At 47.5% G+C, this 72089-nt stretch overlaps 1 protein-coding gene and 1 long non-coding RNA gene across 2 annotated transcripts; both read right to left on the bottom strand.

Moving 5' to 3' along the window:
• Positions 1-11923: 11923 nt before the first annotated feature.
• On the bottom strand, positions 11924-45566 carry LOC140220000 (uncharacterized). Its single transcript, XR_011896243.1, has 3 exons — positions 45313-45566; positions 21521-21960; positions 11924-12067 (listed from the first exon to the last, which is right to left on the bottom strand). It is a non-coding gene; the product is annotated as an uncharacterized lncRNA (long non-coding RNA).
• A 5678-nt stretch (positions 45567-51244) lies between these two features.
• LOC129383588 (uncharacterized) lies at positions 51245-63420 on the bottom strand. The gene is made up of 5 exons (XM_072284046.1): positions 63321-63420; positions 60691-60713; positions 59257-59516; positions 54038-54477; positions 51245-51429 (listed from the first exon to the last, which is right to left on the bottom strand). Exons 1-5 carry the CDS (start codon positions 63418-63420, stop codon positions 51245-51247), a joined length of 1008 nt encoding a protein of 335 aa, XP_072140147.1.
• Positions 63421-72089: the final 8669 nt, after the last annotated feature.

The raw sequence follows: 72089 nt of genomic DNA, 5'->3' as shown, positions 1-72089 counted from the left end.
GCAAATAAGCTGTTTCACCTTTTCGATAGATTGAGGCAAAGAAATCGAGCAACACATGTATGCGCTATCACAGAATTTTTTTGTTTATTTTTCACACGTATTCCTTTAACAAAGACTCCACTAACAGTTCTTGACAGTCATGAAGGAAGCTTTGTGGTCGGAGAAATAGACTGATATATGTTCGACTTGGTACACCAATGCTTGATTCTCACAGACGAGATCTATACAAGTGCCTCGCGAGGTTGTCACAGCCGTGGGACGCGTTACGAGCGAGAGGAACGGGATGTTCTCCCGCATAAGTGTTAGGAAATTGCTGTTTGTCTTTATGTCAACATTAAAGTCCCCCACTACTAACATCGGTGTGGATCGATGGACGGTTAATGCGAGTTGCAGGAAGTGCACGACGTCCCACCGATCTGGCTCTCTGATTGCCACCGCACAGGGGTTGCATTGGAGGAGGAGCGAAGAAAGGAATTAAGTTCGAGCCGGCGCTTTGACAACCGGAGACTCGCAGGAAGAGGGGGGAGGGGGGCGGCGTGTACACCCAGCGGCAAACGATGGGGGCAGAAGCGCGCGCAGCAAGCGGACAACACGATAAAGGGAGGAGGGAAGAAATAGCAGCGACTGACTGATGCCGCTGACGCCGATAGTGAGTCAACCCCAGCTGCGGAGTTGGTTTCAGGGACAACGCCGCCGATGCCGACACAAACAATATGATACCCTCGCTTCCGCAGCGCTAAGAACCAGGTCTAGCCGTGGGAAGGTGGTCACGTATTCGTCGACGTGCCGGGGCCTACGTGAAATAACCGGCGCGTCGGCAACTGAAGAGCACCCTATCCGCCACACAAGAACAGGGGGGGGGGACCCTTTCCTCCTCTTTCTGCATGGCGGCGACGGTGTTCTATGCAGTCACGTTATCTTGACTCTCTAGCGGCGTCAGCGGCATCCAGCGGTATCAGTCGGTCGCTGCTAGCGCTGGGGGGGTGAAAGGGGGGCGGAGCTGGTTACGAGGCCGACAACAACGCCGACGACGACGCGAAACCCAGGAACGGACGCCAAAGAGCTGCGCTCTAAAATAAAGGAAACCAGCTCGAATAATAAGGAGTAGTGTTTATTCTATTCGAAAGTAAAGTGCAAGGCGAATAAAATATCTTCGCAAGAAATGGCAAAGCCTATGGCAAATCCAGTCGAACACTTTCAAATACGAATAAAAAGAGATGCATGCAGTAGCAAACATCTTTAGAATATGAGCTATTTCTATCAGTTGATAGCAAGCTGATTTGTATGAGGTCCGAACGTTGTCACAAGTGATAGTCTCTCTCAATAGCCGGTAAGTCAACCTCAACTGTCCCGACGTGTTCTCAGCCCGTGTACGACGCCTCAGTGCTTGCGTTTCACTGCCTTAAAGAGTTTATTTTGGTTTAGGTGAGGGACACCTGTGTTTTGGCGTCTGCCAACCCTGTTTTCTGAGTTCAAGCTCCCTCAATAAAGATGCGGCACACTTTCTTTCCCATGCATTCCTCAATGCGTAGGTCCTTTCTGTTCTCGTCCTCCTTCCGCTGCGAGTTCGCCCCGTGGACCATATGAAGCATCCTTTTGGTTAGTTGTACAGTCAAGATCTGATATTTAGGACTCCCTAGGGGCCGTGAAACCGTCCGAAAAATCGGGCAATTCGAAAAAAATGAATCTATGACTTTCACCGCCCTTGAAAGGCTCAACTTGCCACAGGCACGTCGGAAAAAAGCTCTGATGGCCTACCAGTACACTTATTAGGCGTATCGGTGGTCGTACCGTTACAAGAGTCGGGGAATCACGCATGTATAATTAAGGAATAGATACTGCATCCCCTGGCAGTTGCCCCTTGCCACGCTTTTTAAGCTTTCGAAGAATACTCCGCGTATGCATCGCCGCGTAACTCCTCTATATTGAGGCAAAGCTGACCTTTGGGAACTGGCATTAGGCAACGCGGCGTGTTTCCCAAGCTTCGAAGCCAATTGCGTGGATTGCAAAAGCAGGGTCGATGCCATTGCTGACAGCGGCGAATTCTTTCAACGAAAAGCAAGGGACCGAACGGCAACACGCTAACAGGGAACGTCGAATCAGCTAGGCCTATCGCTGCCATGATGTTCTCGAACAGGTGCTCTCGTACGTCGGTTCGAGGCGGCGAGATAACCGAAATGGTGGCGGTGGTGACTTTGGGTAATGCATTTTCGGACTTGCAGTCACGGAATAAATGTCGCAAAATGAGACGGCGAAGGGTTCTTGCGTACGAAATTTTATATTCCTAAACATTGTCTCCAGTGGGTACGTGGGGGTGCCGCGAAGCCGTCCGAATTATCTTGTGTCCCAAAAATCGGGCGTCTGGAAAATCAGACGTTGACTCTACACTGACAACTCCTCCAGCCGATGACAGGGCGTCAAAGACAGTTGGTTACAAATGCCCTGTTGCTCACGCGAGCATTAGTGTGGATTTTCGCACTGAATTAAATTCAGCTAATTTTCCGTGGTAGAAGCTCAAAATTCCTGAGCTTTCCCAGATTATTTCCAGACTATTGAAAATCCTGGGGAATGCCCCGTTTTCCCGGTTGGTAGACAGCCTGTTTTTTTTTTTTTTTTCGAGTATGCTGATTATATTGCGTTGCCTTCGGGTGCAAGAACTACTACTATACAAACAGAAACTCGAGCTTCCTCCGATTTCCGTCTGCAAAAATGTATGCGAAGAAGAGGCCTCTGTGGATATCTGCAATAAGGCGTGCAAACCCGGACGGCTCATTGTGGCCTGATTACAACGAAAGGCGCCAAATAAAACAACGAATGAAGGAAGACACGGCACAACCACTGAGCGTTTAAATTCTTGACGCAGGAATAAAAATCTATTGCGAAGTATCAAAACAAGAAGAAAAAACAGTGCCGTCATCAGCATCACGCTCCAAAATATGCCAGTTCCTTTCTCGATAAAGAAACTGAGGGTTCACTGATACAAGCATCACCATGCTTCCAATACCTCCCTTATCAGTTGATCATCTGATATGCCGAAAGCACAAGCTCTATCAAAATCAAGAGTGCACTTGTGAGCCTCACAATAAGCACTTATGCGACCTGAGAGCTGGTTTTTCATCTTATACTGGTGATCATACAATCTGTCATTCAGAAATCTGCCCGTTTGGTCAACATATGATAAACCGCACGACAAGGGAACACAATAAACTACTTTCTTTACACATCCGACATGCTTCTGTCCATGTTTTTTTTTTACGCACACCTGTTTATTTTCCCGATGTCCTGCATTCACCTTGACACACATCAAACCAATACGTTTCGGAGCGGAAAACAAAACCCGTACCTCAGTTAGCTTGCCGACTTTTTTCAGATTGTGAGATATGCCGTAAACATATGGGATGGCAGCAAGCCTAGTTCCAGAAGGGCCTGCTCGACCCGGGTCTACAATGTTAGGTTCCTTGAGCTGCCTGAGCATTTTTTCTGCAACAGATATGATCACATGGTGAGGATAATGTGCCCCTTTGATGCGGCTGACCTGATAACGAGAACTGCTTTGCAGCCGATGCACACATGACTTAGGTGCGTTGGTCAGACAAGATTGAATGATGCCTCTTTTTATATCTTTTGAGTAAGCTGAATTGAAGGAGAGGATGGGTTTGTTAGCCCTTGGCTGGAACTGCCTGGAAACAAGACAGGACGAGAAAATGATTTCCAAATCTAAACACCTTAAACAGTTATCGGCCGGAAGCTCGTGAGTCAGGGTTAAAGGACGCAAGGCTGTTTAAAACTCTGACAATACTAATGATGACTGGGTTTCCGATTCTGGACTGTCACAATCTAAGAGCACTGGAAGATTATCCACAAATCTAATGATGTGTATCACATTTGTCCTTCATAAGCACTGCTTTAACAGGTTGTCTTTTGAAGCTAAAAATATGTCCCTTAAAACAGGGGCTATACACGAACCTATACACACACCCTCTTTCTGTAAAAAGATGTCATCATTTTATTTTATGTGCGTAGGATTCGGGAGCTTCGTTGTAATTATGTATAACCAACTAGCCCACCAGCACAAGCTCAGTCCTAGTGGCCGCCAACATAGCATTCTCGAATCTGCGGGGCGCACTTCATCACCGGCAAGTATTCTGAAACAAAAAAAAAAAAGAATAACCAGTCACGATCCTGTCGTAACATCCCTGTGTCAAACGTTGCCCGGGCTTCGGGGCTGATGAATCATCCGGACTAAGTACCGGCAGTGTTGACGTACAGAAAGACTCTGAGGCGACTGCTGTATGGCGGCAAATCCGCTTCTTTAAAAGGCGAAAGGAGTGCAAACGTAAGTAGACGAACGTTCTGTGAAGAAAATTTGTATTGCTGCCCTGTGAACCACGATGTTACGTCACAATGGATGAGAACTTCGAAAGGAGTCTCGAATCACCTCAGCGAGTTTATTCGAGTTCACTCAGCTCTGAATCATTCAGGAGCTGTCACGAGTTTGCTTGCCTTGTTACCGCAGGCGCTTGCATAAGGTCTATAACACGTCGTCGCACCAACATGAAGGTGGTTTGTTGTCACGTTGGCTAGCTTGTTATCCACCGCTCATATTCTGCGTATTTCGACGTACGTACCATCGCTGACTGCGTTTCATACGTTTCCTTGGTGTGCACAATAACAGGACAGCGTGAGCCGAACCTACCCCCGCTCTTTTCCCCCTCTTCGTTTTTATTCTGCACGTCATTTTCAATGTGCGCTGCTTTGATTTGGATACAACCCCACTGCCATTATTTTCTAATGTAGGTGCCGCACAGGAGTTATGAAGCCGACGTACTAAATCGAACAGTCAACTGTATTTGCTGGCACCAGAAATATGCCAATACATAGCAACAATGCGGTCCACTAGCATTTCCGCTTATTAAGAGGTTAAGATGACCACAATCTTCATTATCATCGTCATCATCAGCATCATCGTCATCATTCTATTCAATGTCCACTGCAGGACGAAGGCCTCTCTGCGATCTCCAATTACCCCTGTTTTGCACCAACCGATTCCAACTAGCACCCACGAATTTCGTAATTACAAATTTTTCTTGGAACCCATTCTGTAACGCTAATTGTCCAACGGCTATCTAACCTGCAGACTGCGTGACCTGTCCAGCGCCATTTTTTTTCTTAGTATCAATTAGAATATCGGCTATACCCTTTTGCTCTCTGATCCGAACCGCTCTCTTTCTATCCTTCAGTGTCATGCGTAGCATTCTTCGTTCCATCGCTCTTTGTGAGGTCCTTAACTTGGTCTCAAGCTTCTTTGTCAGTCTCAAAGTCTATGCACCATATGTCAGCACCGGTAAAATTCACTGTTTATACACCCTCCTTTTCGATAACAATGGTAGGCTTCCTGTCAGGAGCTGACAATATCTGACGTATACATTCCATCCCATTTTAAATATTCTATGAATTTATTTACTTCTCATGATCAGGGTTTCCCGTGAATAATTGACCTACGTAAATGTACTCTTTCACAGACTGTAGAGGCTGACTGGCGATCCTGAGCTCTTGTTCCCTTGTCCCGATTTTTTCATTACCTTTGTCTTCTGCATACTTATCTTTAACCCCCCCCCCCCTTAGACTTTCTTTTTTAAAGGCCTCCTCCTCCTCCTCCTCCTCCTCCTATTCATCATCATCATCCTGGTTAGGCCCACTGCACGGGAAAGGCCTCTCCCATACTTCTCCAACTACCCCGGTCAGTTGTAACTCGTCTGCAGTGTTGCTGAATAGAACAATGTCATCGGCAAACTGAAGGTTGCTAAGATATTCGCCGTCGATCCTTAGTGCAAAGCCTTGCCAGTTTAATAGCTTGAATATTTTTTCCAAGCAAGCAGTGAATAGAAGTGGAGAGATTGTGTCTCCTTGTCTGACCCGTTTCTTTATAGGTGCCTTTTTACTTGAGAACTAAGGTAGCTGTGGATTCTCTGTAGACATTTTCCAGTATATTTACGTAAGCGGACTGTACTCCTTGATTACGTAATGCCTCTATGACTGCTGGTATCTCTACTGAATCAAATGCCTTTTCGTAATCTATAAAAGCCATATATAGAGGCTGATTGTATTCTGCGGATTTCTCGATTGCCTGATTGATGAAGTGGATGTGATCCATTGTAGGGTATCCCTTCCTGAAACCTGTCTGTTCCCTTGGTTGACTAAAGTCCAGCGTTGCCCTTATTCTATTCGAGATTATCTTGGCGAACATTTTATGTAATGCTTTTTTAAAATTCTTTAACGTCGCCCTTTTTGTGCATTAGTATAATATCTGCATTCTTCCAGTTTTCTGGGACCCTTGCAGTCGATAGACATTTCGATGCAGAGCCGCCAGCTTTCCGAGCATTATGCCTCCTCTACCCTTGATCAAATCGACTGTTATTTCATATACTCCTACCGCTCTTCCCCGCTCCATGTCTTGCAAGACCATTCTGACCTCATCGCTAGTTATAGGAGGAGTTTCTGTATCCTGTTCATTACTCTTTCGGATGGAGTTATCCTCAGTTGCCCGGGAACTGTACAGGTCAATATTTTTTTATTTATTTAGGAGTACTGCAGCCCTCACTTGAGGGCCATTATAGGAGAGGAAAATATAAAAATCTAAATTTCAACACCGACAACACAAAGTTGTACAGTATTGTCAAACACAAATTAGAGACTATAGAAGTTTCCCCTACTTTTACTATAATTTCGAGATTGCTTATGACATTACCCTGCTTATCTTTCAACGCATACATCTTGGTTGGTCCTATGCCAAGCTTCCTTCTGACTAACGGAGACTGCGACCATTTCTTGCGGCTTCGAATATCACTTATTTTGGCCTTGTTGATCAGTTTTGACAGCTCTGCGAGTTCTGTCTTATCTCTTGAGTTGGACACTTTCCTTCTTCCTCGTTTCTTTATTAGTTCCTTTGTTACTTGCGACACCTTGGCAGCTGGTTGCCATGGTGTCTTGCCTCTCACTTCAATTGCTGCCTCTGAAGCCAGCCTAGTTACAATTTCATTCATTACCTCTATGTCATCATCTCTCTGTGCTCTAAGGCTGCACAATATTTTGCAAGCACCAGCCTGAATTTTTCTGCTTTTACACTTACTGCCTCTAGGTTGACCTGTTTCTACTTGACCAATTTTACTCTCTCTCTTCAAATTGAGGTGAATGCTAGCCCTCACTAATATATGGTCACTGCACTTTACCTCACCTGTGACTTCTACATCCTGCATTATGATGGGATTGGCAGAATGTATGAAATCAGTTTCACTTCTTGTTTCGCCTTTAGGGCTTTTCCAGGTACGCTTTATGTTCCTACGCTTCCTGAGAAAGTGGTGCATTATTCTCAGCTTATTCTTGTCTGCGAATACTACCAGCGTCTCTCCTCTAGCGTTCCTAGAATCGACGCCGTAGTTGCCAATGGCTTGTTCACCAGCCAGCTTTTCCCCCAGTTTTGCATTCAAGTCGTCCATTACTACAGTATACAAAGTTTGCACTTTTGTCGTTGTTAATTCAACATCTTCAGAAAATTGATCCACTTTATCATCATCGTGACTGGATGTTGGAGCGCAAGCTTGTAGTACCTTTAATCTATGCCTCTTATTAAGTTTGATTACCATTACTGCTACCCTCTTATTGATGCTCTAGAACTCGAATGTTGCCCGCTATGTCCTTATGGATTAGGAATCCTACCACGTATTGCTTCTTATCTGGGAGACCTCTATAGCAGAGGACATGACCGTTAGTCAATCATGTATAAGCCTCACCAGTTCTCGTAATCTCACTAAGGCCAATGATATCCCAACCAATATCTGACAGTTCCTGAAAGAGTACTGCTAAGTTGGCGTCACTCGAGAGAGTTCGGCTTTAAAAGTTGCCAGGGCCAGTTTCCAATGGCGACCTGTCCCGGTTCAGAGATTCTTAGCATCCTCTGCGGCGTTTTAGGTCTGAGCGCCGCCTTGGTCAGGTGCTCCGCAGCTGCTGGGGATTGAGGGCCATTGTTAATCGTGGGAGTCCTTAAAGGCAGGAAAACTGTTATTGGAACCCAGTACCTAATGATCTGAATATGAAGAAATCTTTGACAGTATTTCAAAAATTTCTAGAAGTGTGTAAATATTGTTGCTTGGTTGCGTAAGCCATATCTGTTATGTATAATCTGTACAGGCGCTGCCAACACCGGTTCCGGCCGTGTGCCACACCGTCACCACGTACACGCTGCATCTATTCATGAACACGTCGCTCGTATCAGTGAGTTCAAATTCTCAATCAGCTGTGGGGAAGCTTATTTTCTGGTTTGCCATGTAGCCTTCGTGATGTAGCGCCAAGCCTCCATGCGCGTGACGAACGGTTGACGGGTTCGAGGACAGATGCCGCCAAAGGCCGTCGCTTGTTATGGAGCACTTTGAGAGGTGCCGTGTCCATCCCATGTGCGAAAACGGGAAAGGCATAATGCCTTCTTCAATCATTACTCACGCACTTATTGAAACCAATTCAATAAAGCACTGAAACAACGCACAAAGCAGGTAGTATCGATACGCGAAGCACGGCGCGCACGCTAGCGTGGGCCTCATTTTCCAACCAAATGGCACGGTGCGAGGTTCGTTGTAGGTAAGTGGCGCTGTAGGTGGCGCTCATAATTTTGGAATCGGTCCACAATGATCAGTTTGGAATCATGTCCGCAATAGGCATTAGTAAGAGGCCATTGGAGGATTAGCGGAAGAAATGTAGGGAAACGACAAAACACGGAAACATACAAAAGCACAGTTCGAAATAGGGGATAAGAAAATTTGGGTGCGGTAGTTCATAGTGGTTTTTTTCTTCTTTTTTATTGTTTAACCTAGGTAAGATATTAAGCAGTATAATAGCAAGAGCTTGGTGGCGCAACCCACCGCCCCGTTCCAAAGGGGACGCTCATAACATCCATCCATACATCCATCCATCCATCCATCGGTCGATTCGTCTGTGCTTTAACTACGTCGTGCTCTTGGCGTCTGTCTCTCATATACTGAACAAAAGCAGCCACTACATGTTTCATTAGAAAAGCAAACCTACAACAGCGTTGGCACAACCATCTAAGTGAGCTATTGCACATGTATTCTCCATCAAATATTGTGTGATGGAGAGAAGTCGCAGTTTCGCCCGCAAGGCGAAGCATCGGTTACCATAGCAAATTAGCACAGCCACGCGAAATGAGGATAGTACATTTATCGGCTATTTTACCTTGTAAACATTGGATTGCTAAATAAATTAATAAGCATGGCGTCACCGCGTACAGCAAACATAACACTCGATGGTTGCGGACACTAGCTGCAAAACGCTGGCGTGAGCAAACAAAGCAGCAGCAGCGAGCAAAGTGACACTCGTGCTGGGTATCGCTTCAATGCAAGCTGAGCGCAGAGGACAAACGGCACGCACAAATATTCCAGCCGCCGACGAACTTGGACACTGCCCCTGACGCAGAACACTACCAAGACACGGCCCCGCGCAGATGGTCCACGCGCAGTGGCGGCCGGAGAGAACGCCGCTCCGCCGCCCCTCTCGCACCGGCGCCTCGCAACGTTGGGTGCCTTGCGCGCGAGACAAGACGGGGCGCTTCCTCTTCGCATTCGTCCCTTTCGCCCAGGCGATATTGAGCGGTGATCGTCGGCTCCCCACGAACGCTTTCGCTTTCACATACAACGTAGGGCGCACTGATACAGTGTTGCCGCCCTTGGACTTTTTGCGGAACCTCACGGCGACGCCGACGCCGACGCCAATGGCAGAAGTCCGCTAGGAGTCTTCATATGGTTGCTATCGCAATAATATGTGCAATGAGAATAGCTACTGCTTTCCGTGCCTGGAGACAACACGACTGCATTTTTTTTATTTAGTTCAACAAATCTCTCCTTTTACCAGACAGTGAACAGAATTTTACAACTTGCCGCTCAATTAACCGAAAGAAAATTCGCCAACGAGTACATATTCCCTAATGCAAAATTTCGGCGCAGCTGTATACGTGTGTTCACTTCGCGATATATTGGCTGGCGCGGGCACTCTGACTCGTGCGGCATGTTGGAAAAGTAGCGAAGTGTGCAGCGACTACCTCGCTAATCGGGACACCGCGAGAGGAAACCCGTTGGTATCTGGGCGAGATCTACAGCAGCCGCCTCGGAGAATACCTGCTCGCGCAGCGCTCTGCTTCGATGGAAACAACGTGCGCTTCTTTGCCGCCATATCGTAGCCCTCGTCACCGCAAAGCCCCTCGTGCGCGGCGCTACGCTTTTCGTCTCATGGTTTCGTATTACCCTCCTCCTCCGCTTTTCTCCTCGCACTCTCTTCGCTCTCACCGCATTTTTATCCCCGGTGCGCTCTGCGTTCACTCTCATCTTTCGCTGTGTTCGTTCGCTAGGTTACGAGCTAGGACGCCGACGCTCGCCGCAGGAACGAGCACCTAAGGGCTGTGTTCTAAGTGAAATTTCTCATTCTATATTTTCCTTCTGAACGTTTTTCAAGCACCACTGGATATTTACTGTGGAAAAAACTGGCCCAGTAAAATTGTATTGTCTTGTTTCACGTTTAGAAACTGCACGAAGTATATTGAATACCGTAGCGGAAGGCACTAGAATTATTTTATCTACCTGGAGAAGGGCACAAAAGAGAACTTGTTGCAGTTCAGTTCGTTTTCAAGCTTTCCTTTTCAGTTGAGGCTCACCCAAACAGCGAAAGTTAGGTTGGCTCAAAGCGGTTCGAGGGTCTCGGTACCGCATCATTGTTGTGCAAAGAAAAAAAAGAAGAAAAATTGCGTGCTATCAGGTTACGGCAAAACGCGAGTCGTTCTTGAAGCAACCTAGAAGTTCGCTTAGCTATTGGGTAGCGCTACAGACGACAAATTTGTTCTGCAAGTCCAATTATTTGAGAAAGACATTTCAAAAGGCATCATGCACTGTTCGTTTTAGGCATCTCAAAATTCTAACTCTAAGTGGATTTCGTGGTGGATTGTGCAGAATGCATGCCCGTTCACTCATTTTTTTTTATTCCTAGGGAGTATTGGCACGAAATGGGTGGCACGGCTTTTTTGCGTCTTATACATGCCTGCTATGAACGCACGAGTTTATTTTTTACCGTTAAGTCTGGAAGTAGTAAAACTTAACAATGCACATTTCTCTTCTGCATTTTACAGGTCTTCAAATAGCTGTTTTTAGGAGACAATGCATGAAACCAAATTATTTCACAAAAATGCCGGGGAACAAACACAAATTTTGTAATGAATGTCAGACGAAAATTTCGCGACGCTGTTAATCAAATGCAATGTGTTTGTGAGGTTGGCTCGTGCGTCTATAGTGCAAAGAAGAAACTCGCACGTGCGCTCATTCCACACCTAACCGTGCTACGCAACGTGACACGCGCGACAATACTTTAAAAGATTTGTTTGCGTTGGTCGGACAGAAGTACACCAGAGATAAAGGCCTCACAATTAGAGCATAGTAACTGCTGTGCTGAGAGACCGATGCTACACCCCACCGTCGCGCGCTTAATTCGTGTTTTTAACTGTGAGATACAGTCATGAAAGCCACAGTCAGCCAATGAAAAAGGGGTTCGCATTAATAATTTGCCGGGTACAGCAGGGTTTGCTTAAAATCGCAAAACTGCAAAGTGGGTTATGAGGGATGCTGGAGTCCGGAATTAGTTTTGACCCCATGTGGTTCCTTAGCGTGCATACATATCTATGAACATTAGCGTTCTTACACCATTAATGTGCAGCCGACACGGCTGAGGATCTGAAACCTGCCCTCGGCAGCAGAATGCCGTAGCCAATAATGAGAGTATGTGAACTCATCAGAAACTGATTTTTGCATTAATCTATATATATATATATATATATATACACACACTATAATGACTGGAGCACTTGCCTGTTTTGTTGCCCTTTTCACGGAGGACACCTCTGGGATGGTAAATGTAGTCTCTGCAATGGGCATCCCATGCGAGGCTACTGTGGCGGCAGTGCGGGGACAGCCTCTGGTGATGATAAACGAGTTCCCAAGAGCCGATAATGGCGGAGTGCCTGTGTAAATCCAATGACACTGTCAGCCCTTCTGGCCAAAAGAATTAAAGATATAAAATCTGCTTCAATTTTGACTTGGTTCCTAGCTTTTACCCATTGCAACATAATTAGTTCTCCTAGCGACCTGTAATTTCCCTGTTTTGTTGAACCATTTTATGGGAGCAAAGTGTCTTTTCTCATCACACTATATATAATCATCTGTAATTCTCGGCTGTGCTTGGTACCCATTAGTAAACTTAATAGGTGAATAGTTATGTGCCGTAGATATGGCCTAGCCATTTCCATTATTTAAATGCATAAGCATTTCTACGCGTACCCGGCGAGGAAACCGATCCGTCCGTCCGTGAGGTAAGACGATCGACGATCGCTATCAAAATTGGGCCCCATGCAGCGACCGAAATGACGCTCGTGCTGCCTCTCGCTTCAAGGCGAAACAAGCGACGATAACACAGCGCACACGAATTTAGCAGTACTAGGCGCACTCTGTCCCCATCGCAGATCGCTTTCAAGATAGGGGCCGCGCCATACGCAGCCACCATCGGACTTCGGTTGACCACAGTCGATAATGGTTCGCATCGAGAGGAGACAGCGGCATCGACTAAGTCCGAGGTCTAACAAACGTGACGTTTCAATTGCGTCACATAGTGCAACACGCGTCGGGCCGTGCTCATCTTCCACGAAGTAGTGGCATCATCCCAAAGCACCATTATATAACATGAGTGAACGTTGCTACTACTCGCCTTTTCGTCGCCCCATGCTTGTTTCTGTTAGGAATTTGGTGTTGCAACTGTGCTTCAACGTTTCACGATTCCTTCGCGGCGTTCCTTGCGATCATACCATGCGACGGCGACGAAGCAGCACATGATTAGTTGCATGCTTTGCAGAATGGTTATAGCATGCTATGCTTGTTTACCATTTTTTTCGTATGTTTTAATGAAATTTCACCATCTATTGCTTAGATACCTTACACTAAGCCCTCTTTGCTCAATGCTCCATCAGGCCCTGGAAGGTACGTTCAAATAAAAAAATAAATTCTAAAGCTGTTTATTTTGCAGAGCTCGGAGGAGCGCAACGTCAACGGCCGGAACAGTGACAGCTTCCAAGCATGAGAGCCGTTGCCAAGCAAGAGCGCTCGACCCACTAGCGTCTCTCTTCTTCGTTACAATCCCCCTCGGGAGCGATCAGGGAGCCGACCGGTGACCTAACAGCTCGTCACGATGCGGAGGTCGTAGTAACGCTTTAGACGGTTGACGCGGACAATGTCTCGTCCACGGCGGCGCATGTCTCAGGAAGGCTCAACTGGTTCTATTACATAGTTTAGAAGAGATGCGCGTTCGAGGACACCATACTTCATACTTTTGAACCAGTCTTGAAGATAGGCCAGGGGCAGCGAAAGGGACTGAGAGCCACACGAGCGCTCCCGGATGGAAGGTGACCGTCAGTGGGCACGGCGAAACCGAAGGGATTTATGTTCCTTCCCCAGGTTTTTCTGCTTGTCAGCGCCGTTTCATCGACTACACCAAGTTCATCGATAGTGCTCCCAATGTATGACGTGGACGACAACCGCCTCTCTTTTCCTTACTTCCTATCACGTGCCGACACCAACCGTGGTTGCTCAATGGCTATGGTGTAGGGCTGCTGAGCACGAGGTCGCGGGATCGAATGCCGGCCACGGCAGCCGCATTTCGATGGGGGCGAAATGCTAAAACACCCGTGTACTTAGGTTTAGGTGCACGTTAAAGAGCCCCAGGTGGTCGAAATTACCCGAGTACCCCACTACAGCGTGCCTCATAATCAGAAAGTGGTTTTGGCATGGTAAACCCCATAATTAAATAATCAACTCACTTGCCGACCTACATGTGCGCATGTTCCATACTGCGCAGGCCAAATCGCCGCCTGTGACTACATCGGAATTGGATATAAAAGACCGTCCACACCTGTTCTTCGTCAGTGGGCACGGCGAAACAGAAGGGATCATGTCACTCACCAAAAGATTTATGCTCCTTCCCCAGGTTGTGCTGCTTGTCAGCGCCGTTTCATCGACAATTGGCGTTACCGCGAATGTTCCTCTGGCCCTCCTGATCATAGGAAATAAAGGTCCGAGCGAGGTCGCGGCACTCTTCTTCATGTCTGACGGTGGCAGAAATAGGCACCCACTCGGATGCATCCGGCCGGTGCAGTGGAATTGTGTCGATGGTGTGCGAAGGGTGCCGACCATATAGTAAGAAATAGGGTGGAAATTCAGTGGTTCAATGCGTTGCGGTGTGATACGCGTAGGTAACGAAGGGTGTGCTTGAAATTGAAAACATGTCGCCGAGCGTACGGTTGAAGCGTTCTGTGAGGCCATTCCTTTGAGGATAGCGGGCGGTAGTTGTGCGATGAACAGCGTGGCACTCTTTCAGGATGTATTCAACTACTTGCGACAGGAAGACGCGTCCGCGATCGCTGAGCAGTTCTTGAGGTGGACCATGCCGCAAAATAATTCGGCGAAGCAGGAATGTGGCAATGTCGCGTGCTGTAGCTGCCGGGAAGGCGGTCGTTTCGGCGTATCGTGTGAGGTCACCGATTGCAACAATGACCCAGCGGTTACGAGCTGATGTCAAAGCAAGTGGTCCATACAGATCAATTCCAACGCGGCCCAACGGCCAGTTAGGGCAGGGTAGAGGCAGCAGAACCGCTGTCGAGAGCTGGGGTGAAGATTTCCGGCGTTGGCAGCCGGGGAATGAGCAAACAGACTTTTGAACGTAGTTGTACATTCCTCCCAGTAGTTGCGTTGTCGGAGGCGCTGGTAGGTTTTGAAAAGTCCTGTGTGTGCACTTTGTGGATGAGTGTGGAAGAATCCGCATATTTCTGAACCCAGGCTTCGAGGTACTACTAATAACCACTGGCGGCCGTCAGAGGTGTAATTGCGTCGGTGGAGCAGGTAGTCGCGAATGTGGAATGGTGAGCATGACGGCGTAACGCACGAGTGGTTGGCTTCGATGACGGATCAGTAAGGAGGTGTATGATGGAGGCAATTCAGGGGTCCTTGCGCTGCTCGGAAGCGATGGTTCCAATGTCGATGGAAGAAACGTCAAACTGGGATAGTGAGCAGCAGGTATTGTCGCATGGCAAGGGAGAACGTGAGAGGGCGTCAGCATCAGCACTCTGGCGTCCGTTGCGGTACAGTACGCGGATATTATAATCCTGCAACCGAAGTACCCAGCGGGTGAGACGGCCTGAGGGGTCCTTCAACGACGACAGCCAGCATAGTGCATGGCGGTCCATGACGTAATGAAATTGGTGACTATAGAAATAGGGCCAGAGCTGACTAAGCGCCCACATGATCATCAGGCATTCTTTTTCCGTGGCGGTGTAACTTATCTCGGCTTTAGCAAGCGTACGGCTTGTAAATGCCACAAGATATTCAAGAAACCCTTGTTTGCGCCGCGCTAGGATAGCACCGAGGCCAACACCGCTGGTATCTGTGTGTACCTCAGTAGACGACAGAACTTTGCAAACACTTCATCGCACTCGGACGACCACAAATGGAGGGGTCCGTTCCTTGCAAGGAGCTTCGTCAGGGGCGATATGGCACGGCGGCTTAATTACCTTAGATGCGCCCGAAGTAGGAACACAAGGATATGAAGCTGCGTAGTTCTTTGACAGACGCCGGCTTAGGGAATTCGGCGATGGCACGAAGTTTGGCTGGATCGGGGAGGATTGCATCTTTCGAGACATCGTAACATAATATCTTCAGCTGCCGTGCAACAAATCGGCAATTCTTCAGGTTCACGTGTAGGCCAGCGTTTGTTACGCATGTCAAAACACGCCGGAGGCGTTGAAGGTGCGTGGTGAAGTCAGGGGCAAAAACAACAACGTCATCTAGGTAACATAACCACGTGTACCACTTCAAACAATGCAGACCTGTGTCCATCATGCGTTCAAAGGTTGCTGGCACATTGCAAAGTCCGAATGGCATGACGTTAGATTCGTATAAGCCATCGGGTGCGATAAAAGCTCTCTTCGGCCTATCGACGTCAGCCATAGGCACTTGCCAATATCCGGGGTGTAAATCTAGGGATGAAGAGAAATCAGCTCCTTGTAGGCTATCCAAATTGTCATCGATTCGCAGTAGCGGGTATACATCTTTGCGAATGATCTCGGTCAGGCGCCGATAGTCTACACAGAACCGTAGAGAGCCGTCTTTTTTCGTAACAAGGATGACAGGAGATGCCCATGGAATGTTGCAAGGTCGGATCACTTCGCGGGGAAACATTTCGTCCACATGCTCATTAATCACATGACTTCAGCGGCAGAGACGTGATATGGGCGTTGGCGCAATGACGACTGGGAGCCAGTGTCAATATCGTGCGTCACAGCAGATGTCCGGCCTAGAGAAGGTTGCGCAACAAAGAAGAACGAAATTCTTCAAAGATGCGCAGAAGCTGAGAACGCTGAACTGGGGTGAGGCCGTGTGCAATAGATGAATCGAACACACCTGTGGGAAAAAGGTCGGACCTAGAGAGAGAGAACCGAGCGTGCTGTAACAGAGGCAGGATGTGCCGGGAACATCCGTAATTTCTACGGCGTCCGTCGCTTCCACATGAAGTTGAAGTCATTACTGATAGAATTTGCCAAATCTTGAGAGACTATCAATTGTTTCCAATATTGTGAAACGCCGGATCGGCTGCGTGTCGCAATCAAGAACAAACTACGTGGAAAATTGACGAATGCGGTCATCTTGTTCCACGACAATGCCCGTTCCCACGTCGCTGATGTGATTAATACAAAACTGGCAAAGTTCAAGCGGGAAACGCTGCAACATCAGCCACACAGCTCACTCCTGTCACCTTGCGACTTCCACATTTTGGGGTAACCGAAAAAACAGCTCAAGGGAACCAGATTCGTCTCGGATGATGTCGTGAAAGTCAGTTGCAGACGTTTTGCAGCAGCAACCCAAAGTGCTTTATGAGACGGGAATTGCGCTACTCTTTAGTCAATGGGACAAATGTCGAAATGCTCATGGGGGCTACTTTTAATTAAAGTACTCCGTTTGTTATATATTCGCATTGGCTCACTTTCATTTGACTGGCCCTCGTTAATTCTGCAGAACTTCTTTTTATACGTGCTGTCTGTTGCGACTATAATTTCGGCGCAATTACTCACGATACATGACCGGTGACAGCTGCCGCTGCCTAATACGTTGGAACAAATGGCAGCGTCATTGAGATTTTTCACTGGCCATTGCATATGTACAAGAATGTAAACAAGGATCTTTAATGACAAAGTGTCATTAACACATTTGTCCTCAACTTGCTCATTTCATGGCCTTTACATGTTTCATATCAGCGCCATGCACTGCTTTGCTGGCTTCGAACTGATGTAGTTCTAAAGCTCGTGTTATATTTTCTTTACTTATTAAATAGACAAAATACATGGAAGCATTGACATCAGTTATATTGGGCACAATTTTCGGCACATACGAGTTTATTCTTTTATGGAAAATACATATTTTACTTGTATTGATAGTGCGTAGCGTTCAACAATTCGTTTGCAGCATCTTTGCCAATGGCAATGCAGTTATTATTCGTGTATTTGATCCCTAGGCAAATTGTTTAAGAGCAAGCTTTAGCTCGGGCCCAACTCCGACGCCGCCTATTCAGATAAATGTAAAACGCAGAAACGGTTTTCTGAAATAACTCCTGAATCGGTTTTAATGAAATTTGTTGCATATGAGAGAGTAAGTTAAATTCTAGTGTCAGTTGGAAGCGGAATTTCTATTTAGGGCCTGAACTTTGTTTAAAATATTTTGAAAATTCCAAAGTTCGAAAAATATAAAAGCACGAAGTTTACAAATTAATAGCTCTGCATCAAGAATAGATATCGCGGTTCAGTAAACGTCATCCATTACACCATTCAAAGCGGACAAATTCTATATGTCAATTTGCATCTTAAAAAAAATTAAATTATGGGGTTTAACGTGCCAAAACCACTTTCTGATTATGAGGCACGCCCTAGTGGAGGACTCCGGAAATTTCGACCACCTGGGGATCTTTAACGTGCACCTAAATCTAAGTACACGGGTGTTTTTGCATTTCGCCTCCATCGAAATGCGGCCGCCATGGCCGGGATTCGATCCCGCGACCTCGTGCTCAGCAGCCTAACACCATAGCCACTGAGCAACCACGGCGGGTCAATTTGCATCTTACGTGAATTCGTTATGTTATGTATAAGGGTTCTGCAAAAGCCGTATTTCCATAATACTTAAATGTTTTAGCCTCATGTGTAACATATCAATTTTCTCCGCTGTAGATGTACTATTATGTGCAGTTCACAGAATTGTGATATCAATTTTCATTGCTGATTTACAGAGTTGTAAACTTAATTGTTTCGTTTTCTGAAAATTTTCGATTTTGCCACTTTTCAATAAAACATTCACAACCTAAATAGAAAATTCGAAACAAACATTCACTAGAATTTAAGCTTTTCTTTTAAGTACAACAAACCTTGTCAAATTTGGTGCAGTGGTTGCCGAGACAAACGAATTCTCCTTCTACATGTATTTAGATAGGAGCATTCGACCTATTGTTTCCTCTTAAGGAGGAGGCCCACCTGCAACGTGAACCGCCCCCCCCCCCCCCCCCCCCGAACGAAATTTCTGGCTACGCCACTGCTAACACGTCTATCACATTGGTCGGGCTACGTTGAGGACTTTCGCGTTTTGACGGCGTCGCAGCCCTTGCCTCATGGACTGCGACGATTAGTTTTCTCCTCTCAAGCTACGGTCGAGGCCGCATCGGTGATGGGGAGCATCGGCGTGGGGAAGGTGAGCGGCGGATGTTGGCAGATCGGTGGAATGGTGGTGATGCGGCCCTGGGTTCGTCGTCGTAATATGGGCGCGGGCGGTGAACCCACCATGCGACTTGGCGCATATGGTGTAACGCTAGGCGACTGCACGCGACAACAGTGGCGTGAGATGTGGCCTGCGTAGCCGCACGCGAAACATATCGGTCGATTGTCCACCGTATGCCACCGAGTCGCAGCGGCAGGTCCCATCCATGTGGGAGGACGCGTTAGACGGGGTAGCTGGTGAAGTGATTCCATGGCAGGCTGTTTTCGGGACATAGCTAGGACTTCGGCGTACGTGAGAGATACCTGATGAGGGAATTTTTTGGGCTGGGTGATGACTTCCGAGTAGCTGAGTGACGCAGCCGACGGGATCTGTTGGGGCTTGGCCATGACTTCGGCGTATCTGTGAGGCGCAGCCACAGGAACGTGCTGGTGGTGCTCAGGCAAAACCTCGTTGATTTCTTGCGCTATGGTGCGGTGAAGCGGAGGCGCAAAACTCAGCGTTGGCGCGTGTACCGGCTGCGCCGGTGCAATATGCATCAATGAGAGTTGCCGGGCAACTTCCTCGCGGACGAACGCCTTCATTTCTGCGAGCAAAGCTGCCCGGTCGGACATAACAGCCAAACCAGCGAGGTGTTCGTCAGGCGGTAGGGATCGACGGATCAGTGACCGCTGCCTGCGGAGTTCTTCGTAGATCTGGCACAGTGTGGTCCTTTCGGATACAGAGCGAGGATTTTTGGCGAGAAACATGTTAAAGGCGTCATCTTCTGTGCCCTTCAGGATGTTTTGAATTCGATCAGGCTGCGCCATGGTCGAATTGATTTTCCGGCATAGGTCCAGGACATCTTCAATGTAACTGGCGAGTGTTTCACCTGGCTGTTGTGCTCATTCTCGCAAACGCTGCTCGGCGCGCACCTTGCGAACAGCAGGGTGACCAAATACATCGGCGCGGGAAGTCTTAAATTCGGACCATGTCTGTAACTCTGCTTCATGATTATTATACCACAGGCTGGCCACACCAGTGAGGTAGAACAGAGCATGGCTCAGTTTTGTCCCTTCGCCCAACTTGTTATGGGCGCTTACCCTTTCGTACGCCGTCAGCCATTCGTCCACGTCAATGTCGTCCGCTCCAGTATAGATAGCATGGTCGGGGTGACGAGGCACCCCGGGATACTCAGCGGGTGGGGCAGGAGGCGTTTGCTGGAAAGCGTCGTGGGGCCCGGTAGATGGTAGGGTACGGGGACGGAGTTCCAGGATGATTGGCTACGGTTGCCCAGCAAACTCCACCAATTCTAAAGCTGTTTATTTTGCAGAGCTCGGAGCAGCGCAACGTCAACGGTCAGGACAGTGACAGCATCCAAGCACGAGAGCTGTTGCCGACCAAGAGCGCTCAACCCACTAGCGTCTCTCTTCTTCGTCACAAAATAAATAAATAAATAAATAAATAAATGCTTACACATTATTTACGCATCTCTCGCAGAAGATTCTGCGTGTAATTTTTACTCCCACCTGCAACTACAACATTAGGTACCCGCACTTACCGTCCAGTTCATAACACTGTCCCTGAAATGTAGCTACCCTTTTATGTTAAATTACTTATTTATGGTCCTTACCTACTTTGCTATCATGCAAATTTCAGTCGCATCGGTGAAGTAAACACACTAGAGTGAAGTTGCGAGCAATAAAACGAGCACCCAAGTACTTATATAACAACATACAAACAGCAGAAAACGAAGCAGATGTGCAAGCAGTGATTAAACAACGTTCCAGCAGTATAGAACGCCCTCGCGCTTCATAGATCCATTTTTTTTCTCTTCTTGAATCGCACAATCTGCTGGGAAATGATATTTCATGGCCTGAGTTCGCAGCGAACAATGGTTATCCTAGTCTTATTCATTGCCTTCTAGCACATAGCGTTCCATAGGTGCGTTCCCCAAGCAGCTACCTCACAAACTTTCCAAAGATGACATTGGGCCGCAGCAAGCGCTGCACTAAGCATACACAGTGAACGGGTGTTAAAGAAATAAAAGGAACTCTTTCGTGTGACGAAAACGACTTGCAGGCATTAAAAAAAAAAAAGCCTTGGGAGTTGACGAACGTACAATGGCAATGCACAGTCAGCAGAAAATGATTCGGAACGTGACATTTCGCGAAAATGCTGTTTTCTCTCAAATCCCTCTGGAATTCGGCAATGCCTATGATGATTATGCAGGAGAACCACCACTGGATACATCACTCTGAAAGATTCCATTGGCAGGAACAAAACTACGTTCAATTCGTTAACAAGTCAACATTTTGAAACAATTTTAATGGTCTATTTGTGATTTATACAGTCGTACATTCATATTGTTTGAATTATTGCCTTGTGTTATCATATTATTGGTTGTTCTTCTTACTAGTAACTTTACACTACAAGAGCCACTGCATTCTTTAATAGTCCTGCTGTATTTCCATGCTTATAATTAACTATTTTTGGGAGCAGTTAAAATAACATATTCTAAAGATGTTGCGCTCCCTGTATGTAATGCCCATATTCTGTGGCCAGAGGGCAAACATTCAGGGCACCTCCAACAAAAGCCTTCACGACAAAGGAACGGGCAACAAATAAAAACAGCCGCTCACTGTCTGGAATGCTGTCGTCTGGGCGAGCATTACCGACGTGGTGGCAGCGGCCGTCGGCCCCCCCGTATGAAACCTGCAGGTGCACTGCGTCATTCCGTGTGGCTGAGGGTGGCGATGTTTGTGGTTCCCCATCAGCTGTTACTGGAACTGTGGCATCCTCCCGAGCCCCAAAATGTTCAAGTTCTTCGCCGTGGGCCACGAGGCGTAGGCAGGAAGGTCTGTCTCCTGCACCACTGGCCAACACTCTAGGGATAAGTGCAGCAGGTCCACATACTTTCCCCTCGTCGGCCGGAGTGTCTTCTTGGTACATTGCGTGTGTTCCGTCGAGCGTAAAACTCACCCCAAATTTAGGGGCACTCGGGGACATCTGAAGTGGTGTGCTCGTGCACAAAGAAATGGCTCCCAAGTGCTCCTGAGCAAAGGTCAGCAAATCCTCTGTCCTGGGATTACGGGAATAAATAATTTCACTTTTTTCGTCATAACTACAATTTAAAGTTACAAACATGACGGGGTTTCGTAGAATGTCGCGGGTTACCAGGTCGCTAGAATGGCGCTTGTGCAGATATTGCTCTGTAGATTATTCCATTATTAGCAGTTTTAAGGCAGAAACAAAATTCATTTTACGTATATGTACCAGCTAATACGTGAAACGAGCAACTTGCTAGGTATAGCACAGGGCCTTGTCTAGATGTGGTTGTCAAATGGACAATCATTTGTAAATTGCTAGACAAGTGCCCAAATCTTTCTGACCGGCGCTGCAGCAAATCGGTCATTTTTAACTATGACTCTTCAACATCATCAAACAACCAAAATAGTGATTGCATTGCTTGCTTTTGATTGCCTGGTTACCTTGCATAATTTTTTGCTCATTCAGCAATTTGTAAAATAAAAGCTTTCATAATAGCTGTTGGCAACATCTGTCCTGTCTTCTCCAACTAACAGCACAAGATGCAGTCCGGCCAATTTTTCTACGTGAGTCAAAAACAACTGAGCAGAATTAGTTGCCAGATTTTAGCAATAACCACTACGCTGACATACAAAGGCCTTAAAGTTTGGTACGTGCCCTGAAGTGCACATTGCTTTGTGTGCTAACAATATAGTGTGAAACTTCCTACAATGCATGTGCAATGCACCATGCTTGCCTTTCTTTGCACTTTTAACTCAAGCAGGGGTACGTTGACATCAACGCAAGTATCTGGAGCAGCTTGCCTAGCTTTACGATTTTATTACAGGCTTTTAAAACTTGGGTTCTAACGTTGCCTAAAGAGAACATGCCAGAAAAACACTTTCGCTCGTCGACACCACAGCAATATCCCAGGCTGCAGTAGTGTTAGTGTTGCACTGTAGCTGTGGTGGTATTACGTTGGTTATGTACACTAAATGTAATGCACGCTTGTTCTTTGTATCAGACAAGAAATCTAGGTACAAGTTGCACGGGAAGCATAGGGAGCTGACGGTGAACTAGGCTGCAAGTGATCTTAGTGTTGCGCAACTATTGCTAAAAGAGCGTAGGTATATTTTTTCATTGCTTTTATTGAATATGTTTTGTAATATCTAGCTAATGCATGTACTAGCTAATACGTGAAACGAGCAACTTGCTAGATATAGCACAGGGTCTTGTCTAGATGTGGTTGGCAAATGGACAATCATTTGTAAATTTCTAGACAAGTGCCCAAATCTTTCTGACCGGCGCTGTAGCAAATCGGTCATTTTTAACTATGACTCTTCAACAATTCTTTCATTGAAGGTGGCTGTCCAGTCTGCTGCTATGTTCTGTTCTTGTGCGTTTGCTGATGCGCTTCGAGATCTGTTCATTATAAACACCAGCCAACTAGTCCGACTCGCCATCTCGTTACACCTTTATTTTGAAAGTAGTTTGCAGACAAGTGAAAAAGTAACACAGCCTTTCGGTATTGTTATGGTGCTTCCTTAATGGTTTACGATATTAGCTTGACATGGGGGGGGGGGGGGGGGGGGGGGCTCAACGCAGCATCCAGTATCTCTGAAGCTTACTTAAGCCAGCTTTCTCCTAGTACTCCCTTCCTTATGTAATTTCAAACCATGCATCGTCATTCGTGAGTCCCAGGTGCTGTTAATGTGTCCATGCAACAACCTTGTCGGTAGGTTTGCCCCTACCTACGTCTAGTCAAGCACGTGATCGATGTTACTTCAACTCAATTTATTCCAATGGAATCTGCCTCGAGTGCGAAAAGCCTCAACAAACTCAGCGCCCCCCCCCCCCCCCCCCCCCCCCGGGGCTGCCAGGCGTCGGAGTGTGCGTATGCGGCTAAACTGCGCGGTTATAGTTCTGGCGGCTTCGTGCGCACGCCCACACACAAGTACAAAAGTAACCAGATGATCTGAAATTTTGTGAACGGCAGTGGCACCAACGAACGGTGACATTCGTCCGGGATCACGAGAAAATTTGTTCACCCGTAGGCAGATGTACAAGTAAGGAATGCGTCAATGCAAGTAGATACATTTACTACAATATTGACTCGTCTGCTTATTTATCTTTATCGGGTGACCACGTTTCATCGCCTAACAAATGTTATCGCACAGCGCAGTACGCGCCATCAGGTATAGGGAGTATGTGAAATGTTGTCGATGGTTACCATCCGCTGTCTGTCACCGAAACTTGTGTAATGTGATTGCAGCTATGCGCGACGCGAATTGTGCAGAAATTAGTGGCAGACACGCGGGTGCCAGCAATTACTCCTGAAAATTCGACCACTGATGTATAAATGATGACGCGCTTGACCCCCTGAGAAGATTTTGATGATTAAAGAAAATTAAGTTATGGGGTTTTGCGTGCCAAAACCACTTTCCGATTATGAGGCGAGCCGTAGTGGAGGACTCCGGAAATTTTGACCACCTGGGGTTCTTTAACGTGCACCTAAATCTAAGTACACGGGTGTCTTCGCATTCCGACCCCATCAAAATGAGGCCGCTGTGGCCAGGATTCGATCCCGCGACCTCGTGCTCAGCAGCCCAACACCATAGCCACTGAGCAACCAGGGAGGGTTAAGATTTTGACGATCGTTGACTGCATTCGCCGCTGTCGCTATTCTTTAAGTGTAGCCTGTTTTTATGGGCACAGGTTTGGCAAATAAAAGTTAGTTTCATCTTCCACAGTATTGCTGCTATTTTCTTTATACGTCACTACCACGTTAAATCTGGTGTAGCTGCTTTTCGTTCATGTGCCGGACGCCCGCGACAAGCCGTGAGGCTAGCCCGGTGCGCGAAGAGAACACCAACATGGTCCCGGACCAGCGTGCAAGCCGCCATCTACATCGCCCTCCGGAGCACGGACTTCTACCTGAGAAGACCAAGAAGATTGTGGCCAAGACAACCACAATGACAGCTCCAGTGTCACCCCTCATACTTCAACAACCCAGAGAGCCCCCTAGCTTCCGCGGACCTACGTCGGAAGATTCTGAAACCTGGCTCGAAACCTTCGAAAGGATCTCGACCTTCAACAACTGGACCTCTGAGTGCAAGCTACGACATTTGTACTTTTCACTGGAAGATGCCGCGAGGACATGGTTCGAGAACTGGAAGTCCACCCTTACAACATGGGACCTGTTCCGCAGTAACTTTCTGAGGACGTTCACGAGCGTTATGCGAAAAGAAAGGGCCGAAATTCTGCTGCAAACCTAAAGGTAACTACTCTATGAGTCCACCGCCTTCTTCACGGAAGAGATGATCCGTTTTTTCCGGCACGCCGACCCGGAAAAATCCGCAGCGAAATAAAGTGGGTTTCTTGAGGCGAGGCGTCAAGCAAAAAACTTTTCGTCCAACTTATTCCAAACCCACTGAAGACCCTAGCTGAGTTACTGAGGGAGGCAACGACGACTGAGAAAACTCTAGAAATGCGCATTAGGCAATATAACCGCCAAGTGCTCACGCCGTAGTGCGCCATCAAATCACTGGGCTCCGTCGATATCCAAGAGGCCATCAGGGCCATTGTGCACGAAAAACTGTGCAAGATGTTTCGTTCGTCGCAACCTCAGATGTCCTGAGTCACTTATATCGTCCAGGACAAACTTCGACGGTCGCTGGGTGCTACCGAAGTGCAGCCCGAATCGTCGTTTCCCGTGCAGGAAGCGATCACCTACGCCGCCGTTGCCCGTTGTCAAGATCCCCCTCTGCGACCGCGACAGGGCCCTGTAACGCCACAATTCCGTCGTCCACGACCGTCGCCGCCTGTACGCCCACCCGTCACCCAGCGCAGATACGCGAGGAAGACGGACATTTGGCACGCCCCCGACTATCGCCCGCTCTGCTATCACTGCAGGGACGCCGGGCACATCTACCGCCGATGCCCATACCGCGAAATGGGCTACGAGGATTCGCCGTCAACGCTCCACGCCCGCAATAGAGTGAAAGCTTTCGCTATGTCGCCGACTACCTCGCCGCTACTCAGTGGAGCTCTCAACGACCGTCCCGTTCGCCATCACCAGGCCGCTACCTGTCGCCGCGGCGCCGTCCATACACTTGCCCGGCCCGGGGCTGCTCTGCGAGCCCATATCCGGAAAACTAAAAGCAGCATGCTACCAATGGAGGTGCGGTGTCTGTTCGTCGAACTGACGAAGATCATCCGCCGCCGACGAGGACGCCGAGGAGACAAACAAGGACACCCCCCCCCGTCGCGACAAAGTCTAGAAGCAAAGAATACGCCGACGAAAGACAACCTGACGACGCCACGTACCAGCCACAGGTCAACGCGACGCAGCCGTGACCCGACGCAAAGACTTAACTGTAACTCAAGAAAAAAACCACGGACATCGACGTGCTTCTCAACGGCCACGCAGTCACAGCATTATGGACAAAATACCGATTACTCTGTCATGAGTGGATACATCGCCACCCAGTTAAAGAAAGTTAAGACTGCATGGGAAGGCCCTCAAATTCGGACCGCTGGAGGACACCTCATTGCGCAAACTGGAATCTGCCCAACAAAAATTACCGTTCATGACCGGACTTACCCTGCCACCTTCGTTATCCTCAAACAGTGTACAAAAAACGTTATTCTCGGCATTGACTTCCTGAACGAACACGTCGCAGTCATCGGCCTGAAGTCGGAATCGATAACGCTGTCGGAAGGTAAAGCATTACCGTCGGAGAGCTCTCGTAGCCACCGCGCCTTGAGTGTGCTCTAAGATCAAGTGAGCATACCACCATGCTCCAGCATTATTATTTCCGTCGGCACTGAAACACCCGCTGACGTAGAAGCCGTCATCGAGGGTGACCATTGTCTACTACCCAACCATGAAATTTATGTCGCAAGAGGGATCGCTGGACTGCACGGAGAAAAACGACGGTGTTGCTGACAAACTTCACCAAGGAGTTCAAGGACGTCAACAAAGGCACGATAATCGCGTACATCGACTGAATTGTGGAAGCCAGCAATGCGTTTGTCCTCTCGCATTCTGCCGCATCTAAATTGACGACCATAGTTCCTGAACCAGACTTCGACATAATTCCAAGTCTCCCCATGAGTAAGCAACAATAGCCCAGAAGTATTCTGCGAAGATACAAAGTGTTTTTCGACGTTATCGAGGATTCGACAAACACTAGTGGCAAAGCATCGCATAATAACTAAGGAGTGCGCTCGACCACTCTGACAGAGCCATTTCCGAGTTTCGACGCGAGAACGTGACGATATTAGGCAACAAGTCCACAAAATGCTGCGCCCCGACATCATCCAGCCGTTGAAAAGCCCGTGGGCATCTCCTGTAGTCTCGGTGAAGGAAAAGGACGGAACCCTACGTTTCTGCGTCGATTATCGTCGACTTAAACACATCGCAAAGAAGGACGTACGCCCCCTTCAACAAATAGAGGACGCTTGGACCGACTTTGCAACGCTAAATACTTCTCATCAATGGACCTCAAGTCTGGCTACTGACAAATAGAAGTCGATGAGAGAGATCGCGAAAAGGCCGCATTCATCACGCCAGATGACCTCCACGAGTTCAAGCTCATGCCAGGATTGTACTCGGCGCGTGCAACGTTTCAGCGCGTCATGGACACGGTGTTAGTAGGATTGAAGTAGCAGACGTGTCTTGTTTACTTGAATGACGTCGTTGTCTTCGCGAGAAATTTCAACGATCACCTTAGGCGGGTTGTTACAGTACTAGAGGCCACCACGTCATTAGGGCTCACTCTGAAGCCCGAAAAGTGCCGCTTCGCTTACGATGAGCTTCTGTTCCTAGGCCACGTCATCAGCAAATCTGGAGTCAGCTCCGACCCGCATAAGACAGCTGCCATCGCAAAGTTCCCGCAGTCCATCGACAAGAAAGCAGTGCGTAGATTCCTTGGGATGTGTGCCTACCATAGGCCTTCGTCAAGGAATTTTCATCAATCGCGGAGCCACTAACACATCTAACCAAATGCGATGTCGAGTTCGAGTGGGAAACGCCGCAGGACGACGCGTTTCAAGACTCAAACAACGCATGCAGTCATCGCCCGTGCTTGCAAACTTCAACGAGGATGCCGATACCGATATCCCCAATGACGCCAGTAGCCTAGGCCTTGGTGCCGTCCTAGTCAAGAGGAAAGACGAACTTGAATTGATATCCCATTCGGTCGCTATCAAAAGCGGAAGGCAATTATTCTATGACTGAAAAGGAATGCCTCGCCATAATTTGGGAAACAGCGAAATTCCGCCCATTCATATATTGCAGGCCATTCAATGTCGTCAGCGACCACCACGCGTTGTGTTGGCCAGCTACCATAAAGGACCTTTCAGGATGGCTGGTGTGGTGGAGCCTCAGACTGTAAGAATATGACGTCACGGTAATATACTAGTCCGGACGAAAACACTCAGATGCCGACTGCCTATCACGCGCCCCCATGGATCCCCCGCCGCAAGAAGACGAGGACGACGACGGCTTCTTTGGAATAATAAGTGCGGAAGACATCACTAAACAGCAACGAGCAGACCCGGAGCTAAACGGCCCCGCCGAGTATTTGGAAGGGAACACCGACGTTGCCCATAGGGCATTTAGGCGCGGATTGTCTTCGTTCACGCTACAAAACAACTTGCTCGTGAAGAACACACCAGTCTGTGCCAACTACCTTCTTGTTGTTCCGTCAGCGCTGCGTCCAGAAATACTGCGCGCCCTACATGACGATCCGACCACTGGGCACCTCGGCTTCTCCCGGATGCTGTCGAGGATACAGGAAAGGCATTACTGGCTGTGTCTGACCGCCGACGTCGCCCGTTACATGAAGACATGCCGAGACTGTTAGCAATGCAATACACCACCGACAAGGCCAACAGGATTACTACAGCCGATCGAACCTCCTTGCTGACCATTTCAGCAGGTCGGGATGGATTTGTTGGGAGTGCTCCCGACATCAATATCCTGAAATAAGTGGATCGTCATGGCGACAGACTATCTCACCCGCTTCGCTGAAACTAAAGCTCTACCGAAAGGCAGCGCAGCCGAAGTGGCGAAATTTTTTAGCGAGAACATCCTGCTGCGACATGGTGCCCCAGAAGTCCTCCTCACTGACAGAGGAACGGCCTTTACAGCAGAGCTCACCCACGCCATTCTGAAACACAGCCACACAAGCTACAGGAGGATAACTGCCTTCCACCTGCAGAGAAATGGTCTCACGAAGCGCCTGAACAAAACCCTCGCGGACGTGCAAGCAACGTATATCGATGTCGAGCATAAGACGTGGGACGCGGTCCTGCCGTAAGTAACCTTTGCTTACAACACGGTGGTGCAAGAAACTATACAGATCACGTCGTTTGAGCTGGTTTACGGCAGGAACCCAAGGACGACTCTCGACGCCATGCTGCCGCGCGTCACGTCACCAACGAAGAGAACCTTGACATCGCTACATATCTCCAGCGCGCCGAAGAAGCCCGACAACTCGCCCGCCTACGGATCAAGAACGAGCAGCGTACCGACAGCCGACACTACAACCACAGACGACGCTACGTCCAGTACCAGCCTGGCGACCGTGTTTGGATTTGGGCCCCAATACATTGACGAGGGCTGAGTGTGGAACTATTGCGACGCTATTTCAGACCCTACAGTATCATACAACGTGTTGGCGCGTTGCACTACGAGGTCGTGCCAGACGGCATTTCGTATTCACAGCTCCGCCGCGCGCGATCTGAAGTGGTACACGGGGTGTTCTTTAAGCCCTTTTACGCACGCTGACAAACTTCCTTAGTTTGTTGTTTCTTTGCCATGGGCGTTTTTGTTTATTACTTTTGTTTGTTTGGAGCATCGGGTCGATGCTTCTTAAGAGGGGTATTGACACGTGTACTTGTTTATCTTCATCGGGTGACCACGTTTCAGCGCCTAACAAACGATATCGCACAGCGCAGGACCTGCAGGTGTAGGAAGTTTCTGGAATGTTATCGATGGTTCCATCCGCTGTCCGTCGCCGAACCTTGTGTAATCTGATTGCATGTATGCGCGACGTGAATGGTGTACAATTTTGCGGAACACACGTGAGTCCCAGCGATTACTCCGGAGCATGCAACCACTGATGTACAAAAGCCGACGCGCTTGACCCGCTGATCAGATTTTGACGATTGGCGACTGTGTTCGCCACTGTCACCGTTATTTAAGTGTAACCTGATTTTGTGGGCACAGGTTCACCCAATGAATGTTAGTTTCGTCTTCCACAGTATTGCGACTGTGTTCTTTATACGTCGCTACTACGTGATAATATAACACATCGTGCATACCATAGGTTGTATTTATCATAATGAACATGCGCAATCAAAGCATTGAATGATGCGTGCTTGATACTGCCTCTCTCACTTGGAGTTCAAGAACGCTATTACAGGGTAATGTTTTATAATTATTACATTTCAAGTGTCCTCGTCTTCAGCTACCCTGCCTAGAGATTGGCTCTTGGCACGTGTTGTACCTGTACTGAAAAAAAGGTGACGCTGCACTAGTAACAACTTATCGTCCTATATCACTAACTTCATCATGTTGCAAACTACTTGAACTTATCATAGCTAAGAAAATTAATAATTTTGTAGGGGATAACAACATAGTTTCTGCTTGCCAACACGGTTTTCGCTTGGGTTTTTCTACTGTAACACAATTAACAGTTATCCACAATTTCGCTAGTGTTCCTGATAGGACCGGTCATACTGATGTAATATTTTTAGATATTAGAAAGGTGTTCGATATAGTATCAGAGAGCAAACTTATTAACAAACTGCAATCAATTCACATTCCAACCTACCTAGTGAATTTTGTGGCTGCTTATCTCACTCACCGCATGCCATTTGTTTCCATTAAGGATCACTCATCCAACGAACTTCCATTATCATCCGGAGTGCACCAGGGCAGCGTACCGGGCCCTTTATTATTCTTGATATACATTAATGACATTACAGACGAAACTGAATCCTCAGTTCAAATTAGATTATTCGTGGACGATAGTGCACTGCATAATGAAATTAACTGTCATCAAGATCAGTTAGTGTTTTACCCTAATCTCCATCCAAAGCATTATTTCGTGGTCTCGTCTATAGAACGTGGAATTAAATACCAGTAAAACAGTGTACATGTCAATAACAAAAAGAAAATGAACAAACAGTCGTTGCTCTACAAACGAGGTTACGAACCGCTTGCGGAAGTCAGCTAGTACAAGTACATGGCAATCACAATAGCTAACAGCCTCAGCTGGAGTGCTCACATCTCTAACACATTATTACGATATTATCGGTAGATAGCCGAGAGACGAGCCGCCGCGAGAACGACGACGAAGTGGGGCTGTGCCCTTGGCGCGAGAAAATGTCGGCCTGGCACTCTGGCTCCAGTCCAGTGTAAATAGCTTGTAAATAGCCTTTTCCGTCTGTATCTTGCTACACCTAACAATATGTAACTCTTCGTTTAGGAAACATTGCTTTCTCAGACTTAAGCTAATACATACACCTCTAGATCTAGGTTAAGGGCTTATACGTAATTCGACCTAAACTCGAGTACGCCAGCATTGTCTGAGATCCCTATACAAAAACTAAGATCGATGCTCTTGAAATGATACAGTGTAAAGCTGTCAGGTTTATTTATTCTAAATATCGTACAAGGGCCTCTCCCTCTAGTCTAATGACGCAGCATGACATTCAGACACTACAATTACGAAGAAAAATACGACTAAAATTTCTGTCTTCGTTCAAGAATAATCTCTTGTCTATAAACCCGGATCCTTATATAAAACCACTAACAGCAGGTCGAACACGGCATCGTCATGCTGACTCTTTAACACCTTGTAACACCCGAACTAACCTTTTCAAATATAATTTCTTTCGATGTACCGTTAAGAGATTAGAAGAATCTACCTTTTTCAGTTATCTAATGCTGATATTTTAGATTATGTAAGTCTTTAACATCACTGGCAATTATGTACAGTGGATTTATACCTACACTTATCTCTTTTCTTGTGCTCGGTTATCCTTTGTCTCGTTGGGTACAGCAATGGCCTCGTAAAATGTTTTTTTCTCTTTTTTTTGGTGTGTGTCTCTGCGTGTGTGACATGCTTTTGACAATTGGTTGTGTTTCAAGTGCGTAAACAACTTTATGTATCATTGTGTTGCTACGCTTCATTGCCCTGCACTTGATGTTGCTATTGTTAATGCACATCACCGCAAGCAATTCGGTCACACAAATGCCCTTTTTCGTGCAGGCTGCCCTTCTTTGGGCCACTGTGGTCTGAGCCCTTGCTGAAGCTGCTGGTGTCTTCATCGAGGACGGCATCTACGAGCTGCCACAAGAACTTCAATTTTAGCGAAAGTCTTCACAGCACAGTTTTCCTGCTACCGCCAACGACAGCCGTAACCCTTCTCTCGCCTGGCCTCAAGGAACAAGCAGCGCGGGAGTAAATCTGTATCTACAAATACCGCCCTCGCCGGAGGCCAGTTTGGGGCACCTCACCGTAAGGAACTCGGTCGCGCAAATGCCCTTTTTCGTGCAGGTTAGCTGCCTGGCACACTGATCTTGCGGTTGTTCTAGCGATGGCTTCATGTATGCGGTGTCGTGCTCCCTCGACATGCTTGGCCGTTGGCGTATTGCATTTGGCGAGCTATTGTGTTCATTTGCTATTAATGCTCATGTTGTGCGCTTTTTACTTATGTTATCTGGAGACATTCAGGTAAATACCGGTCCTGCTCACGGTGATGCTAACCCTGCACTCACCCTCGAAACTATCTATAACGCTATTTCTCACCTTGAAAGGACCCAGAATTTCATCCTGAGTGAACTCGCGTTAATACGTGCTGCGCAGTCAAACACAGATAGCTTAGTTGGTCGCCTAGCCGCCCAGATCGACAAGTTAAAGCAAACCATTGAAGCAAATAAAGCTTGCCATCATATCTATGGCACTGAGGCTGGTTCTGTTATTTCCAAGCTTTCATCGTAAGTGCAAGCGTTAACCGAAGAATGCGACGACTCGGGGAATGGACTCGGGCGTTACAACTTGGTCTTTTTTTTGCTTTCTGTGACGTGGTTGGCGAGTCTTGGGAGCAGTCAGAGGACTAGATTACTTTATTCTGCCGTGACAAACTGGACGTATCGGTCGATACTAATTGCATTGAACGGGCCCATATACTAGTTCGATTCCAAGAAAAGAAGAACCGCCCTATTATCGTGAAGCTTGCGTGGTTCTCTCGCAAATTCTCTCCTGTGGGGGAAAGTTAAAAAGGCACATCGTTTGCTACACGCGAAGATTATTCCGCACGTGTATGCCTGGTTAGGAAAAAAACATTATCTTTACGCGCAGGAGAGAAGCCTGCCCTTTAAGATTAGGTTCGATAAATTTATCATAGGCAATAAGCGTTTTGTTTACAATGCTGAGACTGACCATGTTATTGAATTCGAATCCTAGCCACCAACACGTGCTTGCACTTACCTATTTTAAACCTTTACCCTTGACTCTCCCACTCCTTTCTTTGCAGCAGCTTATCACCTTATGCAGGGTGTGCCTTCGAACGTGCGTAGTTACTTACCAAAAAGGATATCTTGGAAGCTCTTCAGGATAATGAAACCGACTTTGCCATCTTTACCGAATCATGGCTAACTCCGGACATTGAAAGCGACGAACTCTTGCAGGATGCCACCTAATTCATTACTTATTAATACGATAGGACTTCACGTACGGGCGGTGGTGTATTGGTCTTTGTTCGATCCAATATAGCCTCATATTCCGTTGCGATTAACTGCAGCCTAGAGATTGTCTTTGTTAAACTGTCCCTAAAAACATGTACGAACATGCCCTTAGCATGCTGTCGCCCTCCGGACTGTGACCACACCTTCACTAATGACTTGTACTCGGTTCTAGTTAATTTCACTTCCCGGTTCCCCAACGCCAATTACATCCTGATATTGACTGGAAGAACTCAACCGCATCCTCACGATTATCCAGAGACTTCCTTCAGTTAACCCTATTCTTCAACCTTGCTCAGATTGTCCACTCGCCCACTGGGGGCTCTAACATACTCCATCTTGTTTTGGTCTCAAACCCTGACTTAGTTTCATCAGTGTCTCTTGTCATGGAACAAAGTGATCACAAAGTCTTAACATTCCACCTATCTTTTCCCATTAAAAGAAAATCCAATAAAAAAAATATATCAGGAGCTACAACAAGGCCAACGTTCTTGCGATTAACTCCGACCTGGACTCTTTGTATGCATGTTTTCGTCAATCTGCTCGTTCACGATCAGTTAACAATAACGGTTGCTGTTCAAACAGCAAATGCAAAATCTAATTGACAAACACGTCCTTCTGATTTGCACTCGAGGCGATGCAGGCAAGCCCTGGTACTCCAACTCGCTAAAGAGACTATCGAGCAAGAAAAGAAGATTGTATCGTTTTGCTCAGAAATCGTCCTCAGCATCTAACTGGAAGAAATACTCGGATATCCTGCGCGAATATACCTGTCCGCTGAGGCACTCTAAACGCAAATTTCATCATGTGGATCTAAAAGATATTATTAGTGTTAACCCCAATAAATGTTGGAGCATCTTAAAACCAAAGAATCAGTCCCATAACATTGCGCTTGTTTATCCAGACGGCTCTGATGTTCCACTTTATCAGCGGGCTAATGTCATGAATTCCCATTTCTCGTCTGTTTTCACCTGCGAACCTGTTCATGACGTACCGGCGCTGCCTAGACCAAATTTTGGTGAAATGCCGCCGGTCGTCAACACAGTTGAAGGCATGTTGTGCCTCATTAACAAATTAAAAATTTCGAGTGCTCCGGCACGTGAGAATATTCCTGAAAGGTTCCTTAACAGTACTTAGGACGTGTCGAGTCACCTCTTGCAGACAGTTATTGCGCAGTTGCTTTCAGAAGGTGAAATTCCGCACGACTGGAAGACTGCGAAAATAACCACGGTTTTCTAAAAGGGCAACCGCTGTGACCCCTTAAATTATCGGCCTATATTGCTGGAATGCGTTGCATGCAAACTAATGGAACACATCATATATTCCCACGTCGCCAGTCATCTCGATAATACTTTCTTTTTCCGCAAGCAGCACAGCTTTCGCCCCGGGCTACCATGTGAAACACAATTATTCGAATTCACTACAGAGCTTACCTTGAACTTGGGTTCGTCTTTTCAGACCGATGTCATTTACATCGATTTTTCAAAGGTATTTATTCGTCTTAAACGTGTAGCTCATCGTCGTCTCATGGCCAAACTCAGTTGTCTTAATCTTGACCCGCTTACCTTATCATGGATCAAAAGCTTTCTAACAGCACGATCTCAGTTGACAGTTATTGGCAGTCAGCTTTCAACAGCAGGACAAGTAATATCCCGCGTCCCTCAGGGATCAGTTCTTGACCCGCCTCTCTTTCTTATCCTCATAAATGACTTGCCATCTGGAATAACGTCATTTATTCGCCTCTTTGCTGATTATTGCGTTGTATATCGTGGAATGTCAAACAGTAGTGATCAATCATTACTAAAACGCGACCTAAACCTAATTCAAACGTGGTGCTTCGCGGTGGTAGATGGAGCCTACGCCTCAAAGTGCAAATGCATGGTTGTTTACGCAAAAAAAGAAAAACTAATCTGATCTTTCAGTATTCCCCTAATTCGACAGTTTTATCACATGCTAGCTCTTACCGATACCTAGGCATCCTCATCAACAGTAAACTGACATGGTCACAGCATATCTCGAATGTTGTAACTGATACCTCAAGGTCGCTAGCTTACTTAAAAAGAACACTACATCTGTCCCCCCGGAAATCGGAAATATAGCCTACGATACCTTCGTTAGGAGCAAACTGGAATATGCTTCTCCCATTTGGAGCCCTTACCAAGATTATTTAATTACCTCTCTCGAGTCGGTCCAAAATCGTTCTGCCCGATTTATTTCACCAAACTAAAATACACACGTCAGCGTAACCCACAATAAATCAACTCTTGAGCTACCCCCCTTTAGGATTAAGAAGCAGAATCTCACGTCTCAGCCTGTTCCACAAACTCTATCACAACTTTTCCAACCTGCAGGGTAGACTGTTACGGCTACCTGCTCGAACTTCTCACCACCTGTTCAACTCCAACAGCGTCCAACGCCTTCATGGTTCGACTCTTGCATTCAACAAATCGTTTCTTCCCGCAGCCATTGGAGACTGTGATTGCCTTCCTGAAGAAGTTGTTCTTGAGAGAAATCCAGAAAAATTCAGGCAGTCCTTAACTGAGCTCTTTGTGAAATAACTTGAGCTACGCATTCTTTTTTTTTTGTTTTCTCGCACCATTTTTACGGTACAGGCGCTGTCCAATAGAAGATATTGATTTAGATCATGCCTTGTATACTTTGACTTCTATTTCAATGTCCGGTTGGGTGTCAATCTCTTATTACAAAGTATCTCTTCGTTTGTTAGCTTATTCCTAATTACTTGCTCTATCCCATCCTACTAGGGAAGGATGTGGGTTTTACCTTTCTTTTGCCTTGTGTTTTCCACTGCTCTTTACTGTATCCTTTGTGTGTGTGTGTGTACGAGCTCTGTACTTGTAATGTAGTTGGTTCATTGTTGAATAGCATTCGCTCCATTATATAGTTGCGTGTGGAAAAACACAGAAAAAAGAGGCTATATACAGGGTATTTACACGCCAAGGGCACAGACCCACTTCGTCGTCGTTCTCTCGGCGGCTCGTCCCTTGAGAATCGCTCAATGATATCGTAATACTACCCCCGGCGGCAAAAGCGCCGTCACGGTGCTGTTAAATATCCAAGGCGCGGGGAGAGCGGTAGGGTTTGAGTCGGGCGACGTGGACAATGTCACTGGTTGTCACAGCGGAGGACGTAGTGGGCGTGGCTAGAGCGATTTCGTAGTTGACATCGGTTACTTGGCGAAGCTCGCGATATGGGCCTGTGTAGCAGGAAAGCAGTTTATCGCAAAGGCCAAATTTACGCGATGGTGACCAAAGCAACTCGAGAGTGCCGGGCACAAAATGGACATCACGGTGACGGAGGTCGTAGCGTTGCTTTTGTTTGCCGTGAGAAACATGTAAACGAGTGCGCGCAAGTTGGCGAGCATGGTCAGCATGGGCGATAGCATCACGGGCATAAGCGCTAGTTGAAGCTGTGGTGGACGCAAGCACAGTGTCCAGTGGTAGCGTCGGTTCACGGCCATACAAGAGGTAAAGAGGCGAAAAGCCAGCAGTTTCGAGACGGGAAGAGGTATACGCAAATGTAATGTAAGGTAGAGCCTGGTCCCAGTCAGGGTGGTCGTCTGAAACGTATTTGGATAGCATGTCTGTAAGGGTGCGGTTCAAACACTCAGTGAGGCCGTTCGTTTGAGGGTGGTAGGAGGTGGTAAATTTGTGCTGTACAGAGCAGGCTCGCATGATGTCGTCAATGACTTTGGCTAAGAACGTACGGCCAGGGTCTGTTAACAATTGACGCGGAGCACCATGAATTAAAATGATATTATGCAGGAGGAAGTCCGCAAGATCAGTTGCGCAACTGGTTGGAAGAGCGCGGGTTACGGCGTAGCGGGTCGCGTAGGCCGCCGCGACCACAACCCACTTTTTTCCTGATGTAGATTCCGGAAATGGGCCGAGAAGGTCTAAGCCGACACGATGGAAGGGCTCGACAGGGATGTCGAGCGGCTGCAGGCAACCAGCGCGGAGCTGGGAAGGCTTCTTGCGTCGTTGGCAAAGTTCACAAGCGGCGACGTAACGTCGTACGGAACGGGCAAGGCCCGGCCAGAAAAAAACGGCGACGTACACGGTCATAGGTTCGAGATACGCCGAGGTGTCCTGCCGTTGGTGCGTCGTGAAGCTCTTCTAGAACGGTGGAGCGGAGGTGTTTAGGTATGACTAGTAGGAACTCAGAGCCGTCCGGATGAAGGTTACGACGGTACAGAGTACCGTCGCGGAGGACGAAGAGGCGTAGAGTTGCGTCGGCCGGAGAGTGTTCAAAACGGTCGATGAGTCCTCTGATGTTGGCGTCAGGACGTTGCTCGTCGGCGAAATGAAGCAGCTGCGACACAGAGAATACACAAGCAGCACTGGTAATATTGGAGGAGTCAGAGTCGTCAACAGATTAACGCGACAAGCTGTCAGCGCCTTGGTGCAGGCGGCCAGACTTGTAGACCACGGAATATGAAAATTCTTGTAGCCTCAAAGCCCATCGTCCAAGCCGGCCTGTAGGATCTTTTAGCGGTGAGAGCCAGCAGAGAGCATGATGGTCAGTGACTACGGAAAAAGGGCGACCGTAAAGGTAAGGACGGAACTTCGCAACCACCCAGACTACAACAAGGCCTTCTCGTTCCGTAATGGAATAGTCGCGCTCTGATGGTGTGAGGAGGCGGCTCGCATAAGCAATAACGCGACCCTGGCCACGCTGACGCTGGGCTAAGACGGCACCTGCGCCATGACCGCTGGCATCTGTACGCAATTTTGTAGGGGCATCAGGGTCGAAGTGGGTGAGAATGGGTAGGGAGGAGAGAAGCGTGACGAGACAAAAGAAGGCGGCGGCTTCTGCAGTACCCCACGAGAATTGTACGCCTTTCTTCAAAAGATTAGTGAGGGTTCTAGCAATTGCAGTAAAATCTCGAACAAAACGATGAAAGTACGAGCATAGCCCGACAAAACTTCGAACGTCTGCGGCTGTCTTCGGAACCGGAAAGTCTCGGACAGCTGAGTTTTGTCGTGATCAGGCTGTACTCTGGAAGCGTCAATGAGGTGGCCCAGAACAGTAATTTGGCGGCGGCCGAAACGACATTTTGACGAGGTAAGTTGCAGCTTTGCCTTTCGAAACACATCAAGTATAACTGTTAGACGCTCAAGGTGAGTGTCGAACGTGGGCGAGAAGACGATGACGTCGTCGAGGTAGCAGAGACATGTGGACCATTTGAAACCACGGAGCAAGGGGTCCATCGTACGCTCGAAGGTGGCAGGGGCGTTGCATAATTCAAATGGCATTACTTTAAATTGGTATAGGCCATCAGGTGTGAGGAACGCTGTTTTTTGTCTGTCCATATCGTATACAGCAATCTGCTAGTATCCAGAACAAAGATCAATAGAAGAGAAATAGTTGGAACCGTGGTGGCAGTCAGGGGCGTCGTCTATACGTGGGAGCGGGTAGATGTCCTTCTTAGTAATGTTGTTCAGATGGTGGTAGTCTACACAGAAGCGCCACGTGCCATCCTTCTTCTTAACCAACACTAGAGGTGATGCCCAGGGACTTCAAGAAGGCTCAATGATGTTTTTTTCTAGCATTTTGTTGACTTCACTTTGAATTACTCGGCGTTCCGACGCAGAAACTCGATACGGTCGTCGGTGAATAGCACTAGCATCGCCAGCTTGAATCCGATGCTTGACCGCGAGCGTCTGGCCTAAAGGGTGATCGTCGAAGTCGAAAATAGCTCTGTAGGACGATAATACTTGGTAAAGGTCTTAAGCCTGCGCAGAAGACAGGTCCGTCGCAACCATTTTTTGTATCTTGGGATCGGTGGCCAAGGCTGGCACGGTGGGCCTGCTAAGCTCGCAAGAAGCAGCGATCGATAAAGTTGCCGCGTGATGGTCGCCGAGACAATCAACGTTGGCAAGGCAAATACCTTGCGGTAGAATTTGCTTTGCCAATCCAAAGTTAAAGATAGACATGAAAGTGCACTTCGCAGTAATAGTAAGTATACTGTGAGGCACGGTAACGTCATGCTATAGTGGAATGTCGGGCAGAGGAGTGACGAGGTACTCGCCATCAGGGACTGGTGGGGAAGACAAGCGTTCAGTATAGGCTATTGATTTTGGTGGCAGGTGAATAAAGCCGGTGGGGCGTAAGCGGCACAGGGGTGCGTCAGAAGGTCCTGCGAGCATCGGCAACTCAAGGCGAATGGTACTGGAAGAGCAGTCAATAAGAGCAGAACGCGCGGAGAAAATCGAGGCCGAGAATGAGGTCGTGGGGCCAACGAGCAATCACGGTGAAGAGGACAGGAGTGTGGCGGCCGGCGATGCTAACACGTGGCGTACACATGCCGATAATAGGCACAATACCACCATCCGCAGCGCGGACGACGCGTTGAGGAGCTTGTTCAGTCGTCGTCGGAAGGCACCACTCATAATAGAAAGATGTGCACCGGTATCAATGACTGCCGTGACAGGATAGCCATGAGCGTCAACGTCAAGAAGGTTTTGGTTCGTGTGTAACGTGAGCCGAGGATTTGAGGTCAGGGTGGACAACGCAGCTTCATCTCCAGAAGCTGCCGTGCCTTGTTTTCCGGCTGGATCCGGGAGGGGATAGGCGGCATAGTGAAGCGACGGTGTTGGGGCGAACGAGACTGATGGCGTCGAGGTGAGGGAGAGCGGCACTAGCGAAGGTTCGGGGCAGGAGCATCAGCGGCAATGGGTTCATGGCGGCTGGCATAGGGAAGAGAAGGTAGAAAGGGGCGGGAGTGAGCGGCGGTGTATATCCGAGGAGGTGGTGGCCATCGGTTGCGGCAGTGACGAGCGACGTGGCCGATGCGACAACAGTGGAAGCAGATCGGCCTGTCATCAGGGGTACGTCATTCGGACGGGTTGCGGCGAGATGTGGCAGAAATGGACTGCCGGGTACGAGGAGGGCTGCTAGAGAACTGGGGAACCGTGGGTGGAGACGATGAACACACGGAGTTGAGACCCATGTTCTTAAATTCCTGTCTGACGACGGCCTGAATCAGCGCAATCGTGATTGCTGGTGGATCGGGAGGCGTAGCGGAGAAAGCTGGCAAACAGGCGGGCTCGAGCTCGCGGTGAACAATACGGGTTACGTCGTCACCGGGGGTGGTCTGACGCGGTCGAGCCTCACATGCCGACGTAGCAGCAGTGTTGGGTAGCCGTGTGATGTGGTGTGCAATACGGCGGCGTTTAGCTTGTTCAAGGCGACGGCATTCTTTGATGATGGCGTCGATAGTCGAGACGTGGCCGAAAACAAGCAAATTGCAAGGATCTTCGGCGATGCCTTTTAGGACATGTGACACTTTATCAGCTTCTGACATAACGTCGTCAGCTTTTCGGCATAGAGACAAGATGTCGAGGATGTATGAAACGTACCGCTCTGTAGATGTCTGAACACGAGACGCAAGAGACTTTCTCGCGGCAGCCTTGCGCCCAATGGGGTCGCCAAACAGTTCCCTGACCTTTTCTTTGAAACTGTCCCAGCTGTTTATCTCGTCGTCATGCGTTTGGTGCCGCACGCGTGGGGTGCCGCCGAGATAAAAGATGACACTGACGAGCATGATCGTTGGATCCCAGCTGTTATTAGCACTGGCGTGTTTATAGAGCTTGATCCATTCGTCAATGTCCTCTCCCTCCAGGCTAGAGAACACACCAGAGTCGCGATGTTAGGCAACCGTGATGATTGGAGCAGTCGGACAAGCCGAAGCCGTTGCAGAGGTGGTCTCGTCACCGGGAGGCATGGTGACAAGCTCGATGTACCGACCACTCCGGAGTTCCGTGGTGAGGACGGGGATCACTGACCTCCACCAGAATGTTACATGTGGAAAAACACAGAAGAAAGAGGCTATATACAGGGTATTTACTGAAGCTGGCGGCCTCCGTCGGTGGTGACGACAGTAGGGCATCAGAAACGCGACACCCAGCCGCTTATGAAAACGTAGCAACTGACTCTGCTGTAATATCTGTATTGAGAAACGCCTCTGGCCTTTGGGTGAAGCGATCCAAACATTTGAGAGGTAATAGGCAACACGTTATGGCGGAAGAGGGCCGACAATGTCAAGGTGCATGTGTGAAAATGACGCGTCTGGAGGCCGAAATAGGTAATTAGACGTGACGGTAATGACGGTGAAGTTTAACACGCTGGTATTGGAGGCAGGTTCGCGCCCAGCGACGGATGTCTGCATTAATGCTAGGAGAAGGGAAGCTAGTAGTGACACGCTTTTGGGCAGCGCGAATACAAGGGTGGCTCACGTTGTGCAGTTGATCAAAAATTGTGTGACGAAAAGCCAAAGGCAAGAAGGGTCGTCGAACACCAGTGGATGTCTCGCACCTTATCGACAAGTAAACAAAAGGCATCGGGCACTCAGTGAAGGACAGGTACGTGGATGAGGATGAAAGGCTAGGTAGCTCAGGGTCGTTGCGCAGGGCGGCGGCTAGATCATCCATGTTTACGGGCGGTTGGGCCGCCAGGGCATTGACGCAGGAGAGGTCATCAGTGGCAGCATCATCTGGCCCATGCACGTGACGGAGATGCACTGTAAACTGCGAGATAAATGGCAGTCGGCGGATCTCCCGTTGCTGTGATTCCGATGGAAGGCAAACGCCAGGGCTTATGGTCTGTCACGACGTAAAAGTTCTGGTCCTCCAGAAATTGCGAAAATGCTTGATGGCGAGGTACACTGTAAGGAGTTCTCAAACGAATGTGCTGTATATAGCTTGAAGTAGCTTCAGTTTTTGCTAGAAAAAACCAAGAGGCTTCCGACCAGATGCGTGTTGCTCTAGAACTGCCCGGAGTGCCATGATCGATGCATCGGTGATGAGCCGAATTGGGCCATTAGGAAAGGGATGTATGAGCATGGGGGCATCCACCAGCTCCTTCTTGAAGAACACAACCGACTCATGCAGTCGCCACCGGTATTTGCGGACTTCGACGAAGACACCGATACGGAAATCCACACTGACGCCAGTAGCCTAGGCCTTGGCGCCATCCTAGTCCATAGGAAAGACTGACTTGAACGTGTGATAGCTTACGCTAGCTGGTCGCTGTCACAAGCAGATGGCAGTTATTCTACCACCGAAAAGGAATGTATTGCCCTCATTTGGGCTACATCAAAATTACGCCCTTATTTATAGGAGAGGCCGTTCAAAATCTTAAGCGATCCTCATGTGTTGCGTTGGCTAGCGAATATAAAGGACCCTTCAGGACGCCTGGCACGGTGGCGCCTCAGATTGCAGGAATATGACATCACTGTAATTTAGAAGTGCGGACAAAAATACTGTGTTGCCAACTCTGTGGAACCGCTGCCCCGAGATGACAAAGACGAGGAGACCTATTTAGGAACAATAATCACAGACATCTTTGCCGTGCAGCAGCGAGCAGACCCGGAGCTAAGAAGCCTTGCTGAGTGCTTAGAAGACAAGACTGACTTTGTCCCAACGGTATTTAGGAGCGGATCGTCTTTGTTTTCCATGAGAAACAATGTCCTGGCGAAGAAGTATTCCGCAGCCCACACGAACTACTTTCTCGTTGCGCCCACATCACTCCGGCCAGAAATCCTCCACACCCTACGCGAGAATAAGACAACCGGACACCTCGGGCTTTCCCGTACAATCGCAAGAATACAAGAGAAGTACTATGGGCCGCCCCTGACCGCTGACGTCACCCGTTACGCCAAGACATGCCGAGACTGCCAGTGACGCAGGACACCAAAGGCCAGCGAGATTACTACAGCCAATCCAGCCTCCTTGCCGACCGTTTCAGCACATCGGGAAGGAATTCATCGACGTCAACATCAGAAAAATAATGGGTCGTCGTGGCCGCTGACTACCTTACCCGCTACGCCCAAGCGCATGCCCTACCTTAACGACGTTCATCACGTCTCCAAGAATAATAATAATAATAATATAATATTAATAATAATAATAATAATAATAATAATAATAATAATAATAATAATAATATTAATAATAATTTATGTCCACCGCAGGACGAAGGCCTCTCCCTGTGATCGCCAGTTACCTCCGTCTCCGCTCAACGGCCCGGCAAAACGTGCTGCGGCAGGACATGCGAAACATCCTGCTGCTACATGTTGTGCCAAAAGCCCTCACAACTGACAGAGGAACGGCTTTTACAGCTGACCTTACTCAAGCCATCCTGCAGTATAACCACAAGTCAGCGGAAGGCGACTGCCTAGCGCCCGCAGAAGAATGGCCTAACGGAACCCCTGAACAAGGCTCGCGTCAACGTGTTAGCAATGCACACCGACGTCCAACACAAGAAATGGGATGCCGTCCTTCCGTACGTAACCTTCGCATGCGACACGATAGTGCAAGAAGCAACGCAGGCCCCACCGTCCCAAGCTGGTTTACGGAAAGAACCCAACGACGACTTTTGATGCCATGCTACCACACACGTAAACAAGAAATACAACCTCGATGTCGCGGCCTATCTCCAGTGCGTCGAAGAAGCCCGACAGCTCGCCCCCCCCCCCCCCCCCCCCAGCGCAACAAGAACCAACAGAGGAGAGACAGCCAGTACTAGAGTCTTCGACGATGCTACGTGGAATACCAACCTGACGACTTTGTTTTGGTTTTGACCCCGATACGCCCAAGAGGACGTAGTGAGAAGCTTTTGCGCCGCTATTTCGGACCCTACAAGAGGATCAGATACATTGGCGTACTAGATTGTGAGGTTGCGCCAAACTTAATTGCGCAATCACAGTGGCGCCGCTCACGAAATAGACCATGTTGAGCACCTTAACCTGTTTTACCAGCGCCGACAAACTTTAGGATTGTGTTACATTGTTACTTCTATCTTAGTAAGCGTGATTTTGTTTTTCCCTCTAATGTTATGTTTGTAGAATTGAGACCATGCTTTTTACGACGGCGGCATTGGAACATGTACTTGTGCATCTCGAGTGACCGCTTTTAGCCAGCTAACAAACGTTAAATGGTATCTCTCAGCGCAGGATGCGCCACTATGTATGAGAAGTTTCTAGAATGTTATCAATGGTTCTATCCATTGTCGGTTGTCACCGAACCTTGCGTAATCCGACCGCATGAACAACACTAATTGTGTAGTATGTTCTGGCGGACACACGGTCAGCAATTACTCGGTAACTTCTGACGACCCATGTATAAAAGCTGGACCCACTGATCGGGCTTCGACGATCGCCGACTGTGTTCGCCGCTATTGTGCTCCTAGCGTCACTTGCATTTGAGGGCAGAGGTGCTGTCGATGCCCAATAAAAAACCTGCTTTCGTAATTCAGTTTTGCGATTGCAACCTTGAACGTCACTACAACGTGACGCGTCACAGTGTCAAAGCATTGCCACTTCGGCACAAAATTGATAAAATGGAAATTTGACATAGTGTATTTTTATGTTTGTATTGCATTTTCACGCATGTTCTGTTACGTAATTCTGCGCATGTTCTGATACTCCTACTTTGAATTGCAGTCAATACCCACTCCTACCTAAAACCTACAGGCCGGCAGTACTTAAATAAATAAAATAAGAACACGTTGCCACGACATCAACTCCAACAGAATTCTGAAAGCATACTACGTCATTGTAATCTGTTCGGTGTCCCAATATAGGCTTTCGAGGACAAGAGTGAAACGACAAGAATAGGAGGCACTCACGAACTGTAATTTTTCTTGAGGGCCTCGCTTTCTGGAGTCTCAAATAGCTTGCAGCAAGGCGTGCTGCTCGCCTTGAGCTCAGGGCTATCGAGGGTGAAGTCTACCAGTGTGATCTGGCGCGTGTCGACTAGAGGTGTTGTGGCCAGCTGCTCCAGACGCTGCACGATGCGCTGGGCTTCGCGAAGCGCCGTGGAGTTGCTCATGGGCGGAGTCTCGGGCGTGGCCAGCGTGTTCCCGAGAGGAGTGTGTGGCGAGTCAGGCTGCAATGAAAACACCGGGAACTGGGAGTTAAAAAATCCAATGAACAGTAGGTAGGAAGGCTGACCTAATAGACAGTTTTATATTAGGGGACGTAAGGCGCGCATGCAAGCGTTGCGGGTCGCAAACTGGGCGTACAAAATAACCGCAAGTGAACACAAAGGAACACAGAGGGTGCACAATGGATAACCTGTAGCAACTGCCACAGATAGAGATTGGTCGCCCAGAGTCGAGGCAGACCTTTTGAGCCGCTCATTTTATAACGCGAGTGAGCTGTGGTTATTTTGGATTGAGGAAGCCGGTTCCCTCATTCAGCGAACCACGCCGAACCGTTCTGTCAGAGCTGGGTCTTCTGCTGGCTTTCGTGGCTTGCTATTCCTGCCGTCGAGTTGTGGCCGGCATGGGTAGACTCGCTCAACTAGTACTCGCTCGCTCTACTCGGCGTGCGCGGCAGTCCCTTTAGTTTTGTGTGCATCCACATAGTGTGGCACCCGATGCAATCGAAGGGACAACTAAAGAAGCCTTCAGTGACAAAGTATGGTGCCGTTCTTTGCCTCCTGCTGTTCAAATGATGCCTCGTGACTCTCACCGATCGTGCATCGTGCGCTGGCACAACACTTAGAAGACGAAGTCTTTCGTGCCTTTAAAGAGAACAGGTGAACGTGCAGCTTGCTTCTTGATCTTCATTTGTGCTAATTATTATAGTCATAAAAAGGTCGCCATGTCATCCGCTTTTGTGCATTTCCTGAGCCTGTGTCATTAGCAAGTCAGTTAGGCGATGCCATTGGGCTGTTTTATTGTAATACGACTTCATTTTTAAGCACTGGCGCATGATGGCATGATCGCCATTATCAACATTTATAAATTGGTACCCATTCCAGGTATCTAGCGGAGTAATCGCAGAGCTTACCTATAGGGTAACAAAACCGCCTGCTTGCGATCATTTCGGTATTTGTAATATCAACCACTGACTGCCTACAATTTAGGACTGCCGCATGGCATTTTCTGATTTCGTCGTTTCTAAAAAGCAGTTCTGTGCTTTACGTGCGTTCTACTCAACTTTTATCTATCACATATTGAACAGAAGCAGCGACTACATGTTTCATTAGAAACACGAGCCTTCAGCCGCATTCGCATTACCATCCGAAGGGCTATTGCGCATAAACTCTAAATTAAGTTTGCGCAGAACCCCGTCTATACAGCATGTACAACTTTATGTGTACGAAACAGCATCAAAGTAGGCGTGTGTGCGTGCGGACGTGGCCGCAAGTGCTTTTAAACATATGCAAAACTATAAAGGACTCACACGACGCCATAACTCACCCTACGAATACTTCAGTTTTTATGAGATCTCTCTATTGTCGCACGTCTGAATATTTATTCCGAAGAAAAATTTAAAAAAATGCTTTGAGCGACCAAGCAAACGGCGCAAAAAGGGTCATTCGCGCCTATTCGCGAACGAAAACCGAGGTTGACTTGATCAGCGGCCAGCGGAGCTAAATGCTAGAAGACTCGCGCTTCTATGCTTCGGTTACTTATCCTTTATGTTATAAGTGAATCCCGGTTTCAACTTTGACATCCTCGTATTGCGAAATGCTGCTACACAATGCATTTGCACCGACCACTTACGGGGATCAGAATATCGGAGAGTAATTGCATCATTTGTCCATTTGCGAGACGCACACGCTGTCATGCTATGGCGTCGAGGGGGCGCCAACCAGAATGTGTTTTTCTTGCCGTGAAAGCGCGCAGCGACGTTATGGAACCAGACGCAGCATTGTTGCAGCAGTTTTGAGCAGTTATGAGCACTGACATGAGGGAAACATGTATTTGCCTGCTCAGCGCGCGGGTGCCCGACCTATCATTACGATAAACATGTAAAAAACCACCGACGTACGTCAGAAGTAGTTCAGTAAAACCAGTGCCTAATCCATCTACCATACCTGCAAAAAAGTTGAAGGGAGACGTACGACGTACCTTAAGACATTGCTTTTGCACAAACGTGTTGGTCGACCGGGTACCGCTTTGATGAACCCCAAACAAAGCTGCACAGTCAGCTACCTTTCGAATGCCTTTTTTCCCCATAATATGTATTCCCACGGGGCTTAGAATATGCACTTTATTGCGATAGCAATCATATGGACACTCCAGGCACATTCCTGCCGTTGTCGTCGCCGTGAGGTTACGCATAACATCCAAGAGCGATAAAGTCGTCGCCGCGCGCCGTACATAGTGTGCTGGAGTGAAAGCGTGCAAGGGTGAGCCGGTGAGCGTGGCTCAACCTCGCGTGCGCGAGGGAGAACGGCGAGGCTGACGCGTGCCCTCTTCTCTCACGCGCGACACATGGGGGAGAGACGAGGGAGGGCTTTCGTTCTTCTCCAGAGGCTGCTGTTTGCGGCTCGGCCGTGTGGGTGCCATATCTTGAAAGGTATCTGCGGCGTGGCCAAAGTGCGCGCCCGCCCGGGTCTAATCTTCGAAGCGATCTGCGATGTTTGCTGAGTGCGCGGAGTGCCGGTAGCTTCGTATGCGGTGTGCTTTTGACGTTTCGTTCGCATCGAAGCGAGGGATGCACAGAGATGAATTGGCTCGCGGCTGCTGCCGCGATTCCTCACTCCGGCATTTTCACAGCGAGTTTCCACTGCCATCGAGCAAGATGTGTTCATGTTTACCTGTGCGAGTATGACACCGTGCATATTAATTTGGTGAGTAAGCGAATGTTTACATGTTTATACGGCGGATAAAGATACACTCCTTAATTCGTATAGCCATCCATGAAGTTGGTATCGCAACGGATGCTTCGCCTTTCGGGCAAAACTGCTACTTTCTTGTGTGTTGTAATTATTAAATCTAGTTTAACATAGCAACCATCTTTATTGCCCCTGTAAATGTCGTGCGATTACGTGTAGCTTCTTTCCGACAAATCTTGAGTTTTATATGCTTTCGACTTCTTACAACAGTCTGTTACCTCTCAATGCGGCGATGAGAATTATGTAGACGTTTATCACGAGGCAACCTCCTCCCCCCTCCCATTGATCGAAGCCTATACAAAACTCCACGCAGCCTTGGCTCCGGCTGTTGACTGGTGGACAAAAAACCCCTCTAGCTGAACCTGACCTGAACTAGCCAACGTCGAAGCTTCCCGTGGGAATGGCTACGACCTCGGATTTCCAGATTGCTACTTGCTAGCGCCATATGCGGGTGCGAACGTGTAACATAGGAGGCGGAGTTGGGCGGAACGATGCGATGTCATGGGTTGTATTTTGATGCCGATTCGACTAATGTGATTAACCGCGATACAATCATCAGATTCTCTAATCTAGTCTCATAGGGAAGACGACAGTAATAAAAGCAGAGACCTTTGGTGCAGTGAGGATGAGCTGATGCGTCCTCATCTGAACTTCAACATGCTGGAGTGGGTTTGCTTATCAGGAGCCAGGACATACTCATTCGATACATACTCATCCGGTGTTACTGGCCCAAACGCCACCTCAAGTCACTACAAGCAGCAGAATTACTGTTTAGCTCGAGAGCGTGCAACTTCCATTTTCCATACTAGTTCTGGCAGCAGCAGCTGTTGGGCTAGTTTTTTTTTTCATAGCTGAACCAGCAAATTGGCGCAATAAGAGACTGACACATGGAAGGGAGGGAAAGAGAATTGTTTCATCTTGGTCTGCCTTTCTTGTGTTTGTGTCTTTTATTGCGCTAATTAATTTATTCAGCTAGCTCTCCTTACTGGCTGCCGTATCTCGAGCAAACGTGATTGAATTTTCAAATTTATTTCTTCAACACATATCTGTTGTTAGTAAACAGTGAACAGAATTTTACAACGTTCCCCTAAATAAACTGACGAAAAATTATTAGGATACTCCCTAATGCGAAATTCGAGCTCGCTGTATACGCGTTTTCAGTTCGCGATACATTGGCTTGCGCGGAAAATTTGTCTCGTGTGGCACGTTGCTAACAGAGTGTGGCGCGACTGCCTCGCTAACCGGGACATCGCAATAGGAAGCGCGTGGGTGTCTGGACGCGATTCCCAGCAGTCGTCGCAAATATCTGCTCATGCAGCGCTTTGTTTCGATGCAGACAACGCCGGCTACTCTGCCGCCATCTGGTAGATTTTCTTTTTGGGCTTTAGAGAGCTTAGCTTAGCTTTTATTCTTGGGATTTTAGAGAGCGAAGAGAGCTCACGTTCTCTTCGCTCGACGCTCGCCGGCGGAACGGGCACCTAAGAGCTGGGCCATAGTAAGTTAAGTTTCTCGGGCTATATTTTTCTACTAATGTTTTCCAAGCTTTACTCGATATTTATGGCGGACAAAGCAATACCATAAAAAGAAACGTTTCGAAACTATAGGAAGTATTATGGATACCGTATGGGAAGGCACTAGAATTATTCTAACCACCTGGAGAAGGGTGTAAAAAATAAAATTTGTCATTTTGGATTCGTTTTCCAGCTTTTCTTTTCGGTTCAGGTTCAGCTACACAGAGAAAGTTACATCGCTTTAAACCGGTTGAATGTTATCGGTACCGGACCATTGTTGTTCAAAGAAAAAAAAAAGAAAATTGCGTGCTTTCAGCATACGGCAAAACGCGAGTCCTTTTTGGAGAAACCTAGAAGTTCAATTAGCCATTGGGTAGCACAATAGACGACAAATTCATTTTGCACGTTCAATTATTCGAGAAACGAAGTTCAAAACGCATCATGCACTGTTCTAGTTAGGCATCTCGAAGTTCAAACTTTTAGTGGATTTTGTGGGGGATTATGCAGCTGCCAATGCATGCCCCCTTCATTCACTTTTTACTTCCTGGGTAGTATTGGCACGAAATGGTGGTCCTGATTTTTTGCTTCTTAGACCTGCCTGCTATGAACACACTAGTTGATTTTGTGCCTTTAAGTCTGGAAGCGGAGAAATTTATCAATGTACTTATTTTTCTGCGTTTTACATGTCTTGACATAGCTGTTTTTAGAAGACAATGCAGAAAACAAAGGTATTGAATAAGAAGGATGGGGATCCAATACAAATTTTGCAATAAATATGAACCAAGACTATCGTGACGCTGTTAATCAAATGCTATATATGTTTCTGAGGTTGGGTTGCGTGTCTGTAGCACAAGGAAGAAACTCGCACGTGCGCATGCGCTCATTCCGCAGCTAACCATGCTACGCAATGTGACACACGAGACACCACTTTAACAAATGTTTTTGGCGTCGGTCGGACAGAAGTCAGAAGTACACGTGCGATAATGCATGGCCTCACAATTAGAGCATAGTATGATGCTATGCTGAGAGGCTACACCCCACTGTCGGCTACCTAATTTATGTTCTTTAACTGTGAGCCACGGGCATGAAAGCTTCGGTCTGCAAAAAGAAAAAAAAAGAAGACTTGGCTTTAATTATTCGTTGGGTCTAGCCACGGTTGGCTTAAAATCCCACAACTGCAAAGTGGGCTATGTGGGATGCTGGAGTCCGGAATTACTTTTACCCCTTGTGGTTCCTAACGTGCATATATATATATAAGAACATGAGAGTTAATTTCTGCCCCCATCAATCTACAGCCGAGACGGCTGGGAATCAAACCTGTGACCTCGGTAGCAGAATGTCATAGCCAGTAAACAAAGTGTGCGAACTCGTCAGAAAATGATTTGCGCACCATTCCATATCTTTCCTATCAAGCAGCTACACTGTGGCCTGTGGGGCAGTCGCACTTGCCTGCTTTGTTGCCCTTTTCACAGCAGGAACAGCTGGGATGGTAAAGCTAGTCTCGGCAATGGGCAAACCATGCGAGGCCACTCTGGCGGCAGCGCGGGGGCAGCCTCTGGTGATGATAAACGAGTCCCCAAGAGCCGGCAGTGGTGAAGTGCCTGTGCAAATCCAATGACAGTGTCACCCCTTCTGCTCAAAAGAAGCGAGGCCAAAATATATTTTAATCTTGACTTGGTCTTCAATATCAAACGGAAAAGAGCAGCGGGCAACTGAAGGTCATCGCAATCGTAGTTTTTGCCCACTGCAGCACAAAAACTTATTAAAAAATTCTTGAGTATTACGTGCCAAAAGCACTTCCTGATTATGAGGCACGCCGTAGTGGAGGACTCCGGAAATTTCGACCACCTGGGGTTCATTAACGTGCACCTAAATCTAAGGACACGGGTGTTTTCGCATTTCGCCCCCATCGAAATGCGGCCGCCATGGCCAGGATTCGATCCCATAACCTCGCGCTCGGCGGCCCAACACCATAGCCACCGAGCAACCATGGGCGGGTTCAAATACTTTTTCTAGCGACCTGTGCTTCCCCTGTTTTGCTGACCCCATTTTATCCATTCAAATGGCCTTTTCTCACCACACTACCTATGATAATCTGGCATTCTCGACTGGGCTTGGCACCCATTTAGCAAGTCTTAAAGCAGACTGGTTATGTGCCCTAGACAAGGCCTACCCGATTTTATTAATGAAATTCGTAAGCAGTTCTATGCCTCCCCAGCGAGGAAACCCGTCCGTCCGTGACTTAAGACGATCGACGATCGCTTTCAAGATAGGGCCCCATGCAGCCAGTGAATTGACAATCGTGATGCCTCGCGCTTCAACGCGAACTAAGCGGGGATGGCACATCGCACACGAAGCTATCAGTACTTGGCGTATTCTGTCCCCATCGGATATTGCTTTCAAGATAGGGGCCGTGCCATAGGCAGCCACCGTCGGACTTCGGTTGATCACAGTTGATAATGGTTAGCATGGAGAGGAGACAGCGTCACCGACTACGCACGAGCTCTACCAAACGGGACGTTTCAATTACGTCACGTACTACAGCACGCGTCGGCCCGTGCTCACCTTCCACGAAGCAGCGGCATCATCCCAACGCACCATCATGTAACATCTGTGAACTTTGCTACTACTCGCCTCTTCGCCGGCTCATGCTAGTTTCTGTGAACAATTTGGTGTTGCAACAGTGCTTCACTGTTTCACGATTCCTTCGCGGCACTTCTCGCGGTTATGCCAAACAGCAGCATGAGACGGCGACGAAAGAGGATCATGCTTTGTAGAATGGTTGTAGCATGTTTTGCGTGTTTATCATTTTTTGTGTATATTTTAATGGAATTTTGCCACCTATTGCTTATATAACTTCCAGTTAGCCCTCTTACTCAATGCCCCATAGCGCCCTGTAGGGTGCGTTCAAATAAATAAATAAATAAATAAATAAATAAATAAATATATAAATAAATAAGTAAATAAATAAATAAATAAATAAATAAATAAATAAATGCGCATTATTTAGATATCTTCAGCTGGAGATTCTGCGTTCAATTATTTCTCCCCCCTGCAGCTAGAAGTTTAAATACCCGCAATTGCCCTCCGGTTCATAACACTGCCTCTGAAATGTTACGATCGTTTTCTGTTCCATGGCTTATTTATCGTCCGTATCTACTTTGCTAAGACTCAAGTTTCAGTCACATTGGTGAATAAACGCCCTCAAGTGAAGTTATGAACAACAACAATAATAATAATAGTAATAATAATAATAATAATAATAATAATAATAAAACGAGCAGTCGACAAATTGTATACAAAGCATACAGTCAGCAGAGGACGAAGCAGATGTGCAAGCAGGCGTTAAACAACGTTCGAGGAGCCTAGTATGCACCCCCGCTTCATTAGCTCTATTTTCGGTCTCTTCTGACATCGCACAATATCCTAGTAGATAATATTTCATGGTCTCACTCCGAGGCGAACAATGTTTATGCTAGTGTTATTCCATACCTTCCATCACATAATGTTCGATAGGTGTGTTCGCAAAGCAGCTACGTCACAAACTCTCCAGAGATGACATTGGGCCACAGCAAGTGCTGCATTAAATATATACAATGGCCAGCTGTAAAAGAAAGAAAAGGAATTTTCACGTGTGGGGAAAACAACTTGCAGGCAATTAAAAAAAAAAGAAAGTTCGATGAACGTAATGTTGCACTATGTAGTGAAAGGAAAGTGATTTCTAGCATGAAATTTCGCGAAAATGCTATAGTTTCTCGCAAGTCTCACTGAAATTCAGCAAAGCCTATGATGATAATACAGGAGAACAACCAATGTATACATCACTCTGAAAGAGTGCATTGCAAGCAACGAAATTACGCTCAATCCTTACCACATCCATATTTTGAAACAAATTTTTAGTGGTTTATTTGTGACTTCAAAATTCTTACGTTCATTTTGCTTTTAATTATTGCCTTGTGTTATTGCATTATTCGTTATTTTTACTAGTAATTTTATACGGCAAGATCCACTGTATTATTTAATAGTTTTTTTTTCATGCTTCTAAATAACTATTTTTGGTAGCAGTTAAAGTCACATATTGTATAGGTTTTGCGCCGCCTCAATGTAATGCGCATGTTCTGTGGCCACAAGGCAAACCCTCAAGGCAACTTCGACAGCAGCTTTCATGAAAAGGAACGGGCAAAAAATAAAATAAGAACAGCCACTCACTGTCTAGAATGCCGTCGTCTGGGCAAGCATTACCGATGTGGTGGCAGCGGCCGTCGGCCCCCCGGTGTGAAACCTGCGGGTGCACTGCATCATTCCGGGTGTCCGAGGGTGGCGACGTTTGTAGTACACCTTCAGGTGATACTGCAGCTGTGGCATCCTCGCGTGCCCCAAAATGTTCGAGTTCTTTGCCGTCGGTCACAAGGCCTGGGCTGAAAGGCGTGTCTCCTGCACCACTGGTCAACACTCCAGGGACAAGTGCAGCAGGTCCAGCTGTGTTCCCCTCACCGGCCGGGGTGTCTTTTGGATGCGCTGCGTCGGCATTGTCGAGGGTAAAACTCGTCGCAAATGTAGGGGCACTAGGGGACGTCTGAAGTGGCGTGCTCGTGTACAAAGAAATGGCTCCCAAATGCTCCTCAGCAAAGGCCAGGCAATCCTCAGTCCTGCGATTTCGTTAATAAATTATTTAAGTTTTTTACATAACTACAATTTAATGTTGCAAACATGACAGGGCTTGGCAGATTGTGACGAGTTAACTGCTTGTTAGAAAACGCTTGTGGAAATATTGGTCTGGAAAATATTCCGTTATTTGTACATTTAATGAGAAACAAAAGTTATTTTACACGTCTGCACAAGCTGTTAAGTGAAATGAACAACTTTCTAGACATAGCAGAAAGCCTTGTCTAGATGTGTTTGGCAAACCGACAATCATTTATAAATTTATAGGCAAGTGCCCAAATCTTTCCGACTCAAACTGTAGCAAATGGGTCATATTAAACTGTGGTTTTTTTACTCGCAACCAAAAACTATTGATTGCATGGTTTGCTTTTGATTGCCGGGTTACCTTGCATATTCTTTTACACATTCGGCAATTTGAAAAAGAAAAGGAACTTAACAGCTGTTGGCAAATCTCTCCTGTCTTCTCGAACCGAATAACCCAAAATGCAGTCCAGCCAGTTTACGTGAGTCAGAAAAAAACTGAGCAGAATTAGTTGCCAGATATGATTAATGACCACTACGCTGACACACCAAGGCCTCAAATTTTGGTACGCACCCCGAAGTCCACATTGTTTTGTGAGCTAACACTACAGTTTTAAACTTCCTACGAGTTTTCTATGGGTTGCTTTTATTCATTATGTTGGTCACAATGCTAGCGCAATGTACCATGCTTGCCTTTCTTTGCAATTTTCACTCAAGTAGGGATACGCTGACATCAGCTCAAGCATCTGGCAAAGCTTGCCTAGCTTTACGACTTTATTATAGGCTCTTAACACTTGTGGACGAGTGTGGCCTACAGAAAACACATCGAAACAACATTTTCGCTACCCGACACTCAAGCACTTTTTCAGGCGGCAGTAATGTCACTGCTGCATTGTAGCTGCGGTGCTACCACATTGGTAATGTAGGGGAACTGCATTGCACACTTCTGCTCTATATGAGAAAAGAAATGTATTACGCCTACGGTGCTCGCGTAATGCGAATACGTGGAATCATTCTCCTCCTGCGGCAAGTTGATTTTTCATCCGCTTTCAATTCCCTTAGTTTATATATATTTTATTTCAATTTGCAAGTACAAGTAATTTCCTCTTTCCTTTCCGATGTAAGTTCAAATCATGCATGGTCATTCCTCAGGTGCTGTTAATGTGTCCATGCAACAACGTCATAGATATGTTTGCCACTACCTAAGTCTAGCCCAGCAGGTGATCTGATATATTCCTTTTCACTTCCTTTTACGGGTCAACTCAATCCATTACTGTGGAATCTGCCTCTACTGCAAAAAGCCTCAACAACCTCAGCACCCCCGAGGCTTCCAGGCATCTGAGTGTGTGTATGCGGTGAAACTGCGCGGTTAGAGCTCTGGCGGCTTCGTGCGCACGCCTAAACCCAAGCACAAAAGTAACCAGATGATCTGAAATTTCATGAACCGCAGTGGCGCCATCGGATGGTGACATTCGTCGGGGACCACAAGAAAATTTGTTCACCCGTAGGCACACGTATAAGTGAGGTATGTATCAATGCAGGTACATGCATTGACTACAATATACCACATTGTGCACGCCATACAAAGTATTTATTATAAAGAAAGGAAACAGTCAGAGCAGTAAATGGTGCGTGCTTGATACCGGCTCTGCCACTTCGACTTCAAGAACGCTATTGCACTTTACACGCAGCGATGTTATTTGCTAGCCTCACGTTCTTGGACGTCACCCCGGGCACGCACAAGTGCAAAGCCACTACTCCAGCAAACAGGAGTTTGGGCATCAGTAAAAGAGAAAAAAACCGCAAGGGGACAAAAATAGTACATCAGGATATCAATGTACAGCACGACCAAAAAATGTCATGATAACAAACTCTACAATTACTATATAGTGTAAAATGAAGAAAATTTGAAAGAGCATTTGCAAAATGTACATTAATAAGTGTACCAACTACGGCCGCAGCCAGTCGATTCTATTCTAAAATTGTTTTGGGGAAAAAGTGCTTTTGAAAAGCTTAGTTCAACAACTGTATTTCCTAACTTTGAGCTCGTAATCTGTTCGTCTGGATATATTATGTGGCTGAAGAATATACTTTTTATGGTCTATTCCAATTTGGCCAAAAGATATATTGTGAAAAAGTTTCAAGCGTAAAGCCGGCCTTCTCTTTTCTAAGGTGTCCCATTTTAATGTTTGTTTTGCACTAGGAATACTAAGGTTTCTGTCATAGTTTCCAATTACGCACCGTGCTGCTATATTCTGAACTCTCTCATGTTTATCTCGGTCAGTACACGTAGGAGGGTCCCATACGGTACATCCATATTCTAAAATGGGTCTAACATAGCTTTTGTAGAGAGGATCACTAGCCTGCTGGGGAAAGAGTTTTGTCTTGCGCCGTAGAAATCCTAACACTTTGCATGCCTTTGCTGTAATGCGCCTGTGCCAACATATGGACGGTGTGAGGAATACACCCAAGTACTTGTACTCGGAAACAAGCTGCAATGGGGAACCAGATAGATAATATTGTCACGTGGTGGTGACGTTGAAGAAAGAACACAGTAGCAATACTGTGAACAAGAAAACTAACTTTTATTGGGCGAACCTGTGCCCACAAAACAGGCTACACTTATAGCGCAACGATAGCGGCGAACACGCTCGGCGATCGTCGAAAATCTGCTCAGCGGGTCAAGCGCGTCGGCTTTTATAGAGCAGTCGTCGAATGTTCCAGACTAATCGTTTGGACCCGCGTGCTTTCCACAAAGTTCTACACCATTCGCGCTACGCGATGAAATCAGATAACACAAGGTTCGGCGACAACAGACAGCCGGGTAGAAGCATCGATAACTTTCCAGAAACGTCGGATACATGCAGGCGCGTCCCGCGCTGTGCGATTGCATTTGTTAAGCGGCGAAACGTGGTCGCCCGATAAAGATAAGTACACGTATCAATATACGGCTTCTGGCATACAGTTTTTAGTAAAGCGCATGTGGACCGTTTTCTGTGTGTTTATTTGCATATGTGACCCTCTGCACGATTTTTTAGTTTAACTAAATCATTTTGCACAATAACAGTAACGGCAATGCTTGTAATTTCACTATATATTATCAGATCATCAGCAAACAATCTTACGGAAGCAACAATAGTGTTGGGAAGGTCATTTATAAATATTAAGAAAAGTAATGGGCCCAGTACTGAGCCTTGGGGGACGCCAGACGTTACGCGGGCCGCACTAGATCCTGTGCCATTTACCACTACATGCTGAAACCGCAAAGAAAGGTATTTCTGAATGCATGCAATTACTTGTTCAATAATAATAAACCAACGTAGTTTACATAGAAGGAATGTGTGATCCACCAGGTCGAAAGCTTTTCTAAAATCTACAAACACCGAGTCAACACAGGAACGAGCATCCAGTGCACCACCAGCTTCATGAACGAATTCTGTTAATTGAGTTGTACAGGAAAGCCCTTGCCTGAAACCATGCTGTTTCTGATTCAGGAGGTTATGATTGGTAATGTGTGTCACTATGTTACTGCACAAGACGTGCTCTAATATTTTGCAGACAATACTTGTTAGAGATATCGGTCTGTAATTGCTGACTAGTTCGCGAGGCCCCGATTTATAACCTGGCACAGCGCACGCCATCTTCCATTCGTGCGGGAGGACCCCGGTGTTCAATGACTTAGTATCTTAAGAAAGGGAGGAATGAACGACACACACAATTGGAGAAAAGCGCCTGTCAATCCATCAGGCCCCCCTGCTTTGCTGGAATCAATACGTTCAAGAAGAGACCGTATTCCACTTTCATCAATAATTAAATTATCCATGTTTTCAATGACCTCGTTAGCAGAAGGATGTGGAATTGCGCTCGAGGCACTGGGTGAGAAAATAGAAGCAAAAAACTTGTTGAAGCAGTTGGCTTCTTCAAAGCTATTTTCTATTTCCACTCCGTCATGCTGAAGTGATGGAATACATACTTTGTCTTTTCTATTACATTTGACGAGACTCCAGAACAGCTTTTCTTTTGTTTGAAATTGAGAAGGCAAAGCGTCAAAGAATTCTTCTTTTGCCTGGCGGATTTTTGTTTGCAGAATTTCGGTTATGGTCGCAAGTTGACCGCAAGTTTCCGAAATTGAGTTTCTTTTATATTTCCTGTATATCCTATTCATTTTACTAGTAAGGCGTCGCAGCACACCATTAAACCATGGCTTAGATTTAGCACGCCGTTTGGTCTGCCCATAACTCATCATAACCATAACCCATAACTCATCAACGCCGATTGTTTCAGAAAGTATTTCGAATTCAGAAAGGAATTCCTGTAATGGAAGTCCTATTTCATTTATGTTGGCTTGGCTGTAATTTTACATCCTTCTGGCTCCCGAGCTTTGCGTCTTTTCGTACGTCAACTTCATTTCACAGACCACAGCTTTATGGTCGCTAATGCCTCGCACCACCAAAACTTTCCTAACCCAATTTGGCTGATTAGTTAAAATTAAGTCTAAGATGTTATTTTGTCTCGTACCTTCTGTTACCACCTGGGTTAAGGAAAAACTGCTTAGTATCATCAACAATTCCTTTGCCACTGCAGATGTAGCCCATGTATTAGAAGGGTGCTTATTGCAAGAAAGCTCTGGGATGTTAAAGTCCCCGCCAATCATGTCATTCTAATGAATTTTGCTGCTGCTCGGTATCTCATTAATGGATTTCCACGACAACAACGAAAGGACAGGAATCAGAGTCACTCACGAGTTGTCATTTTTCTTGAGAGCCTCGTGTTCTGGAGACTCAAAGAGCTTGCAGCAATCTGTGCTACTGGTCTTGAGCTCAGGGCTATCGAGGGTGAAGTCTACCAGTGTGATCTGGCGTGTGTCTACCAGAGGTGTTGTGGTCAGCTCCTCCAGACGTTGCACGATGCGCTGGGCTTCGCGAAACGCCATGGAGTTGCTCATGGGGGGAGTCTCAGGTGTGGACAGCACGCTCCCGAGAGGAGTGTGCGGCGAGTCAGCCTGAAATGAAAAGACCGGTAACTACAAGGTAAACGATCCAGTGAAGGATAGGTAGGATGGCTGATCCAATACAGAGTTGTGCATTAGCCGACGGAAAACGAGACTAAGAATTGTGGGACGCAAACTGGGCGTACAAGATAACCGGAAGCGAGCACAAACATGCACAAAGGGCGCACAATGGAGTTTGCAAGCCCCAACGCTTGGTTGCAGCTTGCGTCCCCTAATATAGAGCTCTAGCACTCTCAGGTCCCCTCACAAATTATAAGCATTACAAACAGACCAACGCAGTGAACGTAGAGAAACGCTCACACCGCCTCTCCACAATGTAAAACCGCTGCGCGGTCCTAAAGCCGTTTAAATTTTAAAGGAAAATACGTGCACATCTTTCCTCTTCTGGGAGGCTGACTTCGTGCCAGTGCAGCAAGGTCACACGTATAGATTGCTCGGCGCGATACAATGTCCACAACGTCAATAATTATGACATATAACTTTGGTAAATCGTCTAATGCAGGAAACGCAAATCCACCACTGGGTGTTTGCGACGCAGCAAGAAAGGCAGAGGAAAGTAAGTGGAACTCCTGACCTACACTGTTTGCAGATCCCCCGCTATGGTATGGCAAACGGAGAGAGAGTATGCATGCCGTGAAACTCACCTCCCGCCAGCATCTTTTCGCAACAGTTCGATTTCTTCGGTCTCCTCTAATACTGAATCAATTTCAAAATAAAAGTGATAAACACCTTACAATTTTCTGTAGATAACCAAAATAAAGGTTCTCGCAAGGGGCGCTTTGTCGTTGCGAAGCATACCTGGAGCGTTGACTGACACTGTAGTGAGAGGCCCTAGATTCCTTCCGATCCCCCGGGGACCATTTACCACGCACCCAAAACACGGTACAGGAATATTTCTGATGCATTCTCTCTCACTTCGAACACGGCACCTCACCTCCACATCCAATCAATAACCGTATTCTCGGCAAGACGCTACAGAAGCTGAGTCACAGTCAACTTAAAATGAAAACATTTAAAAAGCGCATGAACAATCGACGTGTTCGTTTTGCTTGTTAGAGTGCGCTTGTTGAAAGACATTTCTGCGCGACGGAAGAAGGGAAGAGAAAGTAAGAAGGACGCGAGGTGAGGGTGGGCCTCGTGAAGATCGGGGTTCAGAAATACTTACAGGCGAATGGTCCATAACGTTTGCTGCAAAAATGCAAGAAGATGTGAGAACTGAACAACGTAAACACAAAGATTAAGATAATAAATGTGGTTTTATGTGCAAAAGAACATGGCAAAATTACAGTGATGGCGCAGCCGAACTCGAACGCGGCTGCGAAACTAAGCTCCTGTTTGCATAACATGCGACACAAAGTTGGAAGAATATGTGAAGGCTCCCATCCCCCCCCCCCCTCTTTCTTAAAGTCCGCGATGAGCTTTCAATCTCACACCGCACCTCTCTACGTAAAAGTCAATTTTGCAGTCACTGAGATTTCCGAACCAGACGCCGAGGCCGGTCACTTGCAGTAGAATCTGACGGTTCATTTGTCGGTCCTTTGTCGTTCTCACTTGTCGAAGAATCATCACTGGCTGTCTCGGTTTGCAAATATTCACAAATAGCAGGGATTGATTGTCTATCTGAAGTGCAAGGCCTGACTTGAAAAAGTGCAGAGACAACATATTGACACAAAAATGTGGGGCTCCCGCACCGCAGAGCAGCGTGCGCAAAGGTCGGCGCCATGAAAGACGATGAAGTGCGTAAGCTGCATGCTCTTCTTCTGGCCCGCCATTAAAGAGAAACGTTTATTTTCTAACACTCCGTCTCCAATCTGCGTTACATTTTTTTCTGGTCGAGATGTGGGGTACATGCTACCACTCCCAGATCGAACACCGTCTACAAGCCCAGTACGAAGTCCGGTCGAGCAGACTCCTGTGCACGTACGGACAAGCCGCCGACTTCAAGGACTGCCACCTGAGCCCGAGCCACAACCCAACCAAGTCAAAAGGATGAGTACGTCAGTTCCATCATCTTCCTCGACCGCGCCGACCGAGGTCGTCATCAACCAGCCGCGAATCCCCACGTCCTTCCATGGTGACACCGAAGCTGTGGAGGACTGGCTCGATCACTTTGAGCGTGTCGCAGAATAGAACGGCTGGACTCCAGAGCGCAAGCTACGCAACGCCTACTTCGCTCTCGATGACTGTGCGCGGACACGGTTTGAGAACCGTGAGGCGGCCCTACCGACATGGGAAGAATTCCGACAGTAGCTAATCGGCACATACGCCAGCCTCGATCGCAAGGAGCGAGCTGAATCTGCAATTCAGGCGAGAGTACAGCGGCCGAAGGAAAGCGTCGCAATGTTTGTCGAAGATATGCGCCGACTTTTACGACGCGCGGATCCCTCCATGCCGGAAGAAAAGAAGCTCAGGAACTTGATGCGCGGTATCAAGCAAGTGTCATTCGGTGGCCTGATACGCAACCCACCAAAGACCGTTGCGGAGTTTCTCGCGGAAGCCATTACATGGAAAAGGCACAGCAGCAGCTAACATGGCAGTACAACCGCGACGTGTCGACCCTATCGCGTGACCCTCTCGCTATGGCCTTGGACAATAACGACGCCTTGCGGGAGCTCATTAGGCTTGTTGTTCGAGAAGAGCTCCAAAAGCTTCAGGTGGCTTCAGCATCGGTACAGCGACTCGCTCTGGCCGAGGTCGTCCGGAAGGAAGTCAGGCAGGCAGTCCAAGTCCCAGAGCGAAGCGAGACACCCCAGCACGAGGTACGGGAGCCACAACCTCGCATGTCGCATGCGGAAGCAGCGCGAAGCTCGTTGTTCCCGATTTTTCGCGATGTGAGCGACGTTCCGGACTTTCATGGTGGGCGCCCCGTTGAATAAGCAACTGGTGACTTCAGGCCTCGCCGCACGCCATTCATGGCTGAAACACGACCACACCGCAAGAGCGACGTATGGCGCACCGCAGACCGCAGGCCCTTGTGTTTTCATTGCGGCGAAGCCGATCACCTCTACAGGGCGTGTCCTTACCGCCGAGCTAGGCTCTGTGGATTTTCGCTGAATGCGCCGTGTCCGCGCAATCGCGAACGACCCCTGGAGACTGAAGCATGCCTCGCGGACTCCAGGACCTCGTTTTCCCCATGATTCTGGGAACTCCGGTCACCGTCACCCGCCCGAAACAGGTCTGCTAGCCCCCTCTTCACGCCGAGAGCAACGAGGCGTCGCTCGCCCAGCCCTGCCTCCCGGGAAAGCTGAGTCCAGCGACCTGCCGAGGTGAGGTCGCTGACGTTGCGAACGCTGAAGATCCTCCGCTACGACGACCGCGATATGAAGTAATTGAGACGAAGAGAAAGCAGTGTAGTTCCGTATCAGTATCCTGCGACGTACCAGTTACCATAGATGACCACGAAGTCACGGCGTTAATCGACACGGGTGCGGACACCTCTGTTATGAGCCAGAATCTCGCGAGTATACTGAACAAAATTTCGACGCAGTGGACCGGAACTCAGATTCGTACTGCAGGAGGGCATCTCATAACTCCAGTAGGCCGGTGCACGGCGCGAGTCGACATTCGGGGCTTCACGTACACCGGCGACTTCGTCATTCTTCCTGAATGTTCAAAGGAGCTTATACTCGGCATGAATTTCCTTCAGGCGAACGGTGCCATCATCGACCTGCAAGAGTCTAGAGTCAGCTTCGCTACTACGCAAGCCATAGCGAACAGTAATGACGACGACCATGACGTCGCGCTTCGCGTAGCTGACGATCACGTCACGTTGCCACCCAAGAGCAGCGTGCTTACCTTTGTCCGATGCGACATGGACCACGACGGCTAAGGAATTGCTGAGGTGAACATGCTCCTGCTTCTTGAGCGCCACATTTGTACAGCCAGAGGGCTTCATCAGGTGCGAAACAAATGTTCAGTCGTTTTTCTAACAAACTTTAGCTACGAATATTGGCATGTACCGCGAGGAACGACGATCGCATTCCATCGCGAAATCACTGATGTTACTGACATTGCCACATTGGAAACCGCATCGTCTCAGCAATCTGGGTTACGCAGCCTAAAAGAACGGGTTCACACTAGCGCCGCTCTGCCATACCACCAGAAAGATCGTCTACTGAGTCTCGTGAATGAATTTGCGGACTGTTTTTCAACGTCATCCAAAGTGCGGCGCATGTCCATCACAAAGTGCCGCCTCATTACGGACGAGTCCGCACGTCCTCTTCGTCAGCATCCCTACAGAGTGTCTCCAGTGGAAAGGGAAGCGATCAAGCATCAAGTGAAAGAGATGCTCCAAGACGACGTGATCCAGCCATACACCAGCCCGTGGGCCTCCCCTGAAGTGTTAGTCAAAAAGGTAGATTACAGAAAGTTGAACCGTGTCACCAAGCGCGATGCTTATGCATTGCCACGCATCGACGACGCATTGGATATTTTACAACATGCCAAGTTTTTTTCTTCGTTGGATCTTAAATCAGGATACTGGCAAATCGAAGTTGATGAACAGGATCGTGAAAAAACAGCGTTTGCGACACCAGACGAGCTTTATGAGTTCAAAGTTCTCCCCTTCGGTCTCTGTTCCGCACCTGCCACCTTTCAGCGGATGATGGACACCATGCTTGTTGAACTCAAATGGCAAACATGCCTCGTATACTTGGACGACGTCGCCGTGTTCTCGAGCACGTTTGACGAACATCGACGAACATGACGAACAGAGTGTCCTCGCTGCGATCAATACTGCCGGTCTTACCATAAAGCCTGAGAAATGCTACTTCGGGTTCTAAGAGCTCAAATTTCTTGGTCATGCTGTTGGTCCTCAAGGCGTCCGATCAGATCCCGACAAGTTAGCTGCCGTCACCGAGTTTTCACCACCCATAGAGAACTAGGCTGTCCAACGCTTCTTCGGTTTGTGCGCATATTATAGGCGCTTCGTCGAGGGATTCTCGAGAATTGCTGAGCCTCTGACACGGCTTACACGCGACGATGTGCCTTTCATTTGGGCGGACGAGAAGGAGCAATCGTTCAATGAATTGCGCAGGCGTTTGCAAGAGGCCCCAATACTTGCTCATTTCGACGAAGACGCTGACGCTGAAATTCATACTGACGCCAGCAATTCTGGTCTCGGCGCAGTTCTTGTGCAGTGGCAAGCTGGTGCGGAACACACCATTGCTTATGCAAGCCGAAGTCTCACCAAGGCCGTGAAAAACTACTTACCCATGAAAAAGAATGCTTAGCGGTTGTGTGGGCAATTAGTAAATTCTGACCCTACTTGTACGGTAGACCCTTTAAGGCAGTCAGTGACCAAACCACGCGCTGTGCTGGCTTGCCAACCTCAAGGATCCTTCAGGCGGACTAGCACGTTGGAGCCTGCGCCTACAAGAGTACGACATTACAGTTGTCTACCGATCTGGAAGGAAGCACCGTGACGCTGACTGTCACGCGCACCACTCTTTACGACATCATCGGACCCTGAACATGACTTGCCATTTGTCGGTGTTATCGACGCCATAATATGGCTGAGCACCAGCGCACTTACCCTGAGCTGCTGCCGCTGATCGAGCACTTTCTAGGAGTTGAAAGTGTTTTACCCCGTTCGCTCGTGCATGATTTATCATCATACTACTTGCAGAACAACGTCCTTTACAGGAAAAACCGCCGAAGCGGTCCCAATACGTACCTCCTTGTCGTGCCGTCGGTGCTGCGCCAAGACATTTTGCAAGCCTGCCATGATGAGCCATGCGCAGGACACCTGGGATTCGCTAAGACATTAGCAAGGATACGACAGAAATATTACTGGCCCCGGCTTTATTCTTCTGTACAACGGTACGTGAAGACCTACCACGATCGTCAGCGCCGTAAGAAACCACCAGTCAAACCGTCTGGCTTTCTCCATCCTGTAGACCCTCCTCAAGCACCATTCCAACAAATAGGAATGGATCTACTTGGGGCATTCCCACTGACCTCTTCGCGCAACAGATGGATAGTCGTCGCTACCGACTACTTAAGCCGGTACGCGAAATCCGAAGCTATTCCTCTAGCATACTCGTATGAAGAGGCCAAGTTCATTGTACGCCACATCGTTCTACGACATGGTGCACCGTCTGTTGTCATCACCGACCGCGGTACAACATTTACAGCGGAACTTATGCAGGACGTTCTCCAGCTGACGCATAGCTCTCACCGCAAGAGCAAAGCATATCACCCTCAAACCAATAGATTAACGGAACGTCTGAACAGAACGCTGGCTGATATGCTCTCCATGTATGTCGACGTAGAGCACAAGACGTGGGACGAGATTTTACCCTATGTGGCTTTCGCGTATAACACTGTTGTACTGGAGACTACACAGCTTACGCCGTTCAAACTTGAATACGGGTGCTACGTCACGTCAACACTTGACGCCATGCTACCTCTGGCTGATAATAGCCCAACTAGCGAACACGCGGAAGAGTTTGTACAAAGAGCCGAAGAGGCACACCAGCTTGCTCGGCGTCGTATCCGGAGCCAGCAGCATACCGACACTCTTCGATACAACCAGGGTCGACGCGACATCCATTACAATACCGGCGCCTGCGCGTGGGCCTGGACGCCCGTCCGTCGCCGTGGACTCTAGGAAAAGTTGATCCGCCCGTATTTTGGTCCCTACAAGGTTACACGCCGCCTCAGTGACGTGACCTACGAAGTCGTCCCCTGGAGTTGTGACCCCGGTTCGCTCCGTCGTCGTCCTCCCGCTGAAGTTGTTCATGTAGTGCGCACAAAACCATAATTTGCGAGTACGTGAACGTCGAGATGCACCTGAGGAGCTACATTTCTTATGTCGCTGAAAAACCATTGTGGCGCGACCGAGACGGTCGCCTTTCTCATGGGGGCAATTGACACAAAGATGTGGGGCTCCCGCACCACAGAAAGGCTTGCGCAAAGGTCGGCACCTTGAAAGACGATGAGGTGGGTAAGCTGCACGCTCTTCTTCTGGCCCGCCAATAAAGAGGAACGTCTATTTTGTAACACTCCGTCTCGAATCTATGTTACAATATGAATGGCGAAATGGCTTCAGTTGGCTGACATAAGCAACATTTTCGTCGGCTGTCGAAGGTCTTTCCAGGTTAGCATTGCCACGCAGGATAAGAAAAGTGTTATATCGGCGGTTTCGGTTTCGGAACCATAGTTGACTCGCCCTCAGGGGGCGCTGTCATAGTGACGCAGAGCCTATTTAAAGCGTCGCACTTCCAATAAGCGGACTCTCCAGGCCCGCACACTGTGAAGTTAAACAAATGACCATAGAGGGCGAAAAAATTGACCATGTGCCACTGCTAATAAAACAAGCATAGTAGAAGCCTACAAGGGATGCCCGCGTTAGTTTCAATATCTCCCGCTAAAGGCGCCACAGTAAGCGCAATTACCGAAGTATGTTTAGTAAATAAAAAGAGTACAAATTATTATTGCTAATTAAATATGTTACTTTTTATTAGTCAGTTTATTTTTTCATTATAAACGCAAGTAGTGTTCAGCATCATCGCACGGCGGCACGCAATCAATCGTTCCTACACTTAGACTGGTTGCTTCTTTGTTGCTGCTAGTTTATTGCACTTCGATGTCTCGCGTTATTTAACTTCCACAAAACGAAAGTGAAGTGACGTGTTTGCAAGCGGACCTGTAAACTCGAAAGCTAGGTTTCGGTCGTGAGCCAAGCGCCTGCATCAAACCTGGAACCGTATTCTGCAACCGAGGACAGCAGACCTGGCGAGTCGTTTAATATCGCTGCCTGAATTCTTATGTAATATTGCTCTCGATAACTTACAGGCGGCTACAAGTTAACGAACTAGATGCTGCATTATATATGGGCAGTGAGGACCCCCCATTGCTTTTTCTGAAATAAACATTTAGTTACGAGACCATCATTACACACACTTTCATAAACAAAAAGTGATATCGGAACGTGCGTCATATTTTTGATCTTGTATAGCCGTACCTATGGATGACGGAGTAGCCTGAGCAATATATTTTCTTTTGCGAACCCACCGGTACCTTCCTTTGTCCACAGAACCGAATAACTCTTTGATAAACTGAAGCTAAAGTACACGATTTAATGTATTAAACAGTTGCGCGCATGATAATTCTCCCTTATTTCGTACCTGTTGGTTCCAAATACTTTTGCTCTTCAGTTTGGTTTACCTGTGGACATTTATTTTTGCAGTAGTGAAGCGGTGCATCAGGTTCATGCAGAAATGGAAAGCACCATTTGTAATAGCTTCATGTCTTTCATGCATTTTCTTGTGAAACCAGCAGTGTGATCTCTTCCAGTGCATAAATAAGCAAAACAAATGTTCTCATTTTTGATCCTAATGATACTTAAGCTGTTGACATGCATTGTACTTAGATAGACATCAATTTTATTGAGAGTAGGAATATTTATTTCCCATGCTGCTTAAGCACCCTAAAACAAACAGTGTACGTTTGCATGTGTTCTGTGGTCACAAACCATTACAATATATACGTCACACCTTTTCGCATTTCACATTGCAAAATTGTGCTTATTCAATTTCTGATGAAGTCAAAATTTCTGTTCCAGACATGCAGTAATGAGGACGGCACCAATAGATAGCAACACACTCCAACCTCTAAAGAGAAACTGCTGCCTGCTACAACAAGGTCATTGTGTGTAGTTTGGCTGCTACCACAAGGTAAACAACTGCTGGTTCATAAATAAATATGCTTCATTATGCTGATAGGTTTGCTAGTCTTCAGATACGAGTCATTTGTTTTTAGCAAATTGATATGGACGTTTGTTCATATTTACAGTTCAGCGTAATTCGTTCGAACATAGAAGAAAACTTTACATAAGTTTGGATAATCTCTGCTGTATCTCATGTGTCACTGTTCTGCCCCAACAGAGTCTTGCCAAGCACATCTTGGTCATCAGAAGAGCTCCCATTTACACCAACAGGAAGAGGCTGGAGCCGAATTCGCAAGGTTTACACCTCGAACAAAGAAGCTGTTCCAGAAGTATGTGGATGAGATATCAAGTCTACGAACGACTGTGTCAAGAGTGAAAAGTGCCTCCGCCATCATTCCAACAGCACATATACTGGCCGAGTCATCCAGGTACCTCAACAATGAAAACTCTGTTTTCAGATGTACCTGTAACTTCTGAACAAGCACAGACGATGGTGGCGAAAGCAGTTCAGTGAGCTTGCCCTACCTTAATGAGCTTCCTGGCCTTGTCAAATTCCGTTTGTGACAAGTATAATTTTGTTTCAATGAATACAAGTTTTTTCATTCCACATTCTTCTTAGAGATTCTTCCTCTTCCTCATTGAAACTCTAAAGGTGAACCAATTCTTTGCTCATACTTAATGCCAGTCACTGTCAAGTAACAAACATATCTTTAGCAGGATTTTCTAGCGTACGTTGCCATGTGCAGTTCCCCTACTGAAATAGGTCATGTGGCGTCGGCATGCGTCTTGCCTTAACCTTTGCACCCTGTGCTGTGTAGCATTTAACTTAATGTTTTTGGCTTTCAGTGCTTACAAGGTAGAGTGGCTTTTTTTAATGTGAGCTTTCTCATTCCAATACTTAATTCCAGGTCTCGTTCAGGATTGATATTGCATTGAAATGATTGCATTGAAGTGATTGACTGCAGAGTCTCGTTTCGCTGCTGTCCGACTTGGTACTCGTCACCATGTTTCGTTTCTCGTATGTGAAAGCCTGGTCAGTTGCATTGGGAAACAACCTCTCGAGGCAAGCAGCTGCTCCTGCAGTCCGCACAGCGACATAGATTCCGAATTTACACGTACCGAGATTGGTGCTCCCCGTGCCGGCCTTTCCTGCTGCAGCAGTGTGCAAATTTGGCTTGTGGCCTTCCTCAGCCATGATTTGGCGTCAATGGAGACTATCATACATAATTACATGGTCTAAATTGCATGAAGTTGATATCCACATCGGTGGAAAGGCCTGCAGAAGTGGCTCCGAAATGGTTATTCCCAAGAAATGGACCATGCCCATATTTAGAGAATGCGGGGCACGAAGAACGAACCGCGCATTAGTGGCCCCCCCAAAAAAGAAACGTTAAAGTTGCAAAGGAGTAAACGGAAAAATGCCGGGTGGTCCATGTTGCTGTGCTGGTTGCAGCAGCAGATGCCTATGTCACCTGAATGCTTCGTAATGGGAGTTGCTCATCTTCAGCGGCAATCGTCGGTTCCAACAGGTGGGAGGCTCTGCCCGACCTGTTTGCACTGCTGGTTGTCGCTTGTTACAAGACCACCATGGGCCACTAAGGCAAGCACTATGACTGCAGTCAGACGGTTGAATGTGCCGTAAGGGGCTTGTGTACGTGTGTGCTGACTGTTGTCATGTCGATCGCCGCCATTTTATAGTGTATAGTGCCAATGTATAGATTTAGGGTTATGTTAGAGGTATCCTGAATTGATTTGATTGCAGAATCTTCTTTCATTGCTGTACCACTTGGTTATTGTTGCGGTGTTACATTTCTCGGATGTGGCAGTCTGGTCAGTTGCATTGGGCAACAGCCTCTCGAGGTAAGCACCTGCTCCTGCAGTCCGCACTGTGACAGACTCCCTGTTTACATGCACCATGATTGGTGCTCCCTTTTCCGTCCTTCCCTGCTGCAGCCGTGTGTAAATTTTGCTTGTGGCTTTCCTCGGCCATGATTTCGTGTCAACGGCGACTATCATACGTGATTACATGGTCCGAAGTGTATGAAGCTGATATCCACATGGGCGGAAAGGCCTGCAAAAGTTGCTGCAAAATGGTGATTCTCACAAAACCGACCATGCCGATATTTAAAGAAAATGCGGCACGAAGTGCGAGCCATGCATTTATGGCCCCCCAAAAAAGAAACGTGCACGTTGAAAAGGAGTTAACGGGAAAAAGTAAGTAGATCATGTCGCTGTGTTGGCTATGCCAACAGATGCCTGAGTCTCTTGAGTGATTCGTAATGCCAGTTACGGCGACTGTCGATGCAAACGGGTGTGAAACACTTCAAACTACTTGTGCTGCTGCTTGTCACTCGTTTACTAGGCCGCCATGTTAGACGACGAACGTGAGCTTTTCAGCGCATCTCGACATGCAAATTTTATTGCTGCTCTTGTACGTGAAGGTGCACTACTTTTCTTCTGCCGATAAAGTCGCACGTCCTGTTCACTCACTTGTGACTTGTTTGTGTGGGCATCAATAGGGGCTCTTTGGTCTCCTGGCAATTATAACGCACCAGCTACGCGGCAGCCAAGGCAATGAGTGATGCCGCATAGCCAGCAAGGCGAGTACGGCGCGAACGAGCTCACGCTACTGGAGCCAATCGGCGCCCATATTAGATTTTGCTCTAAAAAAACTGCACTTCCGGATCGAGCGATGGAAGCAATGAGTGTCCCCTTTGAAACGGGGTGGTGGGTTGCGCCACCAAGCCTTTGCTATTATACTGCCTAATGTCCTACCTAGGTTAAAAAGAAATAAAGAAAAAAAACAAATATGAACGTCTCCGTTTTCTGTCGTTTCTCTACTTTTCTTCCACCAATCTTCCAATCGCCTCTTACTAATCTCTATTGCGGACATGTTTACTTTTCCCCTTCTCTCGCCGAACCCAAGGGCTTCAAGGAGGCCAGTAGTGCCTAAATCGACCGCCGAGCGGATGTCTTCCAGGTTACGCTGGATGGATGGATGGATGTTATGAGCGTCCCCTTTGGAACGGGGTGGTGGGTTGCGCCACCAAGCTCTTGCTACTATGCTGCCTAATATCCTACCTAGGTTAACCAATGAAAAAAGAAAAAAAAACACTATGAACTACCGCGTCCAAACTTTCTGATCCCCTATTGCGAATTGTGATTTTGTACGTCTCCGCTTTTGTCGTTTCCCTACTTTTCGTCCACCAATCTTCCGATCGTCTCTTACTAATGTCTATTGCGGACCTCTTTGCTTTACCACTGCTCCCGCTGAACCCAAGGGCTTCAAGGAGGCCAGTGGTGCCTAAATCGACCGCTGGGTAGACGTCTTCACATTCTAATAAAATATGCTCCGTCGTTTCCCTAGCTTTACTGCAGCAAGCACATGCTTCTTCCTTCTTATATCTCGCTTTATAGGTGCGTGTTCGAAGGCATCCCGATCTCGCTTCGAAAAGTAATGAGCTTCCCTTTGAGTTATCATAAATGGTTTCTTTCTTGATTTCGTTTTTTTCCTCTTAAGTAGTTACTCATGGCAGGTTTCTTTTCCATTGCCGCCACCCATGAGATTAATTCAGCCTCTCTGACTTTCCGCTTGACCTTCCTTGTTGCTGTGTTGCCCACCCCACAGGCCGCATACTTGCTGGTAAGCTTCCTAGTTCTTTTCCTCCACTGTGAATCAATGTTTTGCCTGTACAGATACCTGAACACTCTCCCAGCTTATTTACTTTCTTCCATATTCCTCAGCCGTTCTTCGTGCTCAATTTTACTGCGAGCTTCCCTCACTTCAAAACTAGTCCAGCCCATATCCCCCTGCACAGCTTCATTTGTAGTCTTCCCGTGAGCGCCCAATGCGAGGCGACCCACTGACCTTTGGTTCCCGTCGAGTCCTGATT

This window comes from Dermacentor andersoni, chromosome 8 (assembly GCF_023375885.2).
Source record: "Dermacentor andersoni chromosome 8, qqDerAnde1_hic_scaffold, whole genome shotgun sequence".
NCBI classification, from domain to species: domain Eukaryota; kingdom Metazoa; phylum Arthropoda; class Arachnida; order Ixodida; family Ixodidae; genus Dermacentor; species Dermacentor andersoni.
The sequence above is the reverse complement of the archived record's forward strand: the minus strand, read 5'-3'. Positions and strand labels throughout refer to the sequence as shown.

Coding starts and splice junctions, on each gene's coding strand:
- LOC129383588 (XM_072284046.1), bottom strand. CDS start 63,420: ATGAAGCCCTCTGGCTGTACAAATGTGGCGCTCAAGAAGCAGGAGCAT. Junction 60,714..63,320: donor CCATGTCGCATCGGACAAAG/GTAAGCACGCTG, acceptor GCATTTTTGCAG/CAAACGTTATGGACCATTCG. Junction 54,478..59,256: donor CTCAAGAAAAATGACAACTC/GTGAGTGACTCT, acceptor ACGAAATCGCAG/GACTGAGGATTGCCTGGCCT.